The sequence below is a fragment of the Papaver somniferum genome, unplaced genomic scaffold (genome assembly GCF_003573695.1).
Source record: "Papaver somniferum cultivar HN1 unplaced genomic scaffold, ASM357369v1 unplaced-scaffold_128, whole genome shotgun sequence".
NCBI classification, from domain to species: domain Eukaryota; kingdom Viridiplantae; phylum Streptophyta; class Magnoliopsida; order Ranunculales; family Papaveraceae; genus Papaver; species Papaver somniferum.
The window spans coordinates 11571984-11644072 of record NW_020621936.1 but is presented as its reverse complement, the minus strand read 5'-3'; the positions used below and the strand labels follow the sequence as shown (position 1 = coordinate 11644072).

Here is a 72089-nt window from a genome sequence, read left to right as displayed (position 1 = left end):
TGATATGAATGCTCATATGGCTAACCTTTTAGTTAACTATTATTGAACCAACAAGTGCATACGTTTGGGTACGGTTAACAAACCTAGAAGCGTGCATTTCAATTGTGTGTAACAAGCTAAGTTTTCGATCTAACGGTTGAGAAATATTAGCTTGAATCTAAATCAGGATTTCATCTAACGGTGGATATTGATTGCTTTGTTACCAAGGTAACTTAATGGCAAATCCTGATTTGAAAAACTATATAAGGAGACATCTAGCATCAATGCAAAACTAATCCCCACATCTTACGTGTGATACTAGTTTGCATGCTAGAGTCGGTTCTCCTTTAACCTTTGGTTTTCTTCTTCTAAAACCAGGTTAACGACTTAAAGACTTCATTGGGATTGTGAAGCTAGACCGATACTACTTTATCGTAGTTGTGTGATCTGATCTTGCATCTTCGATCGTACGAGTACAATCATATTGATTGGCTTGAGGTTGATATCTCCGATAGGCAAGATATAAAAAGTAATCACAAACATCTTCGTCTCATCGTTTGTGATTTCACAACATCTTGTTTCGCTACCATACGATTAAGATTGTTATGAGGTGATTGATAACTCTAGGTTGTTCTTCGGGAATATAAGACCGGATTATATATGGGTTAATATTCACCTTGATTACTATCAAAAGACGGAATAAAACCTTTTAGGGTTTATCTGTGGGAGACAGATTAATCCTTCGATAGACTTGTCTGTGTGAGACAAATTTGTTTGTCATCAAGTCTTTGACTTTGGGTCGTAGCAACTCTTAGTTGTGGGTGAGATCAATTAAGGGAATCAAGTGCGCAGTATCCTGCTGGGATCAGAGGCGTAGGGAGTACAACTGTACCTTGGATCAGTGTGAGACTGATTGGGGTTCAACTACAGTCCAGTCCGAAGTTAGCTTGGAGTAGGCTAGTGTCTGTAGCGGCTTAATACAGTGTGTGTTCAATCTGGACTAGGTCCCGGGTTTTTTCTGCATTTGCGGTTTCCTCGTTAACAAAATTTCTGGTGTCTATGTTATTTCAGTTTCTGCATTATATTGTTTTATCTTTATAATTGAAATAATACAGGTTGTGCGTTAGATCGTCAATTAGAGTAATACAACCTTTGGTTGTTGATTGTCATTGATTGATCCTCGGATATTGGTCTTTGGTACCATCCGAGTTATTCCTTGTATTTGATTAGGACTCGCTGATTTCTATTAGCTTGAGTAAATCAAAACAAGAGAGAGATATTAACTCCTTGAGATACTTTTACCTAGATTGAATCTGACTGTCTAGTTGATTCTCTAGAAAGTATTTCAGAGTTAGTCCATACAGATTGCTAAGCGAAATATTGGGTGATGTTGTTAGACCCCCGCTTTTTCAGGCTAGAAATTAAGACTTATAGTTTTGATCACTAACATTGACAAACATGCTTGAGATAGCAACACATGCGAGTTCGGCCGAGCAGTGCTCTAACAAGAACAGGTGTGAATATCAGCAAAGTAGTTGAGAGAACTTTCGCAGACATCTTCCTCGGGACAGTAATCTAGAGTAGCCATCCATGCTTTGGTTAACTCACTCACCTTCCTATCAGGATTATCAAGAAAAACATGAACACTCTTGTAGCACTTGGAACAAGTTCTATTATCATAGTCTTCTGAACCTTTTTATCCTTTACATTGATCGAAGAGGATTTCATTTGAGACTTTCTTTTCCTCTGTCTCGGAATTTTATTTAACTGTTGTATAAACAGTGACAGAGTTGAATTAAAGCAATTCTAATCCTTTGTATCAATCAACTTAGGACTACGAGATTTTTTATCAGATGTAGCAACAGGGTTGCACGACATGTGACATAATTCTCTTTGTTTTAGTTCAAGATCAAAATCTTTAGTTTTCCCACAAGAGTATTTCTGGAAAGCACATCCAGGTTATTTCCTTCAACGATGACATACTTCTTAGAAACGTATCTAGATGACAGAGATCTGAGAATCTTCATCAAAATGTCCTTTTCAGGAATAATCTTACCCAATGCAAAAGATGCATTAACAATTTCAGACACTTTGTGATTAAACTCATCAAATGAATCTTCATCTTCCATACGAAGGTTTTCCCAATCAGAATTTAGGTTTTGAAGCTTAGCTTCTTTTTCACAGGTATTCCCTTCAAATACGGTTTCTAAGATATCCAGGCTTCTTTAGACTTTGTGCAAGTAGTCACATGATGCTGAAGATCTGGGGTAATGGCATGTATGATAACATTTAAGCCGTCAGAATTTTGCTTTGCAGCAAGGATTTCTTCTGCACTATATCTACCAATACCCTTAGGTATAGATACATCGCCTTCTGTATTAACCGGAGGATCATAGCCATTAACAACACATACCCATGTTTGAAAATAACGAGCTTGAATAAAAGCAAGCGTAACGATTTTCCACCACAAGTAATTTGAGCCATTGAAGATTGGTGGTACGTTTATGGAGATAGAATTTCGGTCCATAGAGTAAGATCGCTACAAACATAGACTTATGAGGTCTTAAACGTGTTTTCCTACTCTGATACCAATTGAAAAAGCGGGGATCTAACAACCTCACCCAATATTTCGCTTAGCAATCTATATGGACTAACTCCAATATACTTTCAAGAGAATCAACTAGACAGTCAGTCTCAATCTTAATAAAAGTATATCAAAGAGTTATATCTCTATTTCTCAATTCAATCCGCAATCAAACAAATAAGAATTTGCGAGCCCGATTGAATATAAGAAATAACTTGGACGGTATCGAAAACAAATATCCAAGTCTCAATCAATTTAATCAACAACCAAAGGTTGGATTCCCAATTGATTGAACTTACGCACAACCTGTGATATTTCAATTATATAACAAAATATAATGCGGAAAAGAAATGAAAGAAACACCAGAAGTTTTGTTAACGAGGAAACCGCAAATGCAGTAAAACCCCGGGACCTAGTCCAAATTGAACACCACACTGTATTAAGCCGCTACAAACACTAGCCTACTACAAACTAACTTCGGTTTGGACTGTAGTTGAACCCTAATTAATCTCACATTGATTCAAGGTACAGTTGCGTTCCTTACGTCTCTGATCCCAGCAGGATACTACGCACTTGACTCCCTTAGATGATCTTACCCACGACTAAGAGTTGGTACGACCCAAAGTCGAAGACTTGATAAAACAAATCTGTCTCACAAAGAAAAGTCTATAAGAATAGATAAATCTGTCTCCCACAGAAATACCTACATGTTTTGTTCCGTCTTTTGATAAATCAAGGTGAACATGAACCAATTGATAAACCGGACTTATATTCCCGAAGAACAGCTCAGTATTATCAATCACCTCACAATAGTCTTAATCGACGCAGCGAAAAAAGATATTGTGGAATCACAAACGATGAGACGAAGGTGTTTGTGACTACTTCTCTATCTTGCCTATCGGAGATATAAATCTCAAGCCAATCTTACGATTGCACTCAAACACGATAGAAACAACAAGATCATATCACGCAACTACAGAGAAAATAGTTTGGTTTGGCTTCACAATCCCAATGAAGTCTTCAAGTCGTTAACCTATAGGGTTTCGTGAAAAACCTAAGTTTAAAGGAGAATTGACTCTATCTTATATAACTAGTATCACACATGAGGTGCGGGATTAGGGTTCCCAGTTGCTAGAGTTTTCCTTTATATAGATTTCAAATCAGGGTTTGGAATCTAAGTTACCTTGGTATCAAAGCATTCAATATTCACCGTTAGATGAAAACCTGATTAGATTCAAGCTAATATCTTTCAACCGTTAGATCGAAATTATCTTGTTATACACAAATGAAATGTAACTTCATTTAGGTTTGAGTAACCGTACCTAAACGTGTACACTTAGTTGGTTCAACAATAGTTAACCAATGGTTAGCTATATGAGCACTTTCATATCAACCTTATTCATCTTCACCATAACTAATTCAAATGACTCATATGAACTAGTTAAAGTGTTGTTCAATTGTTTAGATATTATAAAAGTATACAAGACACAATTGAAGCAAAATCGGTTTTGATTAGATCGAATCGATTCATGAACATTATATCCACGGTTTGCAAAGATTGCATTCCTTATTATAAAATATTTTAGTTCATGAACAAACCGATTTTAGAAAGTAACCTACTTTAAGTATGCAAACGGGTACGTGTACTTAAGTAACCAGATTGAGTTTGTTTTTCACTTTCAAACTCCAGCAGAAATTCACGGACGTGAAATTTCCGCCAGTATGCGTACCCGTACGCATACTCACCCGGATTTCCAACAACTTCCAGTGCGTATGGGTACACATAATTTGGGTTCCTGGTTTTGGACTTTTACACAAATGTGAGAACACACAATGTTTATATCCAAAGATGGTTACATGTTCTAAACTCTCATTTCAATCATTGAAACTATTTTTCATCAAAGCGATTTTCAAGTTATTGAAATAATCAACATGACTTTCGTCACGAGTAAAGATGAACTTGGCCAAAGCGAAAGCTTACCAGCCCATATTTCGATAAATAGATAAGCGAGATAAGCTTGGCTCGAAATAAAAAATGTGTATAATCGAAGTCTATATAGCAATACGACTTTTGAGTGATAGATAAGTTCAAGTCTCCACATACTTTTTTTTTCAATGAAGTTCCACAAGTTCCTTGAGGAGTAGTTCTTCGTCTTCATATGATGAATGTCGTGGAGTCTAGAGCTCAACTACACCTACTATCCTAGTCCGAGACTTAGCTATAAGTAGACTAGAAATCAGGACTTATAGTTTTGGCAACTAAACTTGACAAACAAGCTTGAGATAGGAACGCTTGCGGGTTCGACCGAGCAGTGCTCTAACATTATTACGTGATAAAAAAGATTTACCAAACTTATTGTAGAGTGTTGCGTTTCGCGAAAATGAAATACTTTTCATCATAATGCACAAATGATCATATTAACTCAAGTTCTTTAGAGTATGCCAATCTCATGGAAATGAGACACTTTTCATTTCTTAAGTAATGCAATAAATTTATTGTTGGCAAAAAAACTTTCTTTATTTTAGCATAAAACAATGTCTGTTATATAATCAATAGTTTGTACCAAATCATAGAAAATCTAAAATCAGAAGATACAAAATTCGATATAACAAATAAGGAAATTGGGAAAGTGTATTGACTGGGTAGATCTCTTGTTGCCAACAAAATTTACATCTATATATGACCTTCTCCATAGATATATAGAATTTGTTATTCTTTATACTCCCTACATATCTTGTAGTTGAATGCTACTATAGGATACTCGCATTACAGTGCTCGTATCATTCTCAGTGAATGCTTATACCAAGGTTTCCAACTCTCATTTATATGAGTCAGAAGTACATCTATGTCCCATACTCGGTAGATACATTTACTTTATATCGTTACTACTAGAGCCAAAATACCCGCCCCTATACTAGAAAATGTTTATATCTTCATACCAAAATTTATGTGTTTTCTTTCACATGTCCCAGTATTCCATCGTGTGCATGATTCAGTCAGTCTAACCTTTTGTATTTTGGGGTTGCTTCCATATTTAACCTTTTTGTAATCAACTTATGTTAAGAAATTTCATTATCTCAACATGTATGACATTGTTGTTTAAGAGAATCTCACATGCCTCGCAACAACTAATTTTAGGTTGAATAGATTATTTCAACCTATATTGATTCTTTAATATAATTGACGAAGTGGAAAATTTAAAAATGGAAAGATTTTTCTTACTCATGTCACCTTTTGTGAATTTGTTTCGACAAAAGCTGAGGTGCTAATTTGCAACATATCTTTGTTGAAGTCACTAAATTTTTGATAGTCTAACAAGTGGAATCCATCACATTGAACATCTGGAAAAAGTATCACGAATGTTTCAAATAACTCATTCGGAGCATTACATAACCTGAAGTCGATATGTCACTTTAAAAACGTAGAATCTACGCCTTCATCTATGAACGATACATCGTCATAAGTAGAAGGTTTCATGATGGAACCATAGTCATTACACACACAAATGACTTTCACATAGGAGACCCTTTAATGGTGTTCATATACTCTAAGTCCAAAAAGGTCAAATTCGAGTCAAGTTGGTATAGTCAATGTCTGGTCAACTTTTGGGTCAAGGCCCATCTGTTTGGTTGACTAGGTCGTGCTCAACAAAAATGCACATATATGGTCCATTATATATGAAGCATTCAAGCGCATTGATAACAAAATTTGAAACTATTAACATAGGTCCGAAATACATTGTTAACCTTAATAATTTTGTTTTTCAACTATTCTGATCGATAGACAATCCAATACATACTAAATTTTATCATAATGTTATTCTATATATACTAATATCTCAAGATAATCCAACAGATAGAAACAAAATTATGTATGACGCCATAAGTCTATCTCAGATTACTTTCCCGTGGACATAGTTGGAAATATCGCATACTTTCGAGTAATTCCCATAGTTCAATCTTTATGAAATTTTTACATGGGATACGTACAATCAAGATATAACGCATACAAAAATTATAACTTAATCTAATTGTTAAAATTCTAAATATTAAGGTATTAATACGTTGTTCACAATTAGTTTTTTCTGAACAAAATTTATTATCATGCGTAGAGGTTTTGGGGATGGCATCATATTCTGATTTGTTTGAAAAGTTTTAGAACCCTTCAAATAAGAAGATCATGAGTTTAGAGAAGTCTCTCGCCATACTATATCAGAACACTACAAAGTTTCAGTAATCGGTTGAACAAACTTTACAAGCTAATAGTAAGATTGTACAGGCTACAACTCAGGCTATTTCTAATTTACAAGTATATGTTACTCAGATAAATGAGTCTTTGAAAGAGAGAGAAAAAGGCAAGTTCCTTAGTCAAACATAATCCAATCCTACAGGAGTTCATGAAGAAAGCGACAAAACATCGAATCATGTAAATGCAACTATAACCCTTAGGGATGGTAAACTGGCAGACAATAAGGTAACCATGCGTGATAAGTCCAATTTTGTACCCAGGGCCTTATATCTATAGCTAATAGTACCAACAAAGAATGAATCAAATTTTAATGACATATTGGAGGTTTTTAAGCAAATCACCATCAACCTCCCTTTATTAATTGCAATTAGGCCGATTCGTACTTATTCCAAGTTCCTTAAGGATATTTGTATGATAAAGTGAAAGCTTAGCGTCCACACAAAATCCTTTTAGCTGGTCATGTGAGTTCGACTGTTCAGAAAAATACAACTCCCAAGTACAAAGACCAAGGTATTATCTTTCTACTTATCTCTTTACTGATTCCTCTTGTTACCTATATTTTTGGTATTGTTCTTTAAATTGAAACATTGAGGACAATATTAGATTTAAGTTTGGGGTCAACGGAGAAACATTTAGTTTATTGTTTAGCAATAATGAAACTCCAAAGTTTAGAAACTTGTGAAAATTCAGGATGACATTAACCAATCTAAGTATATGGAAACAAACCTCTTGGTTGTAGTAGTTGTCGTTCCCAACTAAACGGTCTATTCACAAAAGGACGCCTAACTCAGGTGTTAGAAATAAAATGATAGTTATCACCGTATCTAAGAATAGATCTTAACCATATCACCTTATGTTTGTTTTTTTCTTTCAAATTTTGTGTTTCTCTACGTGATTCTTTGGGGCCTAGTATTACCTTGATGTCAGAGTTGGGATTAATAGAGCGAGAATAAGCCCCGTTGTACTTTAATTTCCTATTTAAAAACTATATATATATATATATATATAATAGACGATGAGGCCTTTGTATATACCAACTGAGTCGATATTAGGATTAAAATTAGGGGCAATGAGAGCGAATTTCAATCCGTTAGGAACCATTATGGCTCTGCATTCATACTAATGTTTTTGGAAACATCGTTCACCTTAGTCAATATGCGCACACATCATTATGTCCATATTCATCTACTAGTCTTTTCACGTGATTTAACTTGGTAAATTCTGAGTATAGTATGTGAACAACTATTTGAGTAGAGTTTTTAATTTTGTGGGTTAAATTTGGATGAGATTTAATCGAAATTTCCAAGGGATTTGGATTGGTATTATCATGTTTGATCAAAAAATGGATCCTAGTGGATTTAGATTTAAAAAAAAAAACGAAAATTTAAGTATATAATATATTTGATAAATAAGGAAGGAGATATTCTCGGGATTATGTTGGAAGTTTATGTGCAGTTGGGAGAAGATATCTTCTCCTAGGATTATATTCTTCGCGTCTTGGAGAGTTTGGGGGTTGGGTTGATGCTGAAGACGCGTGAGAAAGATAAGGAAAGGATAAGAATCATGTGACTTTTGGATGAAGAAAAATGAGATAAACCAAAAACATTCTCGGATTATTTGGAGGTTGTGGTGTATAAATAGGTGTTGGAAAGTCACATAGGTTTTTACGAATGGTTTGGAGAGAACACATAGTGAAAATAAGAGTTGTAGAGAAGACTTACATCACCAAAGGAAGAAGAAGAAGATGAAGAACAGTAGAGGAAGTTTCATACTGTTGTTAATTAACCGTTTACCTTTATTCCGAGAAGACTATCATTCCTGTGACAATTTATTTATTTGTTCCTCTGTAAAACTTAGTTTTGCAATGCTTACAAACGTTGCACTTTTCTTGTTTTCTACTATTTTTCTCCTTTTATCTTGTTTGTGAACACTTTTGAGCCATGATTAACATATTTGAAAGAGTATTTATTTTGACGAGTTGAACTCTATTGCTGACGCGACGGAGGAAGCCATTTTTCTAATAATAAAGCTGTGTATTTTTATTTTATTAATTGTGATTATTTTTTTATTATTTTTTATGATTTTTTGCATTAATCTAAAATTGAAACATATGATTTTATTGAATGATTGTGATTTGTTTTGATGGTCCATGCTTATTTTAATACTTTTTTTTGGCCAATCAACAAGTTTCAGTTTATTCAAATCAAAATCGTGATTACATGATCGCTTACAAGAATAACAAAATATCAAAGTACAAGATAATCAAAACCCTAATACAAATGAAGATATCAATTACAAGTAAATCACAAAGAGAAAGAGCCATAGACTGTAAAGATATCCAATTTTTGTAAACGTAGTAGAGAAGGATGATGGTATAATCCGGAATCTATTCCGACCGTTTAATCTGATTTTCTTATTCTTCAATAAGGGATGCTCCTAGAGTAAAGGAGTAGTTTGCCCAAAATCTTGTAGATCTCCACAAACTTGGATGCTTTAAATCTCTTGAATTAATAATGGATTCAAAGCAATACCGTGTTGAATAGTCGATGTTCTTCAATCAAGAATAGCAAGTCACAAACCAGCGATCAAGGTTTGAAGAAATCGCCCTCAAAGCGAAGAGAAACTTTCCCAAAATGGCGAAGAAGTATCACTCCAAATAACAAAGAAATATGTCAAAAAGCATTAAAAATAAAAATAAAAACTAATTTCATTCAATTAAAACTTAAAAAGAAAAAAAATCTTGCTCAGATCTGGTCCAAAAAGGACCAAATATGAGCAAGAGGTAAACAGAGGCTAGTTTTTTTTCCACTAATAAAGAAGATGAAAGGAGTAGTTTAATACTTTTGATGCTCCATACTTATAATTTACAGATATTACTTTTAAATCAACTTATCTAGGCAATATATAATAATCAATTTGAATGTATAGATTGCACAACTATTTAACTGAATCACTTAAAAATTGGTTAATGGTGGAATCTTTAATTTAAATATTCTTTAAAAATATCATCTTTTCCAATTGAGTTTGCTATTTTAGTATTAGAAATTAGGTCTAAAACAAATTTTCACAAGTCTTAATGAACGACTTTGTTTACCACCATTCTGAAACGATTACACGTGAAAAAATTAAAAAATAAAATTGGCTAGCTACACAAAGTACCCATACCTTCTCATGATAATTTTTTATCATAAATTAAACAAAGAGATTTATGGTGCATGAGTGTTATTTGAACGAAGGAAATTTTTTTATCGCGCGCTTGCGTAAGCAAAATTGAACAAGCACCTCTATAACCGTGAAATGGTTAATATATGAGCTCATCTAACTATAAACCTAACCATGGTTATGTTCTTAATTCTGGATATATCTTACATATTTTTTTTTAACAAAAAAATAAAATCTTTATTCTTCAGAGTGTCAACATATTCATATATATTTTGCGCCAAAATATCATCTTTCAAACGATGATGTAAGAATTTTCATATATACGGAACAACGAAGCCCACGGAGCATGACGATGGGAACATAGTTGGGGAAATAACAAGTACCAAGTGTAAAGTTGACGAGCATAAGAAGTGTTGATTGCTCCACCTTTGCCATCTCTCCTGGGACCAACCCTCCAATTTGATTTTGATAATGATGATGGGTGAATATAAATTTCAATTTTAATTCTGAAACCAGTGAAAAACAACAACATGGACAATCGATCAAGAACTAATCTACCAAAAAATATAGTTCATAGTCGTCATACCAGATGGAACTCAAGTTACGTTGTTGTTGGCTTACCTCATTGAAACAATTGGATTGCTCTATTTACTTTTGATAAAAGATATAATACATATATAGTTGTATATACCTACTTACGAAAGTAGCACTACAACAACAATAAACACACATCTATGATCACCACCGAAACCAAATCAAAGTTTTTAATGAGATGGTTGCCTATACTTGGTTCGTGTTATGTCGTGGGGACTTCTGTTTCGTGATTTTAATTGAACAGTGCAAATCTTCGACTAGATAGCATAAGCTCCGATATTAGACTTAAATGGAGATTAACTTTGCAAGTTTCTTTTAGATTATTATAGGAATAAAATATATGGTATGATTTTAAATAAGGAGGGAATGAGGACATAGGTAGTTGAACAAAGAAAGTATAATATTAAATATTTAGAAGCACCTGTAAGATACAATTAAACTTGGAAACATAACTATAGATATGTATACAGTGAGATGATGTCACATCTTAATCATCCCCCGCCGGTAGAGGTGCTCGTTTAATTTTTCTTGCTAAGGCGCGCGACCAAAAAAAATTCCTTTGAACAAGCGCCTTCATCCCTACCCTATTATAAAGATATAACGTTATCAATCTATGGATTAACCACAATTATGTGGCCAAATTTTAACTATTATTTTCTGGATCTTTCTGTTTACAAAACTAATTTATATTTTTTTTTATCATATAAATTACCATTATAACATTGGGCGCCAAACACTTATCAATTAATTGAAGATAAAATACTGAATTCCAATATCATTAATGACGATAAATAATTTTTTAAGAGAATAATCAATTTTCATGTAATATAATCATGGTTGATGCCTAACCGTAAAAACAATTAAGTGGTGGATGATGATGATGGGCAACCCATTATATTCTGAACCCATTGATAAACCTAGCAACTTGTTGTGATTCTGTCTATGCCTGATTACTTTGGTGCTGTAACGTATTGTTTGACAGTCCTATTACCTTAACAACAATTTATGTAATGCTAAAAAAGGAATTGATCATAATCTGTTGATAAGAACCTACACTGCAACAACCTTTTCATCCTCAATCAAGAGCGAATTGGAGTATTACCTTGCCTACATCTAGAAGCTTGCAATTGTTTCATCCATGATGATGCGCCCCCCTTCAACTTTTAGCCACTAACTTCACTTGTGTATCTTCTGAAATTTCTTCATTCAACCAATTAATAAAACATTCACCATTTAAATGACCATATAAATGCAGAAGATCAACTCTCATCTTGAAGCCGCCATGATTATCTTCATGTTATCCTTCATTACTTATGCCTCTGTTTTGTCTAACACTACGATATCTAAAACCATATCATCAACTTCCTCATCGACGAAATCATATAAATTTTGTTGTCGGTGTACATTATGGAGAGGATGTTCTCTATCTTATGTCTGATTTCAAAACCACAATCTTCGTCAAACAAGTCATGGTAATTACTAACGACTCTATGAACCTCTTCATTTACGCTTGAGTGTTTGCAGTCTGCTATAACATCGTAGCACTCTTCTGAATATTTCCAGTTAAGTGATTGTTGTCATCCACATCATTAAAGCCATTGAAGCAATGATAAACATATCTCTGATGCCAATTGATGCAACATAAACTATAATAGAAACTTGAATACACAAGGTATTGTCTTGAATCCACAAGACAAAATATAAATTAAGAGATCTGTGCTCTAAATCCATAAGAACAACAAATAAGAACACTTGGAATTACATAAGAAAATACATCCAATAATAGTATCAAACATTATAATTTGTCTTTTATATACATATACGTAACTAATTACAGTTAGAAATGCTGATAAGATAGACAATACATATATAAACTGAAACTGCTGACTACATAATCTATGATTTCTTATAACTACTAGATAATATTATCTTGTTTTGCATCAAAAACCAAACCGCTTCAATGCCAAACTTAGTGTTTTAGCCTTTATATATTATTGAAAAGTGGGGGTACAACAACCACACCCAATATTTCGCTTAGCAATCTGTATGGACAAACTCCAATATATTTTCAAGAGAATCAACTAGACAGTCAGACTCAATCTAGATAAAAAGTATATCAAAGAGTTTATATCTCAATCTCTCGATTTTATATAAACTCAAGCAAATAGAAATCTGCGAGTCTTTATCAAATACTAGAGAGATAACTTGGATGGTACCAAAAACCAATATCCAGGTGTCAATCAATTTAAATCAACAACCAAAAGGTCGGATATTCTAATTGATTGAACAACGGACAACCTATGATATTTCAATTATATAACAAAATATATTGCGGAAAAGAAATAACACAGACACCATAATTTTGTTAACGAGGAAACCACAAATGCAGAAAAAAACCCGAACCTAGTCCAGATTGAACACACTTTGTATTAAGCCGCTACAGACACTAGCCTACTCCAAATTAACTTCGGTCTGGACTGTAGTTGAACCCCAATCAATCTCACACTGATCCAAGGTACAATTATGCTCCTACGTCTCTGATCCCAACAGGATGCTACGCACTTGATTCCCTTAGCTGATCTCACCCACAACTAAGAGTTGCTATGACCCAAAGTCGAAGACTTTAATAAACAAATTTGTATCACACAGGAAATTCTACGGTAATAGATAAATTCGTCTCCCACAAATATACCTACGAGTTTTGTTCCGTCTTTTGATAAATAAAGGTGAACAAGAACCAATTGATAAAACCAGACTTATATTCCCGAAGAACAGCTCAGTATTATCAATCACCTCACAATAGTCTTAATCGACGCAGCGGAAAAAGATATTGTGGAATCACAAACGATGAGACGAAGATGTTTGTGACTACTTTTCTATCTTGCCTATCGGAGATATAAATCTCAAGCCAATCGTTACGATTGTACTCAACACGATATAATCAGCAAGATCAGATCACACAACTACGAGAAAGTAGTATCGGTCTGGCTTCACAATCCCAATGAAGTCTTTAAGTCGTTAACCTGGTTTAGAGAATAAACCAAAGGTTAAAGGAGAGTCGACTCTACCTTATGCAACTAGTATCACACATAAGGTATGGGGATTAGGTTTCCCGGTTGCTAGAGTTCTCCCTTATATAGTCTTTCAAATCAGGGTTGCAATCAATGTTGGCTTGGTAACAAAGCATTCAATATTCACCGTTAGATGAAAACCTGATTAGATTCAAGCTAATATTTCTCAACCATTAGATCGAAAACTTAGCTTGTTATACACAAATGAAATGCACGTTTCTAGGCTTATGTAACCGTACCCAAACATGTACATTTGTTGGTTCAACAATAGTTAACCAAATGGTTAGCCATATGAGAAATTTCATATCAACCATATTCTTCTTCACCATAACTAGTTCAAATGACTCAAATGAAGTAGTTAGAGAGTTGTTCAATTTCTTAGATCTTATGTAACTACACAAGACACAATCAAAGAAAAAACGGTTTGATTCACTCGAATCGGTTCATGAACTTTATAGGCACGGTTTGTAAAAACATTCCTTAGTTTATATAAATATTAGTTCAAGAACAAACGTCTTTAGATATAACCAACTCTAGTTCGCGGACTGGGTTCACGGACTTAAGTTCCCAGAAGGAGTTCACAAACTCCAGCAGATTTTCTCGGGTCGAGAACTTCCGCCAGTTCGCGGACTGGGTTCGCGGACTGAGTTCATGCCACTATTCCGGTTCTCTTGATCAACATAGTCCGCAAACTTCGGTTCAAGGAATAAGGACTTATACATATATGTGTTTCCACAACAATGCTTATATCCACCAATGGTTATATAATCTAAACTCTCATTTCAATCATTGAAACATTCTCACAGGACGTTATATAGTTGTTATTCACAAACCATTTGTTGTCAGAGCAATTTTCAAGGTGATTTAAACATAACATGACTTTCGTCACTAGGTAAAGATGAATTTGGTTAAAGTGAAATCTTGCCAACACATATTTCAAGAAATAGATAGGCAAGATAAACTCGGCTCGAAATACCAAATGTGTATAATCAAAATCTATATAGCAAAACGACTTTTGTCTGAAGATAGGAGATAAATAGACTTTTGAGTGATAGATAAGTTCAAATATCCACATACCTTTTAGTCGATGAAGATCCACCAATTCCTTGAGTGGTCCTTCGTCTTGTATGATGATTGCCATGGAGTTCTTGAGCTCAACTACACTTTCTATCCTAGTCCAAAGACCTTAGCTATAGTAGTCTAGAAATCAAGACTTATAGTTTTGATCTCTAAAATTGACAAACATGCTTGAGATAGCAACGCATGCGAGTTCGACCGAGCAATGCTCTAACAATCTCCCCCTTTGTCAATTTTAGTGACAAAACTATCAATACATATGGAATACAAAAAATAAATAAATTAACTTTTGTAGCTCCTATTCCACATGTCTAATCTTCAACATTACTCGAAATCTTCGTCACTTCCAAGTATTCCAATGATCCCAATGGTTGTAAGTTCAGCATCATCGTTGTTGAAAATCCGTAGCTATAACAACGAGAAAACAAGAGTTCTCAATCATTGTTATACAGTGTCATAGTATCATTATACAACGTCAAAGTTCAATCGTATCACAACTTCAACAACAATACTATGGTGATATGTATCTCTCCCCCTTAGTCAATACTCCATCTCACATGGAAACCACTCCCCCTTACATAATGATCCGAAAACCATATGCATTTGTAGTGTGAACTACATATTAATTCTCCCCCTTTTTGTCAATAAAATTGGCAAAGGTACAAGAACGATATCCTAATGAAATTTCCGAAAGAGACATTTCTTGACCAAAAGAAAGTAAATATCAACTTATTTAGATGCAATCATAAAGCCGAAGCTAAATGCATTCATCAAGGAGTTTAAAGATTCAAGATAACCCCTATAATATTCCACAGCCGCACTCCCCACAAAGATTTGGCAATTAAGCATAAGTTCAATTAAGAACTCTCCCCCATGTAATGTCATTCTCGGAAAAACAACAAGAGCGACCTTAATTTCGAAAGAAAAGAAGGATTTCTTTGGACACAACACACTAAACTGCTTGACAGAAAATCAACCTATGTAAACAAATGCAAATTTGAAGAGACATTTACTGGAGTTCCAACTCAATTGCCCAAAAGATCGAGATAAGCACAGGGGAAAGAGTCATGTAAGCAACTAATGAACCAAAACAACACCAATAGACTGCCGTAAGTGTTGAAATGTAGCGGTGTCTAATGGTTTGGTGAGAATGTCAGCCAACTGTTGTTCGGAAGGCACAAATTCCATATTTATGATACCATTCTCATAAAGATCTCGAATAAAATGGTACCTTATACCAATGTGCTTTGTTCTTGAGTGCTCAACGGGATTCTTAGTGATTCGAATCGCGCTAGAGTTACCACAAAAGATCTTCATTATTCCAGCATCAACTCCATAGTCAGCCAACATTTGTTTCATCCATAGAAGTTGAGTACAACATGACCCAACAACAATATACTCTGCTTCGCAGGTAGACAGGGATTGTGAATTTTGTTTTTTGCTATGCCAAGCCACAAGATTCAGTCCTACATAGTAGAATCCCCCCTGATGTACTTTTTCTGTCTTCTACACATCCTGCCCAATCAGCATCTGAATAAGCAAAAAGATCAATGTTAGTATCAAAAGTGTGGGATAGACCATACCCGACAGTATGATTGACGTATCGTATGATCCTTTTTGCAGCTGCAAGATGAGATTCCTTTGGATTAGCCTGAAATCTAGCACAACAACCAACACTAAAAGAAATATCAGGTCTAATGGCTATAAGATATAAAAGGATACCAATAATAGATCGATATAAATTTTGATCTACTTTTACTCCTTTCTCATCTCTGTGCAGTTTACCAGTGGTGGGCATAGGTGTCAAATTTGGAGTTGACTCATCCAGATCGAACTTTGAGACAAGATCTCTTGCATATTTTTCTTTGGAGAAGTAAATTCCATCCTTATGTTGTTGAATTTGTAATCCTAATAAGAACTTTAATTCACCAGCATTGCTCATTTCAAATTCCTTAGCCAGTGAGATTTGGAAATCCTTTGCAAGCTTCTCAGAAGTTGAACCATAGATGATATCATCTACATAATCTTGAGCAATGACAACATCTTTCCCACTCCATTTGGTAAACAAAGTTTTATCAGCTCCGCCTCTTGAAAAACCTTTCCTAATAAGAGAAGTAGTGAGTTTTTCAAACCAGGCTCTAGGTGCTTGTTTTAACCCATATAATGTCTTCTTCAGCTTAAGAACATGGTCTGGGAAATCAAGATTTTCAAAACCTTTAGGTTGAGAAACATAGACTTCCTCGTTTAAAATTCCGTTTATGAATGCGGATTTTATATCCATTTGGAAAAGCTTAACCTTGATAAAACAAACATGAGCTAATAAAAGTCTAATGGACTCAAGGCGTGCCACAGGAGCAAAGTTTTCGTCAAAGTCGATACCTTCAATTTCTGAATATCCTTGAGAGACAAGTCTGGCTTTATTTCTGACAATTGTGCCAAATTCATCAGACTTGTTATTGAATATCCATTTCGTACCGACAATATTAATATTGGGAGGAAGAGGTACAAGTTCCCATACGTCTTGTATTTGAAATTGATTTAACTCTTCATGCATTGGATTCACCCAAAAGGGATCGCTAAGAGCTTCATCAATATTTCTTGGTTCTACTTGTGACAGATAACAACCAAAATTGCAAATATTTTGAAGTTGTCCTCTAGTCTTGGATGTAGAATCTCTTCCACCAATAATACTGTTGGGATCATGATTCCTTTGAACCCAGAGGTGTCGTGGAGGGACACGTTCTTGTTCTTCAGGAGTAGCCTGATCAGTGCTCTTCTTCTCGTCACTATAAATATTAGGATCAACAACAGTTGGGATGACTTCAACTGATTCTGGTATTTCTTTGACTTTCTCAATTGTCTCAGTTGGAGGAAATTCAACTGGAGGATTATCATGATGAAAATCACTAATATCATCGATGATAACATTAGCAGATTCCATCATGACCTAGGTTATGAGATTAAACACTCGAAAACGACGACTATCAAAAGCATAGCCAAGGAAGATACCTTCATCAATTTTGGTATCAAATTTCCCTCTCTGTTCTCGATCTTTTAGAATGTATCACTTACTACCTAACACTCTGAGATAGTGCAGATTGGGTTTTCTACCGTACCACAACTCATAAGGAGTGTTGAGGGTTTTAGACCGTAGGTAGACACGGTTGATCAAATAACATGCTGTGAAGACAGCTTCTCCCCAAAACCTTAAAGGTAAGTTTTTTTTATGGAGCATCACCCTGGCCATTTCCTAAATGTTTCTGGTTTTTCTTTCTGCAACTCCATTAGCTTGAGGAGTAATAGGTGGAGAATATTGTTGAATAATTCCCAGTTCGTCACAAAATTCAAACACCTTAGTGTCCTTGAATTCAGTTCCACGGTCGCTTCTAATTTTCTTTAGTTTGCGACCTTGTTCGCTCTGGATTCTATTAACAATAATCTTGAATTCATCAAGGGTTTCATTCTTATGAGATAGGAACGAAACCCAAGTGAACCTGGTGTAATCATCTACCATAAGCAAAGCATACTTCTTACCAGCAACCGTGGGTTGTTGAATTGGTCTGAAGAGATCATATGAATTAAATCAAGTGGATCTTTAATGAGAATATCTTGAGATGATTTATGGTGAACTTTCGTTTGTTTACCCTTTTGACAGGTACCACATACACCTTCAATCTTTGCATTGATTTTGGGAACGCCTCTAACAAGTTCTTTATTAATGATCTTGGTTAGAAGACGATAATTGATGTGACCAAAACGCTCATGCCAAAGATGTGTAGATTTCACCTTAGTCAAATTGGAACAATTGCTAAACTGAGTATCAAGAAGATAACAGTTGTTTTTACCACGAGTTCCTTGAAAAATTACTTTTCCAGTTTTGTCTACAATATCACATCCATTTGCATTGAAGACAACACGATGGCCTTTGTCACAAATTTGACTAATTGAAAGAAGATTTGCAGTCATACCTTTTATGTATATTACATCATGAATTTCAGGTACGCCCGACAGTTTGATCGTCCCTTTCTTGCTTATGTAGCAACAACTCCCATCTCCGAAAGTAACTGGTCCTCCTTCATAGTCATCAGAAGAAACAAACCATGTGATGTCACCTGACATATGTCTACTACATCCAATATCAATAAACCATTGAAAGGGTGATGTTGATTTTAAAGCAAAAGCTCCCATACTATCAGTACTTTTTTGTTTAGGGTTTCCTGATAGTTTTGTACATCTATTTAGAGAGGCAAGAAGTTGTTTAGTTTTCTTATGAAGATTACTTGCAACTTTCAGACTCTTTTGGAAAGACATACAAACATGTTGAAAGTGATCTAAGAAATCACAAAACAAACATGGGCCAACACCTTTAAGCTTGTTTGAGCAGTTCTGATTCATATCAGTTTTCACAACATCTGATCATTGTTTATCAACTGACTTACGATTGTTCTTCAGAGAGGAACAACTGGTGTTGCTCAGATCCATCAAAGGAATTTTAAAAGATCTCAAATCCTTAAGTATTACAATTTCTGCATCAAGATCAGAATTGATCCGGATTTGTTCATCCAACCTTTTGTGGGGAATAACCAGTTTATCAGAAATTCTTTTACGATTGGTTTTTAAACCTGGTGAAGCTTTAATTGAGACTTTACTGTCCATCTAGTCAGATCGCCACAAACACAGACTTTTGAGGTCTTAAACGTGTTTGCCTGCTCTGATACCAATTGAAAAAACGGGGGTCTAACAACCACATCCAATATTTCGCTTAGCAATCTGTATGGACAAACTCCAATATACTTTCTAGAGAATCAACTAGACAGTCAGACTCAATCTAGATAAAAAGTATATCAAAGAGTTTATATCTCAATCTCTCGATTTGATATATACTCAAGCAAATAGAAATCTGTGAGTCTTTATCAAATACTAGAGAGATAACTTGGATGGTACCAAAGACCAATATCCAAGTGTCAATCAATTCAAATCAACAACCAAAAGGTCGGCTATTCCAATTGATTGAGCAATGCACAACCTGTGATATTTCAATTATATAACAAAATATAATGCGGAAAAGAAATAACACAGACACCAGAATTTTGTTAACGAGGAAACCGCAAATGCAGAAAACCCCTAGGATCTAGTCCAGATTGAACACACACTGTATTAAGCCGCTACATACACTAGCCTACTCCAAACTAACTTCGGTATGGACTATACTTGAACCCCAATCAATCTCACACTGATCCAAGGTACAATTATGCTCATACGTCTCTGATCCCAGCAGGATACTATGCACTTGATTCCCTTAACTGATCTCACCCACAACTAAGAGTTGCTACGACCCAAAGTCGAAGACCTTAATAAACAAATCTGTATCACACAGAAAAGTCTACGGTAATAGATAAATCCGTCTCCCACGAATATACCTACAAGATTTGTTCCGTCTTTTGATAAATCAAGGTAAACAAGAACCAATTGATAAAACCAAACTTATATTCCCGAAGAACAGCTTAGTATTATCAATCACCTCACAATAGTCTTAATCGACGCAGCGAAAAAAGATATTGTGGAATCACAAACAATGAGACGAAGATGTTTGTGACTACTTTTGTATCTTGCCTATCAGAGATATAAATATCAAACCAATCGTTACAATTGTACTCAACACGATAGAATCAACAAGATCAGATCACACAACTACGAGAAAGTAGTACCGGTCTGGCTTCACAATCCCAATGAAGTCTTTAAGTCGTTAACCTGGTTTAGAGAAGAAACCAAAGGTTAAAGGAGAATTGACTCTAGCTTATGCAACTAGTATCACACATAAGGTGTGGGGATTAGGTTTCCCAGTTCCTAGAGTTCTCCCTTATATAGTCTTTCAAATCAGGGTTTGCAATCAATGTTAGCTTGGTAACAAAGCATTTAATATTCACCGTTAGATGAAAACCTGATTAGATTCAAGCTAATATTTCTCAACAGTTAGATTGAAAACTTAGCTTGTTATACACAAATGAAATGCACGTTTCTAGGCTTGTGTAACCGTATCCAAACATGTACATTTGTTGGTTCAACAATAGTTAACCAAATGGTTAGCCATATGAGCAATTTCATATCAACCATATTTTTCTTCACCATAACTAGTTCAAATGACTCAAATGAACTAGTTAGAGAGTTGTTCAATTGCTTAGATCTTATGTAACTACAAAAGACACATTTGATTCACTCGAATCGGTTCATGAACTTTATAGCCACGGTTTGCAAAAGCATTCCTTAATTTATATAAACATTAGTTCAAGAACAACCGTCTTTATATATAACTAACTCAAGTTCGTGGACTGGGTTCACGGACTTAAGTTACCGGAAGGAGTTCACAAACTCCAGCAGATTTTCTCGGGTCGAGAACTTCCGCCAGTTAGCGGACTGAGTTCGCGGAATGAGTTCACTCCACTATTCCGGTTCTCTTGATCAACATAGTTCGCAAACTTCGGTTCAAGGAATAAGGACTTATACATATATGTGTTTCCACAACAATGCTTATATCCACCAATGGTTATATAATCTAAACTATCATTTCAATCATTGAAACATTCTCAGAGGACGTTATATAGTTGTTATTCACAAACCATTTTTCGTCAGAGCAATTTTCAAGGTGATTGAAACATAACATGACTTTCGTCACTAGGTAAATATGAATTTGGTTAAAATGAAAGCTTACCAACACATATTTCGAGAAATAAATAGGCGAGATAAACTCGGTTCGAAATACCAAATGTGTATAATCAAAGTCTATATAGAAAAACGACTTTTGTCTAAAGATAGGAGATAAATAGACTTTTGAGTGATAGATAAGTTCAAGTCTCCACATACCTTTTAGTCGATGAAGATCCACCAGTTCCTTGAGTAGTCCTTCGTCTTGTATGATGATTTCCATGGAGTTCTTGACATCAACTACACTTTCTATCCTAGTCTGAGACCTTAGATATAGTAGAGTAGAAATCAAGACTTATAGTTTTGATCACTAACATTGACAAACATGCTTGAGATAGCAACGCATGCAAGTTCGACCGAGAAATGCTCTAACAGTGTTCTTTCCCCAAAATTGTTATGCACACACCTGATTATTTGTGCACGAAAATCCATATTAAAGACAGAGTTATCAGTGAAGACAGATGCAGTGCAGGTTAAGCTCATTTAGTGGTGTAGGATAACAGCCAGCCTGTCATAAGCTGTTATTATTTCTCACGTGTGAGATCACTTTGTTTCTGTATGTTAGTGTCGGTTGAGACATGTATTAATACCTTCTCTATCTTCTTTATTCTGTAATGAATTTTATCTTCTCTGTAATCAAGATTTGAGATTAATCATCATAAACACAATGTTAGTATGGTATCATATAGGTTAGGGTTTTTTCATCAACTCTGCTTCGATCACGTGTGATCTACAACAAGTCACTGTAATCTGCTGTGTTCTCTAACTCTTCAATCAAATTTGAAGCATTTTCGATGTGTTCCTGGCGATTTCTTTACATACTTATCTCATTTCTTGATCGTTTGTTTGAAGATTTTGTCATTAAAATCTGGTTTGATAGGATTATCAATTGAATTCCTATCATTTACTCTGCTACTTTGATTTTTTTTTTCACTCTTTTGGCTTCATTACATTCTTTCTTTTCAACATCAATTTCTGAATCTCAGATACGTTTTTCAACTTTTTCAATGGAAAATCCTACCGCCATTACTTTTTCTAAAGTTCCTCTCAATCAAATCACAAATTTTGTTCATCCAAAACTCAAAAAAGACAATTATTTCACATGGAGAAATCTCATGAATCCTGTGATTCAAAAATACAAGCTTAGGCGCTTCTTGGATGGTTCATATCCATGTCCTCCTCAATACACTTCACCAAGAAATGAAGCCAATGGTATTGAGAATCCAACTACACCGATTGGCTTGAAGAAGATTCTACTATCATTATGTGGATCAATTCTACAATCTCAGATACTGTAATTGCCTACTTCTCAAGATCTACATCTTCTCATCAGTTATGGAAAAGCATAGAAGATCGATTTGCTAAAGATTCATCCACACATTCTATTCAACTGCGAACAAAACTTCTCTCTCTAACTCAAGGTGATAAATCGATTCCTACTCTTATCAATGAGATCAAACAATTATCAGATCAATTATCTGCTGCAGGGGAAATTGTGTCAAAGAGAGAGATTGTTGTTGTCACTCTTAAGGCTCTTAATTCTGAATACATACCATTTGCTACATCTACGAGGCACAGAAATCCACCTATCACTAGTATTGAGTTACACAATAATCTTTTAAGTGAAGAGGTAGTAGTTAGTGATAGACTCAAAGCTACTAAAACTGAAATGGATGCAAAGGCTTTTATGGCAAATAACTCAAGGGGATATTATAGAGGAAATCCAAGCAGAGACAATTTCAGAGGTAGAATCTCTACAGGTGGTAGATATCCAAATCCTTTAATTTTCTCCAGGACTCATATGGTAGAGGACACATCATTCGTGAGAAGTGTCAAATTTGTCTATCTGATAGTCATCTTGCACCAGAATGTAACCATAGACTTAACTTCACCTACAAAGGAAGAGCACCACCAACAAATCTGCAAGCAATGATAGGTGCAGCTGATATTTTTGACATTGATGAATGGATTGTAGATAGTGGAGCTAACAATCACATCACATCAACAACTGCTACTTTACAAGAAGTTACTCCTTATGATGGTTTAGAAATCATTCAAACTGCAAATGGAGGAGGTATGTCTATTACTCATACAAGACACTCTAGTAAGATTGTTAATGATCATTGTTTAATGTTAAATGATATTCTTCTTGTTCCTCATGCTTCTCAAAACTTATTGTCAGCTCATAAATTCACTACAGACAATCATTGTTTTCTAACTCTTGATTCTCATGGTTTCTCTGTGAAGGATCAGACCTCTGGGAAGATTCTCTTCCAAGGTCCACATAAAAATGTCTTGTACCCTATCAACTTCAGTTCACCACCTCAAGCCTACACTTCCACAATCAGTGATACAACTCTTCTACACAAAATATTTGGCCATCCATCTTTTCAGACTTTTCAGAAAATCTGTAAACTTTTAAATCTAGCTAATGTTTCAAATAAACATGTCTTTTGTAATGACTGCAAATTATGCAGATCCCAAAAATTGCCATTTCAATTGTCCTATTTTGTGGCTACTAAGCCCTTAGAATTGTTGCACATGGATCTTTGGGGACCATGTCATGTAGCTTCTGTGTCAGGCAGTTTGTATTATGCAAATGTCATTGATGAATACACAAAGTACTGTTGGGTTTTACCTTTGACTTCCAAATCTGATTTTAAACAAGATTTTATCTCATTTATAACTAGAGTTGAAAAACTTCTATCTCATTCTGTCATTACTATCAGGACTGACAATGGTGGAGAGTTTCTAAATACCTTTCTTAACCAATATTGTCAATCTAGAGGAATTACTCATGAGTTCAGTTGTCCTCACACACCATAACAGAACGGTGTTGCTGAAGTCAAGCATAAACATCTTCTAGGAGTTACTAGAACTCTACTTTATCAATCTAGTTTACCAAACATGTATTGGGTAGAAGCTCTTCAAACTGCTAACTATCTTATCAACATATTACCAACTAGAGCTCTTGATTTCACTTCACCCTATTATGCTTTGTTTCACGAACAACCTGATTACAATTTTCTTAAAGTGTTTGGATGTACTTGTTTTCCATGGTTAAAACCCTATACTTCTAACAAGCTTGAACCAAGAAGCAAACTTTGTATTTTTCTAGGTTATAGCTTGCAACATAAAGGTTACAGATGTCTTGATCCAAATACAGGTACTGTCTATATTTCCAGACATGTTTCATTCAATGAACATTCTTTCCCATACACTGAAATTGCATCCTCATTATCAGATGTTGATAATTTTCCTTCATCTTCCAATATAAGTGCATCTCCCACTTCCACTCTTTCTCCTCATCTTCATTCCACTTCAAAATCAGTTACTTCTTCTGTTCTTACTAGAAATGATCATAACATGATTACTAGAGGAAAGAATGGAATTTACACTCCAAAGTCCTATTATGCTACTAAACATCCTTTGCAGACTGCTTTTGTAAGTCATACTCCCAGAACCATTGTTGTAGCCATCAAGGAAAAAGTTTGGAGGGTATCTTCCACTGATGAATACAATGCACTTATGAATGATGGAACTTGGTCCTTGGTTAAACCAGATCCTTCTCAAAATTTAATTGGCTTCAAGTGGGTATTTAGGATCAAATATCATCCAGATGGCAAAATTGATAGACACAAGGCTAGATTGGTGGCAAAAGGGTATGATCAACAACAAGGACTGTATTTTGAAGAAACTTTTAGCCCAGTTGCTAAACCAACCACTATTAGAATTGTTCTTTCAATGATAGTTTAGTTTGATTGGACAGTGCATCAACTTGATGTCAGTAATGCATTCTTACATGGAGACTTGCAAGAAGAAGTTTATATGACTCATCCACCAAGGTTTATAGATCCAGATAAGCCAGATCATATATGTCTTCTTCACAAATCAATCTATGGGCTCAAGCAAGCACCAAGGGCTTGGTATGATAAGCTCAGCACTGCTCTCAAAGCCTTAAATTTTGTCAACTCCATTGCAGATCCTTCTCTCTTTGTTCACATGGAAGGTACTCAACTATCTGTGGCTTTAGTGTATGTGGATGACATATTGCTCACTGGGTCTTCTCCAACTTTCTTAAGTATGTTATTCATAAAATGCAAGAATCTTTTCCTCTAAAAGATCTGGGTAATTTAGATTATTTTTTGGGTCTTGAGATTTCCAGAAATTCCACCTCTTTACATCTTACTCAGACTAAGTATCCTGTAGATCTTCTTAAGAAATATCACATGGAAGGTGCTAAACCTTGTCAGACTCCAATTTCAGCAAATTCAAAACTCAGTTCTTCTTCAGGGGATCTTCTTGATAATCCAACTGAATATAGATCATTGGTTGGTGCCTTACAATACATTACTTGGACTAGGCCTGATATTGCTTTTGCAGTCAATCTTGTGTGTCAATTTATGCAGCATCCTAGAACAGAACATCTTACTGCAGCAAAGAGGATACTTAGATATCTAAAAGGGAGTTTGGATTATGGTCTACATTTTACCAAAGGAGATACTTTTCTTTTAGGTTTCTCAGATGCATATTGGGCTGGTAATATTGATGACAAAAGATCAACTGGAGGTTATTGTATCTTCTTGGGTTCTAATGCTCTATATCTTGGTCCTCTAAAAAGCAAACTACAGTTGCAAGGTCAAGCACAGAGGCAGAATATAGGACACTGGCACACAACGCAGCTGAAATGGTTTGGATTTGTTATCTACTTCAAGATTTGCATATTTCTATTATCTCCATTCCCAAATTGGGTTGTGACAATATCATCTCTATAGCTCTTTCTTCTAATCCTGTGATGCACTCAAAGATGAAACATGTGCAGCTGGACTACCATTTCATAAGAGAGCTTGTTCAGTCAAAGTCTCGTGATGTATTCTATGTTCATACTCTGGATCAGATTGCAGATATATTTACTAAAGGTCTTCATGCTCCTAGAGGGGGGATAAAGACAGAGTTATCAGTGAAGACATATACAGTGCAGGTTAAGCTCATTTAGTGGTGTAGGATAACAGCCATCCTGTCATAAACTGTTATTATTTCTCACGTGTGAGATCACTTTGTTTCTGTCTGTTAGTGTCGGTTGAGACATGTATTAATACCTTCTCTATCTTCTTTATTCTGTAATGAATTGTATCTTCTCTGTAATCAAGATTTGAGATTAATCATCATAAACACAATGTTAGTACATATATCGTCATATATTGAATCTAAGAGCCGATCCCGAGGGGTTCAGAGTGTGCGACGCACATGGCCCCCCGACACTGTTTAGGCCTGTTGTATTGCACATAAGACCTTTCCTTTAACTTATGTCTAGGCTGATCGAAGCCTATTCATGGATTTTCTCTCTTATCTTAAGGTTTCAAAGAAAAAAAAATGTATAGCTAGAGGCATTCAAAACCACAATCTTTGATGCATTGGACAAATAACTCGACCACTAAACTGCCAATTTTTTAACCTTATTTATTTAATGTAAATCTGTTAGATATATAACATTGGAAAACACCCAATTAATTTTCTATTTCCATTTTTTATTAATAGTGACCACTTATTAATTATGGATTTATATGTAGAATATATGTACCACATTTAAATTTCGAAATTTCCTATTATCAAATGTTAAAAATAAACACAAAATTGATTAAAAAGACCAAAATCAAGAATCCCTAGGTGAAAAAGACTTGTACATTTTGATACTGTTTAAATGGACAAAAATTAAAAAGATACTGTTCAAATGGACAAAAATATAAAAATAGCCAGGATGTAACCAGTTTCATCCTACGCATTTTCAAATATTTTTTCTTATTTTTAATTTATATCAGGATGCATCCAGTTTCATCCTTGCTATTTTTTAAGTCTAAGCCGCGATGAATCCAGTTTCATCTTGCAATCTTTTTTTGTCCATTTTACCCATACTAATTTTTACTCGTCCATTTGAACCATGTTTTAAATTTTTTTGGACAAATGACCCATTTTCCGAAAAGTAACACTGACTATAATTATTTGATTAACGTACTACTTGATTTTTGAAAACGAGAAAACGAGTTTTCGAGTTTTCGTTATTATATCGTTTTTCTTAGTTGATTAGACATTTTTCTCTTAAATTTTATATTATATTCTCAGGCTATTCTTTTTCATTCTAATTAGATAAAACGCGTTATGATTAAATTTCAAAAATGATTTGTGACTCCCATATTCTTTACTCCCATTGCTCCCAACATTAGGTGGCGTACACGTTGGATTTCATTTCAATTGATTTGTAACAATATCTCATAAATATATCAGCCAATTGTAGTTGCAGAAAATCCTACAACACACCCCTTGTATTATCATGACTATGATTTCTAGATCTAAACTTATTTGATATGAAAATAAAGATAAAGATAATGAAAATAGAAAATAAGACACAAGATTTACGTGGTTCGATCAATGTGATCTACATCCACGGGGTTAGGGATCTTCACTATGATTGTTTGTAATTACATATGGATTACAATTGAGACTTCATTAATGAGTATTTGGAGCTCTTGGTTGAAGAAGGAAGAAGAAGATAATAATACAAATTCTGCTCTCTCGCTCTCTCTACAAATGTGTCCTCCCTAAAGTGTCTCTCTCCCTTTTCTTTTTGATTATCCTCCTTTCTCTCTCTTTCCTTTCTCGTTATATAGGTATTTACATAATGGATGACAGCTCATATGTAGCGGAGTACAACTCATATTCCCCCATTTTCGGATCCCGTGCTACGTTCTCTCAGGCTCTCATTACAATTTCGCAAGCTCTGTTACATTCTCGCAAGCTTTACTATTGTGCGATATTTGGATCCTACATCTTGCCTCTTTTTCCTTGAATATTGCTTGAAGAGCGATCTTTAAGGAAAAATCCACTTTGTAGTAGTAGTTGTTGGAGGAACGAGCGAAAGAATATTGGACTTGAAAACTACGTACTTGCCTCTATTCTTTTGTGAAGTTCCGGAGCGTTGCGAAGTAAATAAGAAGTATCATCTCTTGAAGTATGCAAAGTATGAAGTATCCTTAAAGAAGTATAAGAAATACTCAATCCTCGAAATATATAAGAAGTATGAAGTATGAAGTATCCTTTGAGAAGTATAAGAAGTACTTAGTCCTCGAAATATATAAGAAGTATGAAGTATCCTTTGAGAAGTATAAGAAGTATCCGTCCTTGATTGCGAATAAGAAGTATTGCGAAATTATACTCCACGCTCTCTGCCTCATGCAATGATGTAATGCAAATAAGAATTTAGATTAGTATTCAACATTTCTTTTATCAAAATTTTTTATTTAATTGCAAGTTCAAATCGTTTTTCTTTGTTTTGATTTCCTTTGTATAACTTGTTTCGTCTCATCCGATAAACATCTTTCATGGAAATGATCCTAATGAGGTCTTATGCAGCATGTTGATGGAATGTCTTATTTTTCCTCCTACTACTCTCCATGTTAGATATCATTCTCATTTGAAACAAAGCAAATTTTCAAGAGAAATATATAAATTGATATGTGCGAGATTTTTCTCGGTTTCTTTTGTAATTGTGGAATCGTTGTAATTCTGAAATTTCTGTAATTCAACAGATGTGAAAGGCAAGAATTGAACCCGCGACCTGCTACTTGCATATTCTCGCACCATACCAACTATGCTAACCCTCTCTTGTGAAATAATCAAAGTTCTTGTGATGTAATCAAATTCCAACTGTGTGAGAGGCAATTCTGTATAAATTTCGCGTAACAAAAATAAATATGCGAGAAGCAAGAATTGATCCCGCGACCTGCTGCTTGCATTCATGCCTCCTGACCAACTGTGCAAGCTTCTTCTTTGCGAAATATCTCTGCGAAATTATCATCAACTCTCTTCTATGCGAAATAATCAAAGAAATATTTGTGCGAAAAAATACGCATGTGTTGGGACTTGATCACACGACCATGAACTCATTAACTTCGCAGATGACCAATTGTACTGCCTCTTGTTTGCGAAATAATGAAACAATATTGCGAAACTATTCATTTTTTCGCTCTCTGTAAAAAAGAAGAAAACTATGTTCGCAAGCGAATTCGAACTTGCGACCAAGAAAACACATACTGCTCTCTGGACCAATTGTGCAAGAACCTCTCTACGAAATTAACGCATAACCTTTTTCCTTATTCTTTTATTCTCCCATGCAAATGAGAAGAAAATGAAAAATATGTGTCTCTGTGTATTCGAACCCGTGACCTATTTGTTGTTTGCTCAGCCTTGAACCATCTGTGCGAATTTCTGTTTGTGACAAAAATCACAACTTCTGACTTTTATCATTATCTTCGTCTTTCCTTAACTTCTTTCACATTTGCCTTCATCTCCTGAACATGAAAATCTTCCGCTGAAACTTTCATTTTTGCCTTAAATTTCACCACAACAACTAATTTTTTCTCTCACTCTTTTCATGTCTTTGAATTGTTGATGATGTTTACTCCCTGAAAGTAGGGATGCACAACGGGTAGGGTGGGTAGGATATGGCCTATATCCGTCACCCTACCCGTTTACTGGCGGTTAAGAAAATCTTTACCCGCCACCCTACCCGCCAAATAATGGATAGGGTAGGATACGATTAAAAAACTGGCGGGTAGGGTAGGATTGGCGGGTATGGGTAGGGTATGTGCACTCCTAGGTAGGGTGGGTAGGATATGGCCTATACCCGCCACCCTACCCGTTTACTGGCGGTTAAGAAAATCTTTACCCGCCACCCAACCCGCCAAATAGTGGACAGGGTAGGATACGGTTAAAAAACTGGCGGGTAGGGTAGGGTTGGCGGATATGGGTAGGGTATGTGCACCCCTACCTGAAAGTGTGATTTCTTCCATAAAATTTCCATTTTTGAACCTAAACTTTGTAGATCTAGAAAAATATGAACAATAGCTAATCTTCATGGAAATTTTTTGAACTAACAAGCTACAGGAGGGATAAATCCTTTACTCCTCCCTGTTTCTAGCGCCAAAATGTAGTTGCAGAAAATCCTACAACACACCCCTTGTATTATCATGACTATGACTTCTAGATCTAAACTTATTTGATATGAAAATAAAGATAAAGATAATGAAAATAGAAAATAAGACACAAGATTTACGTGGTTCGATCAATGTGATCTACATCCACGGGGTTAGGGATCTTCACTATGATTGTTTGTAATTACATATGGATTACAATTGAGACTCCATTAATGAGTATTTGAAGCTCTTGGTTGAAGAAGGAAGAAGAAGATAATAATACAAATTCTGCTCTCTTTCTCTCTACAAATGTGTCCTCCCTAAAGTGTCTCTCTCCTTTTTCTTTTTGATTATCCTCCTTTCTCTCTCTTACCTTTCTCTTTATATAGGTATTTACATAATGGATGACAACTCATATGTAGTGGAGTACAACTCATATTTCCCCATTTTCGGATCCCGTGCTACGTTCTCTCAGGCTCTCATTACAATTTCGCAGGCTCTGCTACATTCTCGCAAGCTTTATTATTGTGCGATATTTGGATCCTACACCAATAATACCGGAGGTTAGAGAATTTATCGTTAAGTTTCTGTTCATTCTTTTAACCGTCGATTAGATTTAAAGGCTAAGATACAACATTTATCAGGCTCGCTTTTAGTATATGCCAAACAAATGCAAGTATGCAACTCCTCCATTCTGATTCAAACAAAGGCAAATTGTTATATGACTCTTTCGATCGGCGTTTCTTCCATTACCCATTGGGGTTGTTTTGCTGTGATCACTAAACGTCCGCATGATTTGGCAGCTGGTAAAAATGTTCCTTTGATCACAGTGATGTTTGAAGTTGGTGGTACCCCTCCACAGATAAGACCTCAACATCTGGTGTATCAATAATACTGTTGATGAGACCAAGTTTCATCGGAAGAAGTACAGATGAACCAGTGCTTGGATAATTGCGTGAAACTCCACATGGCATGACTGGATAATCATTCCTATAACTATCAACTCGATTGTTTATATAATCAAACAAGATTCATTTAGTATTTGCAAAGATGAAGAGGTTTCCATCAGGTAAGAGATGAGTAAATGGGTATAAATTGTTCTCTACGGCATCACTGGTTTCTTTAAGAAATGGAAGTGCGAAGACTTTAAAATCCGACTGCAAAGAGCTCTTAGGGATGAACTCACAATTAAACTGACCTCTACCACCAACGGCAATGACTTTCCTATTTGCCAAAATTTGATTAGACGCATACCATCGAACATAATAACTCGATCATTCGGCACAGTTGAGTATGCGAGTTCTTTCCCTCCAGCTCTTTTAAATGCACAAGACAGGGAGAGGCGAGCAGAAATGAGTTGCTCGTTTGATATTCAACCTCTCTAACAATCTGAATTATTGATGCTTCCTAGCGGTGTTGTTGTTTGGCAGGCACCACTCAAACTGGACAGCTAATCTCACATTTAAAACCACCAAAGTTTGTACTAGATTTGAGTTATAGGCGTATCTAGCTTACGCACGCTATTCGCATTAGATTCTCCTACTCTAAATGCAAACAGAGATGAAGTTCAAATGTAGGAAAAGAGAAGAGTTGTATTAAAATGAAAGCATTGGTTCGAATTCATCAAAAACTTCAGGTCTACTAGTGAATTAAGGTTTAAACAACTGTAGCGTGGCAAGAAAGTTTCAGTAATACTCAAAACTAAAAAGAACTATAAAACTTAAAGGAAAAATATATGATTTGTGACTCCCAAAATCTATGCGGAAATCCTTTTTGTCTGGCAGACAAGCTAATACTGTCTTTCTGAACATAACAACGTCCTTGAAGAGTCGATCGACATCAAACGGAACATCTGACATCTTGCAAAAGCTAAGTGAAACTTCATTAACTATACTAGATCCCATGGGTTCGACTCCTATTCAGTGGAAAAAATACATAATAATGAATAAAGTCTGTAGTGAAGGTTTTCAATTAAAAAACAAGGTTTTCAGTAAAAAGAAAATGATACTTTACCAGCAATTCTGAGAATGAAACATGGTTTGTATTTGTTGGTGCACTGCCAAATTCTTGTGTTGTGACCATTATTGGCTAGATAAGAACAAAAATAACACTACATAAGAGTCTCAATAGAAAACTATCTTTCAAAATTGTCATAGACAATTTGCATATACTACTTACCATAGGAGTTCCATATGGGACTGCAGGATGGTCAGTGTAAGGCACAAAAGTATTGCCATATGGAATGGTACGGCTCATATGCGGTACATCAGGAGAATTCATATATTGCTCATGGGGAAGGCTCAGATACGAACTACCTAGATGGGGCGTGTAGGCGCCACAAGGGTCGTTCATATGTGTGCCTCTTCCTCCTCTTGTGCCTCGTCTACCTCGTATGCCCCTTCCTCCTCTTGTTCCTCTACCTCTTTGGGATGTCCCTTGTACTTGTCGTTGTTGTTGCATGTACTGTAGTGTTTTGGATGTCCCAACATTCTCTTGAATCATTGGCTCATTAATAATAATATACTACAACCAAGGTTAAGCAATCAGTTGAACACAACTCTTCAACACATAATAACTAGCATTCATATACCTTGTACAATGTAAAATACATGATACTAAGAACATATCCATTAAATATAGCTTACAGGAATAAAAATTCAAAAGATTATCTATTTATACAAGGTGCTACAATTATCTGTATAAAAGACCAAAGGAAAAGTTAGAACCCTTACCTGGTCTTTTCTGGCTGATGATTTTTTCGTTGCACGTTGCTTTTTACTTCTCTTAACTCTCAGTCTAGTAGATCTAGGACGGACGCTTCTTAGTTAATGGATCTTTGACATCGATCGCCGGTACAACCTTTTTAGCCTCAACCATCTTAGCCTTTTCAGCTTCCTTTTGCTTAACAATGAGCTCACCGATCTTACAGTCCAACCACCCATTAACATCTTTACATTGTTCATCGCTTCCTGAAGCCAAATATGCAACCTCGCTGCACATCTGATTATAACGCAAGCTTGCGTTCACTATTCTCCCAAAAAGTAAAATTCACAATAACCTTTGTATGCGATCTCTTTACATCTTTTCTCCACCTCCTTAAGATATACTTGTCATATATAAACCGGATCTCATTAAGTATTAGTACCTTGATCTTATGCCTACAAAGGATTCCTTTACTCTCAAACCTTTGGCAACTACAGTGAACATCAAAATCAACTACTGTTTTCCTTTTTTTCTTCTTTCCACTTTCACCAAAATCACTATCGTCTGAACTAGAATCAGACTCACTCTCAGAGTCCGTACCTTCTGAAGATGTGTCATCATCAACTGAAATTTCTGATTCTGCATCCTTCTCCATTTCATTCTCAAAAGTTTCAATTTTTTTAAATGTTATGATAAACTTCAGCTTTTTGCCAAATTAATCAGTTACCCAAATATCCTCTCGAATAACATATTCAGATATCTCGTGACTATTATCCACGCTAAGTATATTGCAACTAACAGATTCCTTTATTTCATTTGAGAACTCCATGTATTTATCGTTAGTGTACAACTGCTGAAGTTGTTCCTCAAATGGATTTTTCGTAAAAGTCTTAATATACTTCACTGACTCGGCATCTGCAACCAACTCTTTTTCCACTTTTTTCATCAGTGCTTGTTCAAACTGCTCAACAAATTGTTTCAAAGATGTTTTCGGCAGGAGAAAACTATCGAAAAAAGCGTTCATGCCTTCACTCCGTTGGGTCGACGACATACCAGCCCAAAATGTGTCGTTCAGAAAACATGGTATCCATCTTTCTTTCTCATCATATAGATCACTTAACCATTTGTTGGTCCCCAAGGAATACTTTTGCAACATCTTCTGCCAACGTGTTTCAAACTCAGCTGGAGTTTGTGTATCATATATCAATTCTTGCAGCGTAAATATTATTTTCTCCCTTTTGGAGTACATGCCAAACTTCTCTGGCACTTTACTCATAACGTGCCATATACACCATCTATGTCTGGCAGCAGGAAAACCAATTCTAATTGTATTTTGCATTGCCTTAGCTTGGTCAGTGATGACTGCTCGAGGAGGACACCCAGCCATGCATTTCAGCCAATCATTAAATAACCATACAAAAGTTTCCCCTCGTTCATCTGATAGCAACCCACAACCAAGTAATATAGACTGTCCATGATGATTCACGCCGACAAAAAGAGCAAAAGGCATGTTATATTTGTTGGTCAAGTAAGTAGTATCAAAACTAACAACATCACCAAATTCTTTATACGCTTCTCTACACCATCAGCCCAAAACACGTTCTTCAAATGTTTATTTTCATCCACATCAACAACATAATAAAAGTTCGAGTGCTCGTTTGATTTTTGGCTTACCTTGTTCATAAAATATCTTATTATAGCGATGGCATCTCCTTCTCCTAGCCTCAACGCTCTTAGCTCTGTTATGATATTTTTACAATCCTTTTCTGTACAAGTCATGTTATTGTATCCTCCGTGATCATTAACTATTGAAATATAACTTTTGTGCATCTTAATTCCTGACTGGTCGTTAGCATCGAGACGGTGTTTAACATTTGGAGGAACCTCTCGATAGCAACGCATCATCCGGGTTTTGCTGGGACTAACAACTAATGTTAGACTGAGTCAAGCATCCGTACTCTGTACGGACTACTCTCTTACTGTTAATCATAGCCACATGATTTAGTTTTTGTTACAGCTGTTACAGTCTGTCATTCACCGCCTGTAATATCAGTCACCTCCTCTAAATTTTGTTTTGTAGTTGAGTCTGTGCGTCTATATAAGACTCAGTCTTGTTCTATTGTAAAGTTAACATTCATTGAATACAAACACAGTTCTTACATGGTATCAGATACCAAAAAGGGAACTTCAAATTCTCTCTGATCCTCACCCGTAACAACCTTCAAATCACCATCAAACCTTCAACTTAACCCTAAAAATGGTGAGAACCACTCAACGAAACACGGCATCATCTTCCGCTGTCAACAACAACACACTAAACATCAACAATTCACAGCTTTTTCCACCATTATCATCACCACAACCTCAACAACCACCTTCTTTACCTTCTTCTTCTTCATATCAACCACCACCACCAACACCATCTGCAACTCAACAATCATCACCATGACCGCCTTTTACTACACCACAACAACAACATCTTCATCACAAACCAATACAGATTCCACAACATACATTACCTTCTCAAAATCTTCATCGTTTTTACTTCCCTCAGTTTCAAACACAACAACCTCAAATACAACCACAACAACCTCCATTACAGTCTTCCTTCTATGATCAGTTTGTTCTTCAGCCAAGATTTACAATTCCTTTTCAAAACATAAATAATTTTGTTTCTGATAAATTAGATGGCTCAAATTATCTTGTATGGAAAGATCAGATTTCTTCCATTCTTATCTGTACAAACCTTTATGGTTTTGTTGATGGAACTGTTCCACCTGAATCTCCTATGATGATGATCAACAACACTCAAACACCAAATCCAAACTATCTTTAGTGGTTACAAGTTGATAAATTTGTTGGATCTTGCATTAACGCTGCAGTAGCTAGATCGTTCTCTTCTGAATTGCTTGGTAAACACACAGCCAGAGAAAAATGGATGCATTTGGCGAAACTTTTCAGTGATCAATTTCTTGCTCGTAAGTCTTTGTTGAGATCTCAACTTCACTGAATCAAGAAAGGCTCGTCAACAATTTATGATTTCCTTCATCAAATCAAGACAATTTCAGATTCTTTAGCAGAAATTGGTGAACCAGTGCAAGACTCCGATCTGGTAATGTATAATCTTTAATGATCTAGGTCGAGAGTTTATTCACTTTGTTGTTAGTGTTCAAAACCGAGAGCCTCCGTTATCTTTCTCTGAACTTCGATCTCGTCTTCTTAGTCATGGGAAATTCTTGAAAGAACAAGATTCAGATTCCTTCTCTACACTAATTTCAGATCCAACAAACTATGCTTTCTTTGTGAAGAAACAACCTTCTCTTTATACTTCTAATTTTCGAAAACCTACACCTTCATTTCCATCACATGTATCACCTTCATCATCATCGTCTCCATCTTCTACACCAACTTGTCCTCCTGGTTTTCGAAAAACTGAGTTTAATCCTGCTCAAAATCAAGTTATCGATTATGGATCCATTCCTTGTCAGATATGTCATAAACAAGGTCATCAAGGTAATCGGTGTAGATTTCGATATGCTCCTTCAAGAAACAGTTTAGCTCCTCCTCAGAAGGCTTTTCTTGAACTTGATCTTAATGCAGGGAGTGATACTTCTTCTCCTTGGTTTTCTAATGAGTTTGATTATAATGGCCAATCTCCTAATGATACTGCTTATGAGAGTGTAGGCTATTGGAGTCATACTCACTCAGGACCAGTTTGGATACCTGATTCAGGAGCTTCTAGTCACATTACAAATGATGCTTCAGTTTTACAGAATACTTCTGCTCATTCTGGCACTGAACAAGTTATGGTTGGAGATGGTAAGTTACTTCCTATATATTTAGTAGGTTCTTCAACTTTATCTACTCCATCTAAGCAGTTTAATCTACAGAAAGTACTTTATGTTCCTCATTTGCAACACAATTTAATGTCTGTTGCTCAATTTACTTAGGAAAATAACTATGTTTTCTTGTTCTATCCTTGGGGATATGAAATAAAGTCATTGAGGAGCAACCTTATTCTTGCTAGAGGGAGGATGCAGCATGGACTATATCCCATAATATCTGGAAAATCTACTTCAAATACTACTACTCAACAACCAACTTTTTCTCCTCATAGTACTGCCTTTATTACTTTAGCAGCTTCTTCAACTTTGTGGCATTCAAGACTAGGCCATCCTGCTCAGAAGATTCTCCATAAGCTTGACACCAGTACTGCTATCAAACTATCTACAAAATGTACTTCTATTTGTGGATCTTGTCAGTTAGCTAAGAATAAATGTTTGCCTTTTCATGACACTGGTAATAATTCTAGTCTACCTATTATGTTGGTTCACTGTGATATTTGGGGCCCTGCTCCTGTAAAATATCATCTGGGATACAAGTATTATATTCTGTTTGTTGATGATTGTACAAAATTTTCATGGATTTATCCAATGAAGAATAAATCAGACAGTGTTCATTGCTTTAAGTTGTTCAAGTCTTTTATTGAGAATCTGTTTACTGTTAAGATAAAACACTTTCAGTGTGATGGTGCTCTTGAGATTGTTAAAGGACCATTTAGAGATTTTCTTGATTCTAGTGGTATTGCCTTAAGAATTTCATGTCCTTATCTTCATCAACAAAATGGTTCAGCAGAGAGGAAACATAGACATGTCACAGAGATGGGGAATACTTTATCTTTTCATGCTTCTCTTCCAAAGAAGTTTTGGTTTGATTCTTTTTTAACAACTGTGTTTCTTATCAACAGACTTCCCAGTAAGCTCCTTGATTTTAAATATCCTTATGAAATGCTATACAAGTGTAGACCAGATTATTCTCTTCTCAGAGTGTATGGGTGTTTATGTTATCCAAACTTGGCAGCTTATAGGAAAGATAAGCTCAGCCCAAAATCAGCTACTTGTGTGTTTCTGGGATACAATATTCATCATAAGGGGTACAGATGTATGGACTTGCACACTCATAGGATATATGTCACTACTCATGTTGTTTTTGATGAAACTAAGTTTCCATTTGCTGAGTCAACTGCTACTGTTGCTTCCATATCAACTGAGTCAGCTGGTAGTGTTGATCCCACCACAGCTGAGTCAACTACTATTGTTGATCCCACCACAGCTGAGTCAACTGCTACTGTTGCTTCCATATCAGATGAGTCAACTACCATTGTTGATCCTACCACAGCTGAGTCAACTGCTCCTTCAGGAATGCATACAAGATCTAAGTCAGGTATTCATGTTCTTAAACCTCTTTCTAAGGATTTTGTAGCAAATAGTACACTGAAACATCCTGTCTCTGTTGCACTTGCTACTTTACTTCAATCACCTTCTGAACCCAAAACTTTTAAAGAAGCAAGTAAGTTACCAGTTTGGGTTAATGCCATGAAGAATGAATATACTGCTCTCCATGAGAATGACACTTTTATTCATGTTCCATATCATCCCTCTATGAATGTACTTGGCTGTAAATGGGTTTATAAGACAAAATTACATGTTGATGGTACCATAGATAAACACAAAGCTAGATTAGTTGCTAAGGGCTATCATCAAGTGGATGATATTGACTTTGATGAGACTTTTAGCCCTGTAGTTAAAGCAACTACCATTAGATGTGTTTTGAGCTTAGCAATCTCAAATAAGTGGAGCATGAGACAATTGGATGTAAACAATGCCTTTTTACATGGGCATTTAAAAGAAAAAGTTTATATGGAGCAACCTCCTGGTTTTGTTGATCCAGATCATCCTACTCATGTATGTGAACTTAATAAATCCTTGTATGGACTTAAACAGGCTCTTAGGGCCTGGTATGACAGATTCAGTGTGTATCTTATTAAAAGTGGTTTCAAGAACTCTAGTTGTGATAGTTCCATGTTCATTTATCACAAGAATTCTGAGAGGATGATTCTCCTAGTCTATGTTGATGATATTATTCTTGTTGGTACTTCAGATTCTCTACTTACTTCCTTTATTACTTCCTTGAAGTCAGAGTTTGCAATGAAAGATCTTGGTCCTCTACACTATTTTTTGGGTATTGAAGCTGTTTTTGACTCTTCACCTAACAAAATGCTTCAGGTCCAAGGGTGTCTGCTTTTGATGGAACTCTATTGTCAGATGTTGCTTCTTACAGAATCTTAGTGGATGGTCTTCAATATTTAACTCTCACCAGGACTGACATTAGTTTTGCAGTTAACTATGTGAGCCAATTCATGTACATGCCTACTGATATTCATCTACAGCTGGCCAAAAGAATTCTACGATATATTAAAGGTTCTTTAGGTCAAGGCATTACTTTACAAGATGGTGATTGTTCCACTCTCACCACTACTTATTGTGACAGTGACTGGGTTGGATGTCCTGATACACGCAAATCTACATCAGGTTATTGTGTGTTTGTGGGTGGCAACTTAGTGTCCTGGTCTTTGAAGAAACAACACACAATCTCTCGCTCTTCCACAGAAGCTGAGTACAGAGGTCTTGCAAATGCAGCTGCTGAAATATTGTGGCTTTCTTACTTATTTGAAGAACTATCCGTCTATTTATCTCTCCCTTGTCTTTTATAATGTGACAATCTTGGTGCAGGCAGTCTCACTGCAAACCCAATTTTCCATGCCCGCACAAAGCATATTGAAGTAGACTACCATATGATTCGTGATCTGGTTAGTTCTGGTTTTCTGAAGGTTTCCTATGTTCATACTCTCAGTCAGATCGCAGATTTATTTACCAAAGGATTGTCAAAGTCACAGTTTAGCTTATTGAAGGGAAAATTGATGCATGATGTACGTGCATCTGTTTGAGGGGGTATGTTAGACTGAGTCAAGCATCCGTACTCTGTACAGACTACTCTCTTACTGTTAATCATAGCCACATGATTTAGTTTTTGTTACAGCTGTTACAGTCTGTCATTCACCGCCTGTAATATCAGTCACCTCCTGTAAATGTTGTTTTGTAGTTGAGTCTGTGCGTCTATATAAGACTCAGTCTTGTTCTATTGTAAAGTTAACATTCATTGAATACAAACACAGTTCTTACAACTAAATGATTGTGCAGGGCGTGGAAGGTCAAAACATCCCATTTATCACCTTGTATCAGACGTGCAGTTAATCCAGCTTTACACCCACACCTGTTTGTCTTATTTTATTTAGCAGGATTTCTGTTCTCACTTGGTTTTCCTTGTCGATTACAATAGTAAGACACACTTCTAATAAACCCTGTTTTATTCTTGCGATGGGTTTTTTTTCATGACCGCAAAACCTACTCTTTTTCCATATCTTTTATATGCTAACTCTATTTCACGAATAGTAGTAAAAATCTTACCAGCATGTATTTTATTGTCTATGGATTCATCTTCATCACCTTCCTCAGCTTCTTCAACTTCCACCTCAGTGCCGCTAAACTCGAAATCCTCATCGTCCTCTTCCACATCCTCATTGTCAGTAATATAGTTGAGGTTTTCACCATCCACGTCCATCTACAACAGCATACAAAGAACTTGAGATAAAACTAGGGTAAATAAAACTAGAGGGTGTTTCTCAAAGAAGAAGACTCTCGATACGATTAAATATTCAGATTCAGAAGCATACTTTATTTGATATTAGAGAGAAGATCCAAATTTTGTATGGGTGAAATACAGATGTACTCATGTTTTTTTGGGCGCATACAGATGTACCCCGTTTTTTTTCATATTTACAAATGTACTCCTGTTTTGACCGTTTTTTTGAAAAAACGGCTAAAAGAAAGTTAACCTCCATGTCAGCAGTTAAATCATCCAACTCACTTGTCAAGTAAGCTGTGTACACTGTCCAACTCGTCTATTCTTCCACGTAAGTTGTATACACGTGGCTGGTCCCACATTTAAATGGTCAAAAAAATTTCTCTTCTATATATATACATCTTCTCTTACTGGACACTAACCATATTTCTCTCCTATATATCTCTACTTTTTGGTGACTGTTTCAGATCTAAAACGGGTGAAATCAGCAACAAAATCATGTATTTCATGTGTGGCATTGAAGATGATCATGAAACCAAAGGTTGTCCTTGGGTTTATTCAAGGTGCAAACATGTACCTTGTAATGGTGTGAGGGCTCTATTGAGATCTAAAACACTGTGAAGCATTCAGATGGGCTTCAGATGCAATAGTTATAGAAACAAAGAAACACTCAAGGGAAAAGTACATGACATATGTAAGGAATTCAAGAAAAACCTATAAATATAACTTCAATAGATTAATAAAGACTAAATTCTCTGCATTGTCTTGTCTTAACATTACATTCCATAAATTGTCTTGTCTTAACATTACATCATAAACACATAAACATAAAAGAGAAAAGACACATCTAAAGCTTCATATACTTCTTTGCTTTCTTCCTTTCTTCTGGGTCTGGAGATGTAAAGGTAACTTTGTTGCTCACAGATCCTGCATGGTTGTTGTGCTGACTGAAAGCTGGTTGAGAACAAGATACATCACCTGCCTTTCTATTGAAACTTGTGGATTTTGCAGAATATGTTTCTGTTGGCTGAGCTCTAGCTTTGTACTTTCTCTTTGGTGAAGCTTCAACTACTGTCTTCTTTGTGCCATCAACACATTTTCTAGGCTTGAATCCCTTAGGATTTCCTCCAACTGGTTCTCCAGCACAAGACTCATATTTGCTCCTTCAATTGAACAAGACTCATATCTGCTCTAGCCAATCCTTTGAATTCAAAACTCATCACATTATTGATGACCTTCACCTTTATGTCTCTCTCAGGATACTTGACTTCAACCTCAACTTCATGTCTACACCAAATGGACAGACATAGAATTAGTTCAAACATACTAATAAAAAAACACATACAAAGACAGAGGGAATGCAATATGCCATTTCAACAATCAATCAAGTTCATCTTTAGTTAAAACATACTAACAAAGAAACACATACTAATCAAGTTCAACAATCAATCAAGTTCATCTAAACAGCTCTGATTATTCACCAGACATATGCATCTACAGTATCAACTTATGCCAGAAAGCATTTCTGCATTATAAAGTTCAGACATATGCACAACACTCCAGTCAACTTGAAATGAAACAAACCCAAAACATATTGAATAGAAACAAGAAAAGATTTTCAAAACCCCGACATCTAGCCACTGGGGGTACATACTCTCATGGTGGCAAAAAAACAGGAGTGCATGGTGTCTCCATCTCTGTGAAAACTCACATTTTCATGGTGCACATCAAACAACCAATTGCAAAGAAGTAAAAGGAATTTTCAGAATGAATCTGCAGTTTAGTGCAGTCCTATTCTCTGTCATCTACTTACCACCATCAAACACCCAACAAATTCCACAATATTCAACAGAACTGATTAATCTTATTTGGGTGTTTATGGATTCATTCATTCTCAAGCTTATTCTGAATCCTGCAAATTAAGCTTAACCCTAACATGAATTTAACCCAAACATCAATTTAACCCTATAAATAATTTTAACCCTAACATCAATTTAACCCTACAATCGAAATCCTATACCCTATCATGGATTACTTCAGAAATAAACAAAAATCTAAGAACAGAAAACCCTAAAACCAAAAATACATAAACCTACTTATTTGTTACTGAAATCAAACAAATAAGAAGAAACCCACTATTTATTCGTACACATACATCAAGAATAAACCCAGAAAATCAATAAAATCGAAACCCTAAAAAAACAGAAAACCCAATAATCACTAACTTTTCAATATCTGGTTTCTTCTTCTTCTTCTCCTTCTTTTTTCCTCGTCTTAACTTCACCATCTTCTTTTCAGAGAAACGATCTTAGGGTTCCTTTGGATGGGTTTGACTTAGGGTTCCTCTGAGAAACGATTTCAGAGAGAAACAGAGAGGGGAAGAGGGAAGAAAGAGGGAAGAAGAAGATAATGACGAGATTTCTCTTCTTTTCCCGTCTATATCAGTCCACTTTTGCCAGACGTGTTGGCGGAGAAAGTAAAGGAACTAAACGATATGAGCCGTTGATTTTCTACGAGATTTCCATCACACAGATTGTGTCCCGTGTATGTGACACGTCGACTTAATACGTGGCATCATTTTCTCATATCGGAAAACAATTACGTGGCATCAACTTCTCGTCTCGGTCAATGATAAATTGGAAATCTGACCGAGAACTTCTCACGATTTTGGATGGAAAACATCCAACATGAGTATATTTGTAAATGGGAAAAAAAACGGGGATACATTTTTAAGTCGGGTATAAAAACAGGGGTACATTTGTTTATAACCCATTTTGTATCTAAGGAATTGACAAGAAAAAAACAATAAACTTCTCTCATTTACCGTTTAATCCGGTAACATATATTTAGGAGATATTTTCACAATCTATCCTACATGTATGCCACCTAATGTTGGGAGTAATGGGAGTAGGAATTCCGAGAGTCACAAATCAATTTACATAAGACCCTTCTAAACTCGGAATCGGCTCAGGTGTCAATCAAAATGTGGAGCCTACAACTCATAAGCGGGGTTTATCATTTTTGGATCTAGGGTTGGGATGGTTTCTCCATCCCGATGCATAACTAGCAAAGTAGCCTACGGCTCACACGACGGTCCAGGACCAAACGAAGGGCTGATTTCTTTCAGGAGCAGGTGGAAGGTTCCTAATTTTTAACCCTAATAAAAACAGAAGGCTACTTTCCCCCTCAACCTCTCTCTCATCTCATTCGCAGGGACAGCAAAATCAGGTATCTCATCTCCTTCTTCGTTTCTCTCTGGGAATCTCTAGCGTTGTGAGATTCACATAATTTCTTCCTGATCATGTTAGATTGAGATGTATCGTCGAGATTTGATGAGTCTACCCATCTCTAGACTCATTTTTAGGGTTAATCAGTTCAGATCTTTAACACATGTTATTTGTAGTTAGCTTCATGTTTATCATTGGTGAGGTTCTTATTTTTGACCTGATGATGCTGGTATCGATTCATGAAAATAAATCATCCCTAGTATTTTTTTTTTGGCATAATTCTCTGTGTTACTGTATACCTTTTTTCTTCTTAAGAAGAAGCTGTAGAAAAAGAATAATTGTTATTGGAAAAACTTGGATCTTCAGAGGTGAAAAGCAATAATCATTCTGATTATGTTCCCCACACTTGGCAATTGTAGTCAGTTGACTTTAATCAGTTTGCCAATGTCCTGACCCCTATTATGAATATTTTTCGACCATTTGGTTGGGGTATGAGTGTTACAAGTTGGTTGGGCTAAAAAATCACTGCCATTTGATTATGCAAAACACTTGTGTATATAGTATTTGAAGGCTTTCTGTTTGCTGCCAACTGTTGGAATTATGTTTGAAGTTTGTTGGTTTGTCAAGTGTGTGGTGGCATAGGTTTCACCTAGTCGCTTAAGGAAATGTGATGTTACCAAATATTCTTCTCACTTGTCAAGAAAAGGAGTGTGTTGTCGCACATGTTCTATTTATTACAGTTTCTTGGTTAAGAGTGTTCACATATGGTTGTAAGTCACCTTATTGAATTTACAGCATGATAGATTTTTGTAAGTACTTGTTTTGTGGGATAATGTTTATGGTAGTTAGCTATATTGGTTAAATATTGCTTTCGCTTTTGCAGGCATATCAGCAAGTCATTTGCATAAAGTCAGTGATATTCCATAATCAGTCGCCATGTGAGTATTGTGTTTCTTTTCATTCGCCAGCATACTTATTGTATTGTTTCAACTCTATGTTTTGCTTCCATCAGCAAAAAATCTATGGTGTACCAGTGCTGGCAACGTCTTGTACATTGCTTTAAAATCTGTACTTCTTCTGTAGAAGTTGAACATAGTACTAACCTGACTTTTATTTGACATGCATATTATGTAAACATTAGTATATTACTAGGATTAACATAGGTTATGGTAGGAATGTCCATGTTAGATTTAAGATTCAAATCAACACTGTAAATGGAACATCTATTCGGTGATTAGATAGGCTAACTAATGATTTTTGCTGAATGAGTATATGAGAAAGTTGTTCAGAGTATGTAAGTATGTACGTAAGAATGAAGACTTGAATCTTTTATGACAGTTTTAATTATTCTAAATTGATTATATAACTGAACTATATTTTTTTGTTGGGACTCGTTCTATTTTATCCATTGACTAAAAAAATCAATATTTCGTTCTCTTTTTGCGTGGTTCTTATGCAAACCTGTAATGTCCTGTTATGGATTACGAAAAATATTTATTTCAGGAAATATCAAATGTTGCAAGCAACCACGAAAGATATTTGCTGTTACAAGCATAGATAATTTTTGCATAACTTCTTGGAAATCTGTTACTGGATGCATTGCATTGCCAAAATACCATCTACTTACTTTTTTATATTGGAACTAGTCTACCAAATTTTGACATAGATGTTATGCCTATATCTCTTAAGTTTATACCAGATTATGTACTTGTAATTGTTGCATGTTTTTTTTTTCTTTTTCTTTTTGAAATTCGTGCATGTGAACTTAGATAAAGCTCAACTGATATCATTGTTATTTGCTCCATGTCAGCGTAGTCCTATGCTAATTATCTTTTGCTTGGAGGCTAATACTGACCTTATTAGGATTCTGCCACTTTTTTGAATTAAAGAATACGTCTTTCTCTGCTTATAATGCTATTATATAATATTGTGTACCTGAAAATCATCCCCTTGAAACCAACTATTTTATGTAGTACTTTCTCTTTATATGCAATTTACTAGGTGGTGTTATATTTGTATCAAGACGGTGCTGCATCTACATCCCCAATCTGGGGGACTTAGATACAACTGAGAAATCTAGGTCTTAATATGTGTGTGCTACATGTAACATAACATAACATAGCAAGTATTATTCTATAGTAACGTAACATAGTAAGTATTAATCTGCTAGGATTTCTTTGTTAAAATTCTAATGTAGGTTTGTTATAATTAGCAAGCAGGAAAATAGAAACACAATATAGCTTTTTCTGACACTGCTTCAGTTTCGCTGCTCGATACAATTTTTATTGGTTTCACGGGCCTTGTACAATTTTTTTATTACCTTCAATCAGGTGAAAGTTTGAAGGTAGTTGGTCGGCTTATTTGTATTATTTAATTACAGGTTTTCCTTGCTTTTGGTTATCCTATTTTATACGAGGCCATGATGGACTGAAGTATGAGTTGGTTGTGATCGTCTGGCTACCTTAAAAAACAGATAATTCATGAAACAGATGCGAAAAATTGATGATTCTCCTTGTGGCTTTATTGAATTTGTCTATATGTGGTTTGGGCTTGACTAGAAATTTCAAATAATTATTTGGTTAGGTTAATTGACAGTAATGATTCAATATGAAACATTGTACTGCTTACAGGAATGTGTTAAGAGGATCAAGGATGACAATAGTGGCCAAAAACACTGCACCGGACAATACTTTGATTACTGGTCTTGTGTTGACAAATGTGTAAGTGTTCTGTTTTTTAATTTGCAACCAATAAGGTTCTGAGTAGAAAAACTTATTTTCCTTTTGATTTTCAACTTCTCTGTTCATCATAACAGGTTGCGCCGTTGCTTTTTAAATATGTCAAATAGAGGATTCGGAAGGAGATTTTGTGGGTCTTACTCTCGATGTTACCACCTAAATAAAACCTTATTTTGAACTTAGATTGGTACCATTATGTAGACCTAAAACTAGCAATATGCTTGTTTAATTTCTTCATAAAGACAAATTTTGAATTATGAAGATCTTTGTTCAACTTGATTAATCAAGGTTTGGTCTTTCGTGTTTGATATTGAATTCAGTTAACTGTAAGAAAATTGGATGAGAACAATTGAGTGAGTTGATTCTGAGCAGTAAACTGCAGTTCTTTTTGTTTGTTTTTCCAAGCGGTGTTGCAATGTGTTCTGTATATACCAAATCATTTTGGCGCCTCTACTTTTTTGGTTTAAAGGCAAACAATTAGAATAAATATGATTCCTATAACCCTTAAATGATAAACTGTATCTCTTATGAATTTGGTATAATTGGTAAGACAAACCGTTAGTGTTCTCAACAATTTATGACTACCACAAAATGCCTGTGCTGCTAATACATTACAAATGAGGCAACCAGTAAAGTCCCATGTTGAAGTACGAATGTTATTACTTGGTCAAATGATGGAGCTCCTTCAACAGTTCAGCAGTGTTCAGTTTCTCTTCCTCAAGCGACAGGTGGCAATTCTGCCGCTCATATAGTTTGTGCGCGACCATCATGTCTCTGATAGTCCCTTCTTTGGAAGTCTGACATGGGCTTCTCTTGCGAGTGATGTTTTAGAGTTCAGTAAACTCATGTGGTGGGGAATGGGGCCTCCAACCTTTTGACCTCTCAAGAACGATTCTGAAACATAACCAGTTCCGAAGGGTTTAGCTTTAGAAGTTAAAACTTAAAAACTCCCCCTAGGGTTTTAGACTTTTCTCTTCGCCTTCCAACATTAGGTCCGGTTCTAATAGGTAACAAAATCTTCACCTTTTTATTCTTCCTGCGTTTTCTTTTTCTATATATAATCTGACTGATCGATAGCTCCGTCGATACATCTTGTTTACAGAAACCCTAAAATCTGTGAAAAAAAACATGAGTTTTCCACCTCCCCAATTCCCCCCACCCTTTTCAACTGGTAATGATGCACCAATGTTCTGGCCTCAAGGAAGTCTAGTTGAGAATGAACAACAAAATCTAACTTTTCTGAATTTCCTCCTTTCAAGAAACCTAGAAATTTTGAAGAAACCCCTTCTATGAATTCTTTTCAAAATCAGGGTATAGGTATGAATCCTTTTCAAGATCAGGGAATGATGATGAATCAAAGGAAGATGATGATGGCTCCTCCACAAAACCCTCGTCTTGGCAAGATATTCATTAAGACTCGTCTTTGTGAAAAGATTAAAGCGGGTCATTGCCCATATGGTGATGACTGTAGTTATGTTCATGGAGGGATTTACTGTTTATTCCAGAAAACTCGATCCGGGTTACTGGCTAGTCCAACGCTAAAAATTATTTACTCCTTAAAATTTTGAAAAGAGTAAAATTACTCTACTAATCCTAATATATAACATTACGTATAATAATACATATGTTACTACATATTACATATGTAGTATACTAGTTACTGCTAGTATACACTAATATACTGGTAGTATACTAGTAGTAATTAGTATGTAGTAATAACATATGTAGTATGTAATATACTAGTAGTAATTAGTATGTAGTATACTAGTAATAACTAGTATACTAGTAGTAATATATTATGTATTGATACTACATATTGATATGTAGTATGTTATGTATTAATACTACATATTGACATGTAGTATGTTATATATTGATATGTAGTATGTTTGATATGTAATATGTTATATATTGATACTACATTTAGTATGTTTGATATGTAGTATGTTATATATTGATATTATATAGTGATATGTAGTATGTTATGTATTTATACTACATATCAATATGTAGTATGTTATATATTGATATGTAGTATGTTATATATTGATACTACATATTGATATGTAGTATGTTATGTATTGATACTACATATCAAAAAAAAATTGTTATGTATTGATACTACATATTTTACTACTAGTTTACTAGTATACTATACTATAGTAGTATACTAGTATACTAGTTTAGTATAGTAAAGTAGTTACATAATTTACTAGTAACAATAAGATATTTTTGTTACTACTAGTACAATACATATTAATATGTAGTATCACCGTATTGATACTACTAGTATGTAGTAACATACTACTAGTAACATTTACATGTGTTGATACGAATTAGACCTGGAAGGGTGTTTTAGAAATTTATAAAATACACTTTATAGTCTCCACAAAGTTTTTGGATTAAAGAGTAAATAATCTAGTCCAAAAACATGTTTTTGGACTAGAGAGTAAATCTTTTCCATGGGTGGACTAGCCATTAACTGGGTCTGCTAGAACTGGACTAGCCAGTAATTCCTACTATGCTCATGGGTTTGAAGATATTCGCGAACCACCGCCAAATTGGCAAAAAATTGTTGCATCCCGTGAAGAAATCAGTCCACATTGCAAACTGGTGTTAATTGGGAAGATGATCAGAGACTGATCTCTAAATTAAGGCTTTGCAGGAGATATATCAGTGGGCAAGAATGTCCGTACGGAGATAAGTGTAATTTTCTTCATAGACCTATTGGTAAGTGTAGAGAAGAATTGAGGTTCAGAGAAAGCTCCTCGATAAGCATTGGTACTACAGGATCTCCAGGGAATGCTGCAACTTTAAGCAGACCTGACCAACCATACGGGGACAAACACCAGTTTGCTGCAGATATGCACAACTATGGTGGTGGCCATAATGAAGTGGTAACAGGGAGCAAGGCCACAGACTTGGCCAAGTTTATACCTGATGATGCTCCCAATAGCAGTAATTTCATCTAATAAGCGAGTGGTTTTTGCTAAGAAGTGTTTATTGAATTGGGACACAAAGAAGCTCAGTGGCATCTATGCCGATTGGATTGATCCGCGTTCGCCTACCAATGTTGAGAGCTGAGATTTACTTTTTAGTCTCGATTATTTGTGTTCTTTCTTTTGATTGGGGAAGATTAACGGTTGGTTAAATGTCTGTCTAGTGTTTTTATCCCCTCCTCTCCTATGATGGAATTTTTTCAATGGAGATAGAATAAACTGTTTGAACCCTTTGAGGTAACCACAGATATTTTTGTTATATGATTTTGATCAGTGTTCATATAATGAAATCATATAATTCATGTTGTCAAACTCTTACCTTGTCGTTTTCTTTGGACACATCAGATATATGTATCCAGATATCTCACTGGTCTTACGGACTTTTACAGCAGCTGTTTTTTCCTATCCTTCTATTTCGTCACATGAGACCCAAATGATGATACTGATAGGGGACGCTAGAGAAATGGAGAAAACTTCAAAAGAGCACTTAGTAAGTTGCACTTAATACAAATACACGCATGTTCATTGACTTAAGTTAAATTTTGACTAGCATTTTTAGGGGACACTCAAAAGGAATTAGGGGTCAACAATAAAAACAAAAAAGGTCACCCAAACCTAAGTTGAGTTCACCCCTTATCTTTTTTTTTCATAATGGTAAAATTGCCCTTCAATAATCGGAGGTTAAATAGGAATTCGGTAGTTAATGTTACGAGAATTTTTTTGAGTTTTTTTTCTTACATTTCCGAATTTTGGTGCTATCATATTCGGTAGTAAATGGTGTTACTTTAACCTTCGAATATATTCAGTTTTCGAATTTTAGTAATACCATAATCGGTAGTTAATTTAACTTCCGAATGTATATTGGCCGCAAAATGAGATTTTGCCAAAATCCTAAAATTTTCGAACTTTGTACTACCATAATCGGTAGTAAATGGTGTTATCTTAACCTCCAAATATATTTAGTATTGAATTCTAATACTACCATAATCGGTAGTTAATTGTGTTAATTTAATTTCCGAATGTATATCGGTCCCAAAATGAGATTCTGCCAAAATCCTAAAACTTCCGAACTTTGGTACTACCATAATCGGTAGTAAATGGTATTACTTTAACCTCCGAATATATTCAGTTTTCGAATTTTAGTATTTCCATAATCGGTAGTTAATTTAACTTCCGAATGCATATTGGCCCCAAAACGAGATTTAGCCAAAATCCTAAAATTTTCGAACTTTGGTACTACCATAATCAGTAGTAAATGGTGTTACTTTAACCTCCGAATATATTCAATTTTCGAATTCTAGTACTACTATAATTGGTAGTTAATTGTGTTAATTTAACATCCGAATGTGTATTGTCCCCGAAATGAGATTTTGCCAAAATCCTTCAGTTTTTGAATTTTTGTACTGCCATAATCGGTAGTCAATTATGTTCATTATCTACCGGTTGTGTTCAATTTTAGTACAGAAAATTTATCTAAAGAACATCAACCATAATCGGTAGGTAAAATAGATTATTATCTACCGATTATGTTTCTGCTACTGTAAATCCAAGAACATCAACCATAATCAGTAGATAAATTGATTGTTATTTACCGATTATGTTCCTGCTACTGCAAATCTTAGAAAATTTTCCGATCAAATTTTTGATTTCAAGCAATTAAATCCTAATTTTGGATCACAACTACTATCATCTATTCGTTTTGTTTATTTAGCTCGAATTTTCTTTTTTTGATGTTCTAAGTTTCAACTTTAAAGTTAATGAATTTTTGGTTTTAATTTTAAACAATCAATCATAAAATTGGTTTGATCGACGTCTTTGGTTTCAATCAAAATTAAAACCATGAAAAAAAGTTTGATGAGTAGAAAAAAGAAGAAGAGGAGGATATGAAATTAAAGGATATAGGTTTAGATTTAGTATAAAAGTGAAGGACATAGACAATTTCTATTTTCAAGACACCCCTTAACACTCTTCAATAGATGGGAATAACAAAAGTGGCCCCAAATTCCTTTTGAGTGGCCCCTAAAAAATGCTAGGAAATTTTGGAAACAAGAATCTAATTTTAATAAATTTGCGAGCCGTGACCCATAATCCATCTTTTCCTTGACTTATCATTCAAGCTCATCACCCGATTATCACTACCAGTAACCTTCTCTCAATGTCTTTCATTAACTTCATAACCCAATCCTTACAATCAAAAGAAAAAAATTCCTCACAATCATAATATCTTAAATGCTATTCCCACTACCATTCTACCAACAGTAGATGCAACATCTAGCCTTTGAGAGTAAATATTCTCAAAATTCGCTCCTTAAAATATACCCTTATTCAATTTTTAAAAATACCCCTACCTTCTGAAAAGCGGAAGCAACTAGCACAAGTTACTTTCAGAAGTGGATGCAACTAGCACAAGTTGCTCCCATAAGTGGAGTCAACTTATACAAGTTGCTTCCGAAAAGTGGAAGCAACTTTCTCAAGTTGACTCCAAAAAAATTATTTTTTACCCCACGAGGGTATTTGTGGAAGATCAACAAAAATGGAGGGTATTTATAACATCTCCACAATAATTTTCTCTCAGATTACAATACTACCCATAAACAAACCCAATGACAATTGACAGGCCCAAGTACAAGCGAAAGCTCAAGACACATGACAATACCCTTTCCTTTCAAAAATTTTTGTCCTCAAGGATGAAATCCAGGAAGTGTGTACTTGAATTCTCCCATGTAGCATCTTCTGCCGGAGAGCTCGTCCATTCAATGAGTACTTCAGGAACATGAGCATCCTCCCTGAGTCTTAACCGAGAAGCCAAGACAACCCAGGGTCCTATTATGAATTCCCACTTGAGGAAGTGAGGGTGCAACAACAACCTAGAGATCAATCTTTTTTTCTCAACTGTGAGGCATGAAATACTCGGTAAATTCGTGACGCAATATGAAGTTTCAACATGTAAGCTATTGCTCATATCTTCTACAATATGTAAATGGACTAAAATAATTGGACGCGAGCTTGAACTGTTTTCTCAAAGCCACTAAAGATTGTTTATATGGATGTAGTTTCAAAACCATATCGCCAATCTCAAAAGACTTATTTGCCCTTTTACTATCAGCGAAAAACTTGATTCTATCTTATGCCTGTGCAGCGGCGCCAAGTCATCTTTGAGCAATTGAAGCATGTGATCTCTCTTTTCAAGATAGTCTCGGACAATTACTACAGAATTAGTTGCATGGATGGGAAATGTTAGGTCCGGTGGTTGATAGCAATAAAATGCTTGAAAGGGTGTCATTTTTAGGTTGGTGTGGTAGTTTATGTTAAATCACAATTCAGCTAATGCCAACTAACTGAGCCAGAGCTTAGGAGTGTTACCTATCATACATTTAAGGTACTTCTCAAGGAAATCATTTGTTCTTTCTGTATGGGGATGATGAGAGGTGCTGAGATTTGACTTTGTGCCCAAGGACTTGGAAAAAATGACCAAAAAAATAGAGTTTGGAAGATCATGCAACTTTAATATGTGATAGAGAATCTCTTTAGCCACTGGAATTGCGGTTAATGGATGTCTCAGTGCAATAAAGTGGATGTACTTAGTAAGCCTGTTAACAACCACCAAAATCACATTCTTTTTGTAGGACATTGAAAGTTCTTCAATGGAATCCATCTAAATGTGTTTTAAGTTGTGTCTAAAACTAGGAGAGGTTGGAGGAGACCAAAAGGAGCAGAATGTTCACCCTTATTACACCGAAAAACTTCACAAGATGCTATAAATTGAAGAATATATTATTTCATTCTGGGAAAATAGCAGTGTACTTTGGCTCTATTGTAAGTACCCAACATGTCATAATTCCACCCACAACTGAAGAATGAACTAAGTGCAATATGGAAGCCCTGGCATCCTTGCCAAAACCTGTTAGATCAATGCTAGGTTGAACGCCCAAATTTTGTAAGCTTGTTGTCAATGTTAGATGATCAAAACTATATCTTAATTTCTAGTCTACTAATTTATTCTCATTATATCTTCTAGGAATGACTTGATGAAAGTATAATCTTGTTGCTAAGACTATACTCTGGCTTGAATATTCAAATATCTTATGTTGAAATTGTTACGCTCCCTTCATGCTGTATTTCAAGTAATGATATTGGAAAGACTTATCCCATGCACAAACTTTAAGAAAACATAAATTTGTATTTTACCTTTTAGTTTGTTATTTGGTGCATGAAAGGTGTTCTTTTGTAGAGAACACTATTTTTAGAATTCTTCCAAAAACACAACGTGCAGGTTATTCTCTGTTGTTGAGACTTGGAATCAACCGTATGAAGAATGAGTTAAGAGACTATTGTGTAATGTAATATATTTATCCTTTAATTCTTGTATTCTCCATATGTAAAAGAGTTTTGTCACTGAAATTGACAAAAAACGGAGATTGTTAGAGCATTGTGAAATGACGAGGGTACCAAGTACACCACAATCTTTTCGATATCAACCTATAGACAAAAACTTTCAAGAAGATACCTTGCATGATCTACTATAGACAGAAACTGTCAAAAAGATAGCAACCACAAGGTATACACTTGGTATATAATTACTAGTTCGAAACTGAACCTTAAACTATAAGGATTAACCCAATTGTTTAGGATTAACGTACAAAGTTTATTTACTTTTAGTTATAACTATAATTATAATTGCGGAAAGTAAAAGTAAATACAAAGTAAGTTTTTTTTTTAATGAAGAAAACCACGAGACCTATTCCAGTTTTGAATACTCTCAGAATTAAGCTATTAGAGCATAGCTTGGTTGAACTCACCAAGCGTTGGTATGTCAAGTTTGGTTGTCATATTTTAGTGTGTCAAAACTCATCTAAAGTCGCTTGATTATATACTAGAGTCAACTTCGTTTAGGTTAGACTAGAAAGTCTAGGAATGTTGAGACATACAAGTATTACTCCGAAGACCTGAAGAATGTGAAGAAGTAGCGAACTACAACGACGACATCATCCTTCCACTTGATATATAAGTAATATTGACTTGAAATGTTTCATTCCTAATGTATCTTTCAAGTCGTGCTACATTGAAAACATAACTGCGAAGCTGTATATATTGTACATATTGTATAATACTCTAGTGATATGACATATGGCCATATTTGTATGATCATAGTATTGGGGAATTAGACTACGCAGTATAACGCTTATCTTTTGAACTTCGTAGATATGACATCAACATAATCTTGTATATACTGTTATGATTATGTGAATGTGTTATGGTGAAGATTTCATCCTAGGAAACAATGTTTTACATTCTTTTAAAGGAAGTACATTCATGAACTTGTTTTATGAACCAAAGGGAAATCATTAGGCTTATTGGTACGGATATTCATTGTAAACCTTTGGATTACCAATATGTGTGAGATGGTAGAACCGATCGTAACTTGTTATGTATCTTCGTATAACTAATCACAATACCTGACTAATGATTTGGTATGACTAGTTTTTATTACTCCCTCCGTCCTAAATTATTAGTCCACTTTGACTAAGTCAAGATATTAAGGAGACCGGATGAGTGTAAAAAACCACCCCTGTTAAATGTTATGTTGTTGCCAAAATTAAAAGGAGTCTATAGATTATGGAGTATGTAAGAAATTACATACTTGGTAATTTTATTATTTATAGAAATGTTTAAATAGAAGATAAAAATAAAAATCTTTATGGATTTGATTCGGTAGATTTGTTTACTATTGAGGAAGATATCATTTAAGATTTTAGATTGGTTGTATTTATAATAATTTTATAATTAATAAAAACTGAAGGTATATTTGAGAGTTTGTCTAAAATATATGACTATAAACAGAAGCTGGCCAGTATTTTAGGACAGACCAAAATAGAATAGAGGACAAAAATTTTAGGACATAGGGAGTAATTGGTATAACCGATCCTAGTGATTTCGCATGTGATTGGGTTACTATCCTCTCCAAGATGGTATTACGAGAATACTATTAGTCGGCTACACCAGAAACAACAAAGATGAAGTTTTCCTGGTTCAAGATAAGTTTGTAAGAAGAAAAAACTTCATTATTTATAGACCAAGGTAGTTTGGACATCAAGGAATTTCCACAACCGAAAATATTCTTAAGATATGCAATAAAGCACATAAATTCGGTTTTATCTAATTCCAACCAATATCCAAATGTATAAAGAATTTATATGATCCTGAAGATATATGAGTGTAGTTTTTTTTTGTTTAGGTATTTTTAATCTTGTTATTCTAAGACATATTGCGTTGTACTCTTACCTTCGTAAGGAAATCACCATAATGGATTTTCCTTGTCAAGGATTTAATGAGGCAACATATGTATGTCCAATTCTTTTCGAAGTCTTTACATTTTATGTATTTCTTTTGAAGTTGGTGATTTGGGAGCTTATCGGAGGCACATTCCTATCTAGGGCAACCTCTAATGAACTTTTAATCATCTAGATATTTCTTTGGTATAACTTCTAATTAAAAAAAAAAGGCTAATTATTTTTATGACCCTAAAAACTATAGGTCTTACTATCTTGGCCATAGGGTCATAGAAATAATTATGAAAATTATTCTCATGATCCTGAAATAATTGGTATTGTGGGAAGACCAAAATAACCTTTTAGTTGTGGATATTTCCTGCACAGATTCTAGCTATTTATTTAATGTGTTTGTTCGTCTTTAGAAAACGATTTCTAAACTCATTTTCTTGATTTGACTAATTGTGCATATTTTTTTTGTACATATTTACTTGTGTATATATGTTGCACAAATTACGGAATCAAAAGGGAGTCTTTTTAGCTCTTATAATGATGTATATCCTATAATATAAACAATTATGGAAGATTAATTAACAATGTGGACAATAGATGCACACTAGAAAAATCTAGATAATTGTTACGCACTAAAAAAGCTATTGATAATATCTGCAAATCGAAAAAAAATACTTGGATAATAGTTGCACTACAAAAAGGTTATGTAGATAATATAAGCGCATTAAAAAATAAGAAAAAAATTATAAAAAATGAATATTATATATATGTATTTACGCTCGATGTGTAGGTCTTTCAAAAAGATTTTTAAGTATATAAAATCTGTCAAATTCCTACATATGATTTGTGAGATGTGTTAAATTTAAGTCCGATTAACAATTATACCCTAAAGAATATAGTTTATCTCCAATTTTATTACCCCCACGTCCGGATTTAGTTGTGAAAATGCGAGGGTACCCAAATATACCTCAAACTAAAACTTTTCCTACCTATAAGTCCTTTCTCTGAAAGTGATTGTCTATGGACTGAGTCGATACAGTACAACTAATCGGTTCACACTTCGTGTGATCGTCTATGGATACGAGATCGAGACAATACAACAATGAAGTATGTTACTTGATAAAAAAGTTCGGACTTAACCAAACACAATAGGATTAACTTATCAAGTAAATAGGAAACGTTTGTGTAATTTACTTTAATTATAATAAAACAACTATAATGCGGAAATATAAAGTAAATGACACAACAAGATTTTGTTAACGAGGAAACCGCAAATGAAGAAAAACCCCGGGACCTTGTCCAGAATTGAATACTCTCAGGATTAAGCCGCTACACAAAATTACACCTAACTTCGTGTAGTTGAGACCAAGCAACTAAACCTATAGTTCACCTAGTTCCGTCTGTATTCCCACGCCTCCAACTTATAAATAAGTCACGTACTTGGAACAATTCCTTTGGTTCGTATCCAAACAATAAAGGAACAACAAATCTATTTGGTATCAACTCTCTTCAACCAAGTGATATGAGTCGGACAAAGGCTCTTCCGTTTATCTCAACATAAACTCCTTCGTCAGGTCCTTAGATCTATCTTATGTTCAATTACCGAAGTAATCGTTTAAGATTAAGCCAACAACATTCTTAATCCAAGGAATTGTGTTGATGCCGATCTACTCAATTAATCAATCCAATCTACCACAATGATAAACTGATTATTAATTGGATCCTCTTTTATCGAAACAATTATTGTGCACACCAAAGATTATAAACCCAAGTCAGATCTTCAATATCTTCTTTGTCTTCAAATCTTCTTAAATCTTCAATAAAAACCTGCACACAATTACTTGAATATCTTGTGATCCATCACGCACAGAACGGAGTCTGTTAACAATGGATTATCACAAGATCGTCTTTAGAACTACCAACAGTCTAAAGATCCCTGTCGAAACTTTGAACTAGTTTGAGGGAATCTTATATCAGAAGAGAAGATTCTCAAGCATAAACAAACTAGGTGCAATCAGATTTCAACCACCGTTAGTCAATCAAATCAACCGAAAACAAAAGATAAACCGCAATTATCTAGTTTCCCACCAATGGTACACGCTAGAGCTTCTCAATCCCAAAGAAGACGTTAAACTGAGCGGCCGTAGGATATTTCGCCTAATTAGGTTACTCTCCTCTCCAAATAGGCGGCTACACCAGTAACAACAAAAAAAGAGGAAGTCTGTTGTTACGAAGGATTAGTTTGCTAGAAAGGAAAACTTCAAGTATTTATAGACAAGGAAGTTTCGACACCAAGGAATTTCCAAAACCGAAAATATTCTCAAGATATTCATTAAAGCACAAATTTGGTTTCCATAATTCCTGGAAATGCTCTGTCCAAAAATAATGATCGAAATCTCTCGGAAAATCTAATTAGTAAATGCACATTACTAATTCTTATATTTACCTACAAAATGAAATTAATAACCTTAATTAAAAGATTCTTAACTTACTTATGTTTCGATCCTGGGATTCTCTTCCCTTACCTATTAAGGAATAACTTTGAACAATTGAAGAAATAAACGTTCATAGCACGTGTTCAAAGTATGTCGACATCCTTGCTTTGTAAGTTCTCTTTCACACTTACAACCTTGAAACCGATTTGCCACACTTCCAAACAAGTTTAGAATTCGTTCATCTGACTTTAAAGAACTATGTGAATGATCAAACAAGCATTCAATCACAATCATGGGTTTAACGGTTCTACCAAAACAAGTTTCGGTTCTACCTTCCATGTGAGTTTTGTGCATAGTCACACTAGCTTTCCAAAATTCGGTTGACTAGGTACTAGGATCGGTTCCCCACATATATATGGTATATAACTTATATATATGTGTTTCACATGTCCATAGGATCGGTTCCCCTTTGCCTAAAAACGTGTTGCACATGTCCATAGGATCGGTTCCCCTTTCTTCTATAAACCTTGCTGCACCCCATACAAGGATCGGTTCCCCTTTGTGATGTACTGCACCTCTTATTAGCATCGGTTCCCCTTTCCCATATTTGGTCAGACATAAAATCACAAACCCGATCATACCATCTCAGGTGATTACTTAAGATCGGTTTCACTAATAAAAGTCATACCAATACATAAGTCAGGCCTTTGTGAATAGTTCTACCAGGAACACAAACAAGTTGTGAGCGGTTATACTCAATCACACATATTGGTTGTTCATAAGATGTGCAATGAATAACAAAACCAATAACACCTGGCAATTTCCTTTTCGATTCACAAACAAGTTTATGAACTTACTTCCTTAGAACACATGTAAAACATTGTTCCCTAGGATGACATCCTCACCTCATACCCATACATAATCACAATAGCATTCAAATGATTATGGTGATGTCTTATCTACAAAGTTTAATGGTTAAGCAATTACCCTCGTATTGTATTCCTTAATATTATGTCTATGTAGAGTTCAAATATGCTTCGCAGTTTTGTTTTCAATATGCACGACTTGAAAGATACCTTAGGGAATGAAACAGTTCAAGTCAAATATCACTAACCTCAAGTGGAAGGATGATTGTTGTCGTTGTAGCTCCTTTCTTCTTCACATCTTCAATACTTCGCAATACTTGTAATGTCTCATATCCTAATACTTTCAAGCTAATCTATACGAAGTTGACTCTAGTACATAATCAAGCGACTCTTAACATGAGTTTTGATTCACTAAAATATGACAACCAAACTTGACATACTAATGGTTGGTGGGTTCAACCGCGTCATTCTCTAACAAGTTGATTAAAAAAAATTCCTTAGTAAAAGTGTACGCAAAGTTTTCAAAAAAAAATAAAAAAGAATTTGGGAAAACCTAAGTTTTCAAACCTAAGAATTTTCAAAAAGTTTTCCTAACGATTCCTAATTATCAAAAAGAAATAAAAGAACTAGGATGTAAAAACTAGTATATTAAGCAAAGAATTTGGGAAATTGATGGTCTATGTGGAAATAATTTCAATTCCTGAATAATTTTGCAAAACCCAAGTTATCAAGTAATTCCGGACTGAGGGAGCATATTTTTACACATACGGGCATTCCTGCCATTATTTAATAACATCATTAAATATCTTTATTCGTATGGCCCTTGTTCATTTTTAGGGATCATTTTCATATAACTCTCAGTCTTTTACCAGAAAGTGGAGTAGAAATTTGATTCAATTGATGAAAAACTCATGAATGAAAATCTTTAAGAAATGAAAGGTTTTTCAGGACCTAGCGTTTTCTCTGAGGAAAGAGAAAGTCTAACCTATATCGCGCCGAATTTACTGAATTTCATGAAGGGTCTTACTTGCTGAAATTTGGTAACTATTGGATATGATAGTGGATGATGCACCTTGGCTATTTTCAGATGACCTGATGCTTTTGGAAAAATGTGACAAGGAAAAATCCCTTAGTAAGTATCAGTTCAATTACTCCATGTTTGAGGGTGAAAACGGTTTCTGCTGATTTTGGTAATTTCGGGTGTGTGGGTGAGAGATGAATTTAAACCCTAAACAATGTACTGCAAGGGAGTAATTTAGATTCGAGAGATCAATCTGTACAAATCCGGCCTAAACCAATAAATGTCCGTTCCAGACTTGCTTCGATCACAAAGTGAAGGAGAAGGGTTGGTTTTGGGGAGGGAAGCGAAGAAAGTGTTGAGATACCAGAATAGTTGATTCTGGAAGAGCAGTTGTTTTCTACGACTTGTATCAGAAAGTGGGAAGCTAACAGATGGAAAGCTAGCAAATTTTTTCTGAGTGTTGTATGCTCCTGACTTGAACCTATTGTTCGGTGGAAATAGGTAATGCCTATTTATACAAGTCGAAGTGAAACGTACTCTGGTCTCATTAAGAAATGGAAAACGTGTGAGTAAATGAGAGGAGGTGGTAACCGGTAATGCCTGGAAGTGATGTTCCATAAAAGAAAGCATTTCACCATTACTCCCTGTATTTACCAACCGCCTCATCCTTATGATACTTTCTTATAACGGGCGTAGTGTACACCACATGCTGTAAACCACCAAACCAATACCCAATGAGCATCCCCCAGTTTGTGACATGCGTTGATGTCTCGAGTGTTTTCATGGAAAACATGTAGCATGTTGTTGTCGTCTGGCAAGTCGATCTTGGGAGACTTGTCGGCTCGGTGACCTTCGACGGTCGAGATTTTGCATCTTAAGAGGAAAGGTAGCCGTTGATTATTGCAACCCTTCGTTTGGTAGCCAGTGGAATGAAAGAATGCTCGGTATGGATTTAATATGGCCTGGTTTAGGTGCGGCCAAAAGTTAGGGTTTTGGCTTTGTTTAGGCCCGACCAAACTAGGGACAAAAGTTGTCATGCGTTAGCTGGTAACCTTGGAAGGCTAAGATCCGCATCTTAGGATTGGAGGGTGGCCGTTGATTGTCGCATGCCTTCGTTTTGGTAGCCGCATAGGGGAGGCTGGCATGGTATGGCGCGGCAAGGTGGTTGGCATGCCATTGGCACATGTGGCATGGCATGCCTTGGCGCGGTTTGGCGTGGCCGAAACTAGGGTTTTGGGCCAAAGGTTACCATGCGTTGTCTGGCGACCTTGGACGACTAGGATTTGCATCTAGGATTGAAGGGTGGACGTTGGTCGTCGCACGCCTTCGTTTTGGTAGACGCCTAGGCCGGCATGGTATGGCGCGACAAGGTGGTTGGCATGCCATTGGCACATGTGGCATGGCATGCCTTGGCGCAGTTTGGCGTTGCCAAAACTAGGGTTTTGGGCCAAAGGTTACCATGCGTTGTCTGGCGACCTTGGACGGTTAAAATTTGAATCTAGGATTGAAGGGTGGCCGTTAATCGTCGCACGCCTTCGTTTTGGTAGCCGCATAGGGAAGGCCGGCATGGTAGGGCAAAGGAAAATGGAGCGAATGACTTGGCATAGTGGGGCCAAGGGGTTTGGACGGCTTGGCATGGTGGGGAAAAGGCAGAATGGTGCGAACGGCTTGGCATAGTGGGGCTAAGGCAGAATGGTGCGGACGGCGTGGCATAGTGGGGCCAAGGTAGAATGGTGCGGATGGCTTGGCATAGTGGGGCCAAGGGTTTTGACGGCTTGGCATGGTAGGACCAAGGTTTTGGCATGCCATTGGCGCATGGTGCGGCCAGCATGGCTAGGGCCAGGGGTTTGGCATGCCATGGGCGCATGGTGCGGCCAGCATGGCTAGGGTCAAGGGTTTGGCATGCCATTGGCGCATGGTGTGTCCAGCATGGATGACATGCCTTGGCGCGGTAAACGTGGCTGGCATGGTTTTCCATTGGCACCGTGGTGCGGTTGGCATGGTTGGCATGCCTTGGCGCGAAGATGTAGCTGGCATGGTTTGCCATTGGCACAGTGGTGCGGTTGGCATGCATTGGCACAGTGGTGTGGCTGGCATGGTTTACCATTGGCACAGGGGTGCGGCTGGCATGGTTGGCATGTCTTGGCGCGGAGATGTGGCTGGCATGGTTTGCCATTGGCACAGTGGTGCGGCTAGCATGGTTGGCATGCCTTGGCGCGGAGATGTGGATGACATGGTTTATCATTGGCACAGTGGTGCGGCTGGCATGGTTGGCATGCCTTGGCGCGAGGATGTGGCTGGCATGGTTTGCCATTGGCACAGTGGTGCGGCTGACATGGTTGGCATGCCTTGGCGCGGAGATGTGGCTGACATGGTTTGCCATTGGCACAGTGGTGCGGCTGGCATGGTTGGCATGCCTTGGCGCGGAGATGTGGCTGGCATGGTTTGCCATTGGCACAATGGTGCGACTGGCATGGTTGGCATTACTTGGCGCGGTAGCATGAGAATTAGGGTTTGGCATGGATGATGTTAGTCAATATTAATGGTTTTGTCGTGGAACATGAACCATGTAAAAAAACAACAAAAGGTACCCCGGTAATTCTTTCGTAGGCATGCTGATTGATTCAATAAATGTGCTAATGGTCATAGTGACGTCATGTCGGATGTACAGTTTTACGATTTTAACCCTAAGCTAAAAACCACCATCAACATTAAGTCCCCTGCTTAGCTCGGAACATGAGCATTGTTGAGAGGTAAGCATAAGATGGTGACATGCTAGGACAAAAAATCGAAACAACAAGTCGTGATAAGATGGTCAGGAAATTCCGACTAACCTTTTTCGAGAGGTAAAGAGAGTTTGTACTTCCCATTTTGGCGGCCTTGCATAAATTGTACTGGTGGTGCAGACCGTGGAGTGGTGAGATGAAAATTGTCGGCTTAGTCTAGCCATGCATCACCTTGGATGGGTTAAGGAAAATCGTGACGCTGGCTTGGCGAGTTTGTTGGTGTTAGTGCGACAAGTCATGACACGACACGATGGCGCAAGGCAGGACACGGTTTGGTGAGGCAAAGCATGCGCGGACGGTGGTGCAAGGCATGACACGGTATGGTGAGGCAAAGCATGCGCGGATGGTGGTGCAAGGCATGGCACGGTCTGGTGAGGCAAATAATGCGCGGTTTGGCGTGTGGGTCCAAGGCAATGGCGTGGGCGCTCTTGGCATGGTGATTTGTCTTCGCGGGCTCGGTTGGGCGTTATTCCTTCTCCTTACGTCACCTTGTCGGCCTTGTTTTTTCCAAGTCTCGTTGCTGGCGGCAGAGAGTAACAATGCGGGCAAGCGTGTCTTAAACATGTACTTCCACGTTATCTCACCAAACCCTAATTTACCTCGCTAGTAGAAAGCGGTTTTATTAGAATCTGATATCACGCCTCAATCCGCGGCTAGTAGGAGGCTTTCCTTTTCGGGACTTCATCGCTCTGCTGGTTATAAGAGATGATCTCGAATCCTTCATTTGCACAGGTCGTTCTGAAATCGTGTCTATCCTCTATCCTTTCAATGGTTTTGTAGCGCATAATGGGATCTTCCAATGACAGACATGTCTCCATTTTTCGGGGAGAAACTTTAGAGCCGACCAAAACCAGTCTTCTTCTCATGGGAAGGCATTGAATAGAATTGAATATCTATTTCGTGAAGTTGGCGAAATCATTCAGGACATACCTTTGGAGGAATAACGGGAAGGCGACGAAGCATCCCAATGTGTTGGGAGGATTTGGTGCAACAAAACCTCTTCACGGTCCACCGTTAGGGAGGGACAGTTCACTTCTCAGTTGAAACGACGGAAAATCGAGCTTGTGAAGCTTTTAGGGGAAAATCAACGTAGCTCCCCTGTCCAGGACGGTGTCATAACCCTTGATTCTGATGAATCGGGAAATTGTCTTCGAAAGGTTGCTGAGAAGACTTCCGAAGAAGATGATGATGTCGCGGTTGATGAAACTGAAATAACTTTTGGAGAAGACAGCAAAACTGTTGTCGGGGGCATTGGAGAAGTCGTGGTGGCATATGCTGGGTTGGTTTCCAAGGCATATGTTGGTAAACAGACGGATGATGTTGCTGCTGAGACGACTTCTGGGTGGGATGTTGAGGCTGCTATTGTTGATGTGGCTTCCGGATGGAACCTTTGCTGTACGAAAGATTGTCGGGGAAATTGTTTGAAAAATCTTTGACCGAGGCATTGGCAATCACACATTAGCTTTCTATGACTAGATTCTTCTTATTCATTGTTTCTATTCTTCGTTTAGTTGTCCTGACGTTTTGCAAACTTTTTTTTTTACCTTCCTTGTATTCGCGACGACTAGTTGCGGTTTCTGTCTTTGAATAAAAACTTCTCATTTTGGAAAGACCCAAGCCTTCCCTTAGAATGAGTTGGTGTTTCTGGTTGTGATTGGATGGTTAACGGCTCCTCAATGATTTGGGATTTGTTTGGTATATTTTTCTGGGATTTGGAAAACTCATTCGGAAAGAAATGTATGCCTTTTGAATAAAAACGAAACCCTAAAGAAGAATACAAACGGTGCATTCATCTTGGGGAAATACAAATATCAAGCGGAATGAGAAATTGCCGAAGAAAATACTAAAGGGAGAGTGCTGGAAGAGGGTAGTACAACGTTTTAGGGATTCAAATGCTTGAGCCATCGCGAGTGAATTATCATGCCTCCCAGATTGTCTGTGTTGATGAGCTTCCAATAACCTCCCAAAAGGACGTCTGCCACTAGATATGCCATTGGCGCGACAAGGAGGTTCGCATGCCATTGGCACATGTGGCAAGGCATGCCTTGGCGCGGTTTGGCGTGGCCAAAACTAGGGTTTTGGGCCAAATGTTACCATGCGTTGTCTGGCGACCTTGGACGGCTAGGATCTGCATCTAGGATTGAAGGATGGCCATTGATCGTCGCACGCCTTCGTTTTGGTAGTCGCATAGGGAAGGCCGGCATGGTATGGCGCGGCAAGGTGGTTGGCATGCCATTGGCACATGTGGCATGGCATGCCTTGGCGCGGTTTGGCGTGGCCAAATCTAGGGGTTTGGGCCAAAGGTTACCATGCGTTGTCTGGCGACCTTGGACGGCTAGGATTTGCATCTAGGATTGAAGGGTGGACGTTGATATTCACACGCCTTCGTTTTGGTAGCCGCATAGGGAAGGCCGGCATGGTAGGGCCAAGGCAAATGACGCGAACGGCTTGGCATAGTGGGGCCAAGGGGTTTGGATGGCTTGGCATGGTTGGGCCAAGGCAGAATGGTGCAAACGGCTTGGCATAGTGGGGCCAAGGCCGAATGGTGTGGACGGCGTGGCATAGTGGGGCCAAGGAAGAATGGTGCGGATGGCTTGGCATAGTGGGGCCAAGGGTTTGGACGGCTTTGCATGGTAGGGCCAAGGGTTTGGCATGCCATTGGCGCATGGTGCGGCCAGCATGGATAAGGCCAGGGGTTTGGCATGCCACTGGCGCATGGTGCAGCCATCATGGCTAGGGCCAAGGGTTTGGCATGCCATTGGCGCATGGTGCGGCCAGCATGGTTGGCATGCCTTGGCGCGGTAAACGTGGTTGGCATGGTTGGCATACCTTGGCGCGAAGATGTGGCTGGCATGGTTTTCCATTGGCACAGTGGTGCGGTTGGCATGACTTGGCGCGAGGATGTGGCTGGCATGGTTGGCATGCCTTGGCGCGGAGATGTGGCTGGCATGGTTTTCCATTGGCACAGTGGTGCGGCTGGCATGGTTGGCATGCCTTGGCGCGGAGATGTGGCTGGTATGGTTTGCCATTGGCACAGTGGTGCGGCTGGCATGGTTGGCATGCCTTGGCGCGGAGATGTGGCTGGCATGGTTTTCCATTGGAACAGTGGTGCGGCTGGCATGGTTGGCATGCCTTGCGCGCAGAGATGTGGCTGGCATGGTTTTCCATCGGCACAGTGGTGCGGCTAGCATGGTTGGCATGCCTTGGCGCGGTAGCATGAGAATTAGGGTTTGGCATGGATGATGTTAGTCAATATTAAGGGTTTTGCCGTGGAACATGACCCATGTGAAAAAAAAGGTACCCCGGTAATTCTTACGTAGGCATGCTGATTGATTCAATAAACGTGCTAATGGTCATAGTGACGTCATGTCGGATGTACAGTTTTACGATTTTAACCCTAAGCTAAAAACCACCATCAACACTCTCCTTTCATTGTTCAGATGTATGGTATGCCGGTTAATCACTTGGACCTTGCTTATGTTCTCAATATCGTAAAGGAAATTTGGGACCCTTGCCCTCCATTGGAACTTGAAATCATAAATTAGGGAAAGTTTACACGAATAAAGATTACAATTAATGGTTACCAAACTTCACCAAGTAAGACTTTTCATAAAATTTGGTATCTCTGGAAATGTCCAAAGCTAATAATGAGTTGTGTTGCAATACCTTTTTCTCATTACTTATTAATGGATGTCCGCAAGGATATTTTCTTGGAGAAAGAGTCCTTTTCAGGGGTGTCCGCTTTCTCCATATTTATTTATCATATGCACACAAGAACTCACTTAGCTTCTCAACAAAGCAGTAAATTAAGGATGTTTTGAAGGTTACAAAATTAATTATCGAGATCCTTGCATCACCCACCTAATGTTTGCCGCCGATTTATTTTTTTTTCGTCATGCCACTAATAGATCGTTGCAATATAGCAAAGATGTGTTGTGGGAGCATGGAAATTACTTGGGACAAAAAGTCAACTTAAGGAAATCTTTAATACATTTCAGCAATAAAATGAATTAGGATAGCAAAGTTGAGTTTGCAAGCATTCTCGGTGTGGCGATTATGAATAAGACTAACCAGTACTTGAGCTTATATCCACTTAAATCAAGGTATATTTGTGCATCATACGATTTCTTAATCCAGAAATTTTATGCAAAACTAAATGGTTGGAGGTCGAAAAACCTTTCTCATACTGGAAGTACCATTCTAATCTAATCCACTTTGGCTTTCATCCTTATTTATCATATGAGAATTTGCTTACTTCCGAGTTTTTGTTATTGGAAAAATAAAAAGAATCCAGTGCGCATTTTGGTGGGGTCATAAAGAGTCAAGAAAATGATTGTATTTTCTCAACCGGGATTATTTCTGCCTCTCGAAAAACGATGAAGGATTGGGAACAAGGTAGTCAATATCGTTTGTATCGGCCGATATTATAGGTTTTTATCGTGTATCGGAAAAAACCTTTACGATATCTAAAATATCGGCGATACAAGGATAGAACGATAAAAATGCTCATATCGGCCGGTACAAACCGATATATCGGTTTCACTGATACACTGATAATATAAGTAATAATAATTTGGTAGAATAAATTGTTTATATCTGAAAATTTGTAAACAAAACCCTTCCTCCTAATAATCTTCTTCTTTTATACTCTTGAAAACTCAAAATCTGATTCAGTAAAAAAAATTCCAACTATTTTATTTTTTTAATGAGTTTATTATCCTTGAAACAACTATGGTTCTTTATTGCCCATTCTCTTTCTTCGAAAGATTTATCAAATGGAAATTCATTATCGTTGACGCTTTTATTTTCAACATCATCAATTCATGTTGATAGCAACGACAGGATCATCTAAATAGGAGTAGTAAATATGAGATAGATAGTGGAATGGATTGAATTTGTACTGCGAAGCTTTTGATATTGAAAATTAATATAACATATGGAACCAATTGTTTTAGATTGAAATATTTATAAATAATTAAAATTCTAGTCTTAATGATGTATCACCGATAAAAACCGATGTGATCTTTTGTATAGGTGTATCAGACCTGGCCGATACGATACCGATACAAGATATTAACTACTTTGATTGGGAATAAGAATAATGAAAATGGTTAAAAAGTCCCTTGTGGAAAAACTTGCATGGAGGTTCATTATGGAAGGAGACTCTATCTGGGTAAGGTTATTAACTGCCAAGCACCTAAAAGCTTTCTGATTTTGAGACTGCAGCCTTCCATCAACAACAACTAGAACTTGGGTTAATATTCCTAAAGTTGTAGACATTTTGAGTCAGGGTGCTTGCTGGAGTGTGGGTAACAATAAATGCGTTAATTTTCTCTCGGATCCTTGGATACCAAATCTCTCTCAACTCAAGCTAGTATTTGTTCCTACTCAATTAAGTATCTCTAAGATCAGGGACCTTATAAACGAGGATAACAGGACGTGGGATGTCGATATGTTAATGAAAAGACGAGAGTACCCAAATACACTACAATCTTTTAAATATCAATTAATAAGTCTGATACCAAGTGTGATCGTCTATGGACAAAGTTGATACAATACAACAACTATGGTATACAATTTGTTTGATCGTCTATGGATATGAAATCGAGACAATACAACAACAAAGTGTTCACTTGATAATAGGTACAATGTTAATCCGAAACACTATAAGATCAATATCAAGTGATTAGGAATTAATGTACAAGTGTATTTACTTTAAATTATAACCATCAAATTATAATTGCGGAATAATAAAGTAAATGACACATCAAGATATTGTTAACGAGGAAACCTCAAATGCAGAAAAATACTGGGACTTAGTCCAGTTTTGAGTACTCTCAGAATTAAGCCGTTATACAAAATCCAAAGACAACTTTGTATAGTTGAGACCAAGTAGACTACCCTAGCTACTTAGTTTCCTCAGTATCCCCGCGCCTTCGACTTCTAGAGTCACGCACGTGAATCACCACTCCTTTAGATTGTATTCCAAACAGTAAGGGAATAAAACTGTTTGGTAACCACTCTATTCAATCTTTGGTAAAAGATATGTTTGAGTTGTCAACAAAGGCTCTTCCGTTTAAGATAATAAACTCCTTTGTCAGGTAAGATCAATCTGGATCAGTAACTTAGATTCAGATTCACAACTATCAGATTCAGATACTGAAAAATACCACAAAATGAGAGTTGTCGATCAATACGACTTTCTGATTAGAAAAATATAATCTAGGTTGGATCCCAGCCGACCAAGATGTGTGAACACAACTCACAAGATATAAAAACTAATATGCAAATTTTATTTGTCTTTAATTTCCTTCTCAATAACCTTCACAACAAAAACTTGAATCCTCTTGCGATCAATCACACACCAAACGGAGTCTATTAACAATGGATTATCACAAGATGTCTTTAGATATACAAATGGTTCTAAAGATCCCCTCGATACTTCGATCTAGTTTGAGTGACCCTTCGGTCAGAAGAGAAGGCTATCAAGAATAATCAAACAAGGTGTAATCAAAGTTTTAACAACCGTTAGTCAATCAAATCAATAATCAGAAACTAAAATAACAATGTAATTATCTAGTTTCCCACCAACGGTACTCGTAGAGCTTCTTGATCCCACAGAATTCTTTAAACGAGCGGTCGTAAGGGCACTTTCCTCTCAGGATAGACGGCTCCACTAGAAACAACACGAATGAAGTTTTTCTGGCTCTTAAGATGGTTTTCAAGAAATGCAAACTCAAGTATTTATAGACCAAGGTTGTTTGGACAACAAGGAAATTCCAAAACCGAAAATATTCTCAAGATATGCAATAAGATACCTAATTTCGGTTATCCTATTTCCAATTAAATGTCAGAAAATATTTTCGAAATCTCTCTTAGAGCAAGGGCTATGAGTAGTCTCCAAATGGAGACTAACTCTTTCATATGAAGGAGGGCTGGCTTAAATGAATGAGTGAACCCACTGTGGGAAAATAAGAAAAAGGCACTACACGGGAGACAGTCTCATGTGTAGTAAAAAAATTTGGAAGTAGTCCCCCGTCCAAAAAAAAATATGAAAAAAAATCTACCTAGACGGGGGACGATCCCCCTTCAAAAAAAAAAAATACTTAGACGGGGGACAGTCCCCCGTCCAAAGAAAACCCAAAGAAAAAAAACGAAAATTTTTTATCTACTTCGAAAAAAAGCAAAATTTTCAGTCGGGGGACTGTCCCCCGTCTAGTGTTCCACTACCAACCACTCGTTCATCTGAACAAGTGTGCCAACGAGTTTGGGGGGAAAGTGGGGTAAAAACTACCCATAGTAGCCTCTAATATACTCAAATTGGTAGTGCACTCCTTCATTTGAAAGAGTAACACTACCCATAGCCCTTGCTCTTAGAAAGTTTTTATTATTAGTTTAGAACATTAACTAATAAACCTTTTTAAGAGGATATGCTTTAATTGATGGTAACTAAAACATATATTATGAAAATCATACTTAAATGATTTTCAATATTTCGGGATCACCTTGAGCATGAAGGAATACTTTTTGAACAATTAATGATAAGATTTATGTACATGTTCAAATAATGTCGATATCTATAAGTTTCTCTTAGCAAACCCTAATTCCTAATTCGCACAATTCCTTATTCACACACAACCATGAAGAAATGTGTGAACTTTGGAAACTCTTTTTTTCACTTGGGGTCGGTTATACCAAGACTGACAATATAAGTTGTGACCGGTTATACCATGATCCCCAAGATAGGTTGTGACCGGTTACACCATGCTTCCCAATGTAGCTTGTGATCGGTTACACCTTACTTCTCAAAATAGCCTGTGATCGATTACACCTTGCCTCCGAATTCAGCTTGTGACCGATTACACCTTACTTCCCAATGTATCTTGTGACCGATTATACATTGCTTTCTAAATAATCTTGTGACCGGTTACACATTGCTACACACTATGTGCTATGACTGGTTATACCTTGATTTTCAACATAAGCTTTAAGTGCATATATTGCATATATTTAGTGTCGAATCCATGCTAGTAATTGCTATATATTCTTGCGAATTATTGTATATTACTCGTGTTTTCTCTTATTTATGTTTTGCTAGGTGAATCATCCGAAAGAAGTGAATTTGCACGTAATTGTGCAATAAAAGAAGTTAGCTACAAGTGGAGAAGGGCTAAAGACCAAGTAGAGATTGTTCATATCTAAGATATCTTGCTATCATCTCGAAGAGGACGAAAAGACGAAGCTAAGAGCGAAAGAATGAGCGCATTCCGATATCCTACGAAGAAGTTATAGGCGAAACGACAAGTTAAGCTTGTCGGTTCTTCGAAACTGTCAGTTAAACCGAAAGTGCTAAAGGCAGTCGCTGGAGTTACTAAGGGGTAGCTGAAATTCAGATATTTATAAAGGCGCCTACAGTTTTGCTCAGGGCATCCCGATGTCTTCTTCCTTACATTACTGTTCTCGAGATGGACAGGGACGAGCATGGTGTTGTTATTTATCAATTGGTGAAGAGAGATGAGCTCGAGTTGATGGAAACGGGTCTGTGGTTCATGTAGCAAAGCAGGGATGAAGTTCTCTGCCAATACCAATGACGATAATGGGAGATAGAATGACTGTCGGTTATGATGATAATGAATGGCAGCAATGATGAATTATTGATGATGCTGGAATTTATTGGCAGGAAGGAGAGTCTCTGAGGCTGTGGTGATCGGGATGGAGTTATGACGCTGATAGTTGTTGGAAATTTTGGGTTAAACAAGAGGATGAAAACAGAAACAGAAAATGGTGTACCCCTGACTTCAAGGCTCTTTCGATTCTTTTAGACAACAATTCGACCTTTCCCAATAAATTTGGCGAGTACAAACGGTCTCTCGAATTATGCCTTCAGGATTCAATGAAGCCCTAACACTGTAATCGAATTCAAGGATTGTACTTCCTTGACCCGACCAAGAAACACACTGTATAAGGTTCTGATGATGGTTTTTAGAGAAGAAGAAAACAGATTGTTTTTGATGTGTTGGAATGGGAGAACATCTTCGCTACTTATAGTGATATTCATGCTTGTTGGTAGTGTCGTTTCATCACCAACAGACGCTTCCAAAAGCCATTAATGGTGGCTTATGAGAAGAGACGCGTCTGTTCAATTTTGAATGGAAACTTCTAGG

The 72089-nt window shown here is 36.5% G+C and overlaps 1 protein-coding gene and 1 long non-coding RNA gene across 2 annotated transcripts; one reads left to right on the top strand and one right to left on the bottom strand.

The window, feature by feature from the left end:
- Positions 1-33805: 33805 nt before the first annotated feature.
- LOC113331911 (protein FAR-RED IMPAIRED RESPONSE 1-like) lies at positions 33806-35687 on the bottom strand. The gene is made up of 4 exons (XM_026578552.1): positions 35610-35687; positions 35424-35513; positions 35251-35309; positions 33806-34667 (listed from the first exon to the last, which is right to left on the bottom strand). The coding sequence occupies exons 1-4, from the start codon at positions 35685-35687 to the stop codon at positions 33806-33808; spliced, it is 1089 nt and encodes a 362-aa protein (XP_026434337.1).
- A 10670-nt stretch (positions 35688-46357) lies between these two features.
- LOC113331778 lies at positions 46358-46941 on the top strand. Its single transcript, XR_003351182.1, has 2 exons — positions 46358-46519; positions 46615-46941. It is a non-coding gene; the product is annotated as an uncharacterized LOC113331778 (long non-coding RNA).
- Positions 46942-72089: the final 25148 nt, after the last annotated feature.

Bases quoted from the DNA above. Each gene is read 5' to 3' on its own strand.
- LOC113331911 (XM_026578552.1), bottom strand. From the start codon at position 35,687: ATGGAGGTTGTTGTGGTTGTATTTGAGGTTGTTGTGTTTGAAACTGAG. The intron at 35,514-35,609 runs GTAATGTATGTT...GTTGAGTTGCAG, and splicing joins ACGATGAAGATTTTGAGAAG to ATGGTGTTGGTGGTGGTGGT. The intron at 34,668-35,250 runs GTAAGAACTGTG...CTGATGGTGTAG, and splicing joins TTTTTGGTATCTGATACCAT to AGAAGCGTATAAAGAATTTG.